This window comes from Carya illinoinensis, chromosome 11, assembly GCF_018687715.1.
Source record: "Carya illinoinensis cultivar Pawnee chromosome 11, C.illinoinensisPawnee_v1, whole genome shotgun sequence".
NCBI classification, from domain to species: Eukaryota; Viridiplantae; Streptophyta; class Magnoliopsida; order Fagales; family Juglandaceae; genus Carya; species Carya illinoinensis.
The window spans coordinates 13,430,753-13,502,841 of NC_056762.1; the positions used below are offsets into that span (position 1 = coordinate 13,430,753).

The following is a 72,089-nucleotide window of genomic DNA, read 5'->3' on the forward strand; positions in this document are numbered from 1 at the left end:
TTTTTACTTCTGCACTATTTTTAATGCTTTGTGCCCAGACTTTGGACTCTGATCACATCAAATAAAGCAAGCAAGCAAGCAAGCAAAGCAAAGGGGCAGTCATTGTCTGTGTAGACACGATTTTAAGTACGTACAGCAGGGCCAGCTGCCTGCCTCAGGCCCTCCAGTACCCCCATCGATCATGGTTACATTTATCTCTCCCCAATTTCCTATATCTATTCACATCAGTTCACTCAAGGTCTTAAGTAATTACTGCTACTAATGCTGCAACTTTCCTTTTGTTTTTAATGGAAATTAATTAATGAATGATCAAGTTGACAACCCTTTAATTAATTTCATCTAAAATTAATTTAAAGTGGATTATTATTAGAACCAAAATGATTATAAAAATAAATTTATAATCATATTAATATATGTAAAATGTCACAAATTATTTTCACGAGTTACAAATTTATAGCAATTTGTAAATTTATTTATTTAGAATTATAACATTTTTATAATTATATGCAAAAATTATAGTTGACGTTTTAAAAAAAAAACCCAAATCTGGTCAACCCTTTAATTTCTTATTGAGTTAGCATGGTCAATAACTCAACCACAAACACAAATGTCAAACTGCTCATGTGGCCCCTGGCCTGCCTCTCTTATCAGCACTAAAGGAAGGCTAGAGCCTAATGGTAGAGGCAAAACCCAAAGATTTGAAGTAATGGCAGAGAGAGATCCAGAGGCCTGTACAAAAAGGGACATGACTATCAATTAAGGGTGACCTTCCTTAAAATCTAGATTTGTTGGGTTTCTCTAATAGGGTCGGTGGCCATCGATCCTTAAATCATCAATTTATTTATTTTTCTAATTCAGTTTAACTAATCTATTTCATATAAATAAACAAAAGTATATTGAGTCTTTTGTTTATTAATAAAAATAAATAAAATAAAATCTATATTTCCATTCAATTAAATTTTTATAACAAAAGACTCAATTTTGTTATCTGAGATCCCAAAACGAGTAAAAAGATAAATTAACTTTAAACAATCTAAAATACTAGGATATGATGTTCTATTCTTTTAATCACACTAAAAGTAAATTTGAATAATTCTATATAAAACACACACTAGTTATAACATATATATAACTAATATGTGATATTATAATCAACATATAAATAATCAGATCCCACATTGTACAAAGAATTCATAGGAGAAAAACAAGCTGTTTTAAACAGGCCATATATATAAGTGTAAACATAGAATTGGTCGTTAATGTTTTAGCTCTATATGTATTCATCAAAATACTGTTTTAAACATGGAAGACAAACGGATGACAAAAATAGTATTGAAATTTTGGATTATTCGCTTTATACATGGTAGTCTTTAAAACCAAAAAGTCCATACCAAGTCCACTGGTTTATGCATCTAGGATTTCATGGATCTAAGTTCTTGTACTTTTCTGCCACTCACAGCAAATCAAGCCAGAAAGTAGGCTAAAAATACAAAATCATAGTTACCTATTTAGCAACAACAGTCGCGGCAGGATGTGCGTGATGTTTTAATTGCTATTGCTGCACAATGGCAATCTGCTGCAAATTCAAACCAAATGCAAATTAAAACACACAATTATTTCCAAGAAAGAGACAGGGCCTAAGCAACCAATTATTAAAACAATATTAGTAGTAAAACATATAATACTGCAGGTGTTTCGCAGTTGTTAAAAGTTAAGAAGTGTGCTGACAGGTGATCCCTAATCTCAGAAAAAACTGCTGTGGGAAGTTTTACATTAAGTTCATTGCCTGCTTAATATTCTCAAAGAATTAAAAACAGATGATTATATAAGTACAAAAGAAATCAGGACAGAATTTATGGTCACCACACCGCCCCCCCACCCAGAAAAAAAAAAAAAAAAAAAGGGAACCATAAAAATAACATGCTTGTACTCACTGTTAACTAATTAGCAATCTTTTGGACAAATCTTCTAGTTTTTTTTTTTTTTGATATGAGGAAACATATTAAGGATCTGAAAGAATCTTTTTGTGACCTTCAAAGACATATCATCCTTCCTATGGCAACAGAACTAGTTTTCTTTATTTTTTTGCAGGCAATGGTTGCTCGTGGAGACCTTGGAGCGGAACTGCCCATCGAGGAAGTTCCTTTATTACAGGTGTATTGATGTTAGCGATATGCATCACATCTTTTTTCTCTAAACTTATTCATAAAGTTGGTCAATTTAAATAGCTTTGATGTATGATCTGCCAAATTTTGGTGTGGGTATAAAATGTTTGGGAAGAATAGATTTAACAATCATATGCATGTTCAATATCTCAAGTTAAAGGAAGAACCCCCATACATCTTGATCCAAAAATGGAGTTGTCAGTTTTGTATACTTACTTTAGTTTATAATAAGTATTTCTAGAGAATAAAAATTAACTTTTTTTAATACTTTATTTAATACATATTTTAATACATGTGCACTAAAAGTTAGCAAAGAGATTTACTTTAGCCCGGTAGTTTTTTACTAAAAACTAGTTTGATGTTGATACTGTAACTATTTACAGTATTACAAACTGTGATAGAGTACTTAAAGCAAGCGATATCTGCAAGTAATAAATGTGTAACCTACTCTTAACAAAATAACACAAAAAATGCTATGCCATATTCGCCTATTTGATAAAAACACAAACTGTGGCTTCTAAATGCATGATGCAAAAGTGAGTACTCTTTTGCTGATCTAAGTTCTAAAATAATGATTCAAAGACTCTTCTACATCATATTAGTGATCATGAACATAGAGCAATCAAAAGGCTAAATTTGTCATCCGTTTTCCAAAACTCATATGGCATCCAAAAATGTCTAGCTGGAAAAAACTCTGTTGAACATTTTCCAGCTAACTAACATATAGGTTTTTTATGTTTTTTGATAGATATTATGGATTTTATTCATAGTAAATAGGCATAGCCCAAGTACACGGGTAGTATACAAGAGAATAAACCTAAGTACAATCTAAAGCAGAAACAGAACTAAAGAAAAACATTACAAATGTTGATATCCCTTAAAAGATAACTCGCCCACAAGTTTAAGGTGTTGAGGGAAGAGATAACCCTGATTTGTATGGAATAGTCCCATCAGAAATCATGTAGAGGAGTTCTCTTATACTATCTCTTTTATACTTGTCAAAATTAAAATCACATACCTATTTAAGTGAAAAAAAGAATACTTAACACAATACAAATTAAAAACTGTCTGAAGGCTAGGGAAAATGATCACCACAAACCACCAACATCAAACCAGCCCCACAGGGTACTATAACAGAAACAAACCAATAAAACACAAATCATCCATGCAACAAATAAAGTATAAACCATACAAAGGAACAGATGAGAAGCAAGAAATGTCAGGGACTCTTATATACAGAAACTGGAGAAGCACAGATTTCAAATAAAAACCCTAAGCAACTCGCTGCATAGGCCAAAAACTAAGAAACAGTTCAATAATTAATTTTCCATAGTGATAAAATCAGATAAACTAAATACCAGAGAACAGCCCAGCAGCATTTAATTTAAAATCACTAAAGCCAGTTATATCTATCTTGGCAGGTCGGCTACCATTTGCATCATTATTGAACTGCAATTGGGGGTTTCAGAATGGAATATTGTTTCCATTTTACATTCAAGTCCAAATTTTAAAACTATAGTTCAATTAGGAAGCAAAAAATCAGTTGTTAAATACCGAACGAAAAGGATGGGGCTAAAAAATTATAACTTGAAGTGAACGTGGGTGTGTGGTGAGAAGCAGAGAAGGAGAAGGTGCTTACCAGTGGTCGGAAACTCAGAACTCCAAGCACTTCACAAGCCGTGCAGCACCAACTTTCCCATTCAATCTTCGGTGGAGATAGAGAAGGGGAAACAACTGAATGCCCTAGGATTACAAAATCAGAGGGTTTTCACGAGTGAGAGAGAGAGAGATAGTGTGTGTGAGAGAGAGAGAGAGAGAGAGAGAGAGAGAGAGAGAGAGACGAAGAATGGAACCTGAAGCTTTCAGCCGTATGGACTCTGGTTCAACCTCCGTGGGAAGAAAATGGCGTGGTGGTGGTGTGGCTAAATCGCTGGAGATTTCCTTCGGCTGAAATAGGTAAGCATATGGCATCGGTGGTCTTTTGGAGAAGGACAGTATGTTTTACTCGGCTGTGGAGAACGAAGGAGCAGGCCGTAGGGAATCGGGGGGTGGGTTTTGGTGGTTGCAGGGGGGGGGGACGCGGGACGAGGATGAAAAATAATACTTCGCGCCCAAAGATAGAGGTAAAGTGACGTAGTTTTGGCGCAGGCAAAAGTATATTGCAATATAGCAGCGATTTTATAATCGTTGCAATAGTTATTATAAGCCCCGGCTAGTAAATGGTATTATTAGATCATGAATTTCACGGGGATTTTTAACTCGCCGGCAAAACATACTTTTGCCAACGAAATATTTTGCGGCGATTATTAAATTGCCGGAATAACCCCGATTTCTTGTAGTGATGGGCAAATCATTTATTTCAATAGTCACATGCAATTGTACATTTTCTTTTTCTTTTCTTTTTCCTTTAGCCTTACTATGTCTGTCATTCATTTGAAAATACTTAATCATACTATATAGTATTCAAACACACAGTCAGCCATGCAATTTCACACTCACATGCAAGTATTCAATAATAATAGGAGTACAAGAATACGGGCTACCAAATAGGGCTCATACAAAACTTGGAGGGTGTTGCGGCAAAAACTAGGGCTGATAGAATTTGGAGTGTTACGTACTGCATGAGAGGGGCAACTGGGGTTTTTACAGGCCTGTGGTCGGTCGTGGCGTGTCCAGGATTTCAACTCATTGGTCCTTCCCATGGATATGGGTCATAGTTTGAGCATAGTCTCTTGGGTTCTATGTTAGTCTCTTGGCCCGATTCGCTTCTCCATAGATTCTAAATTTCAAAGCTCAAACCCTAGCACTTCTCACAATTCTGAACCTCAACTTTCTCTTTTCTGCGATGAAAATATTTATTACCTAATAAATTATATATTCAAACCCAAGCTGGGCTTATTAGAGGCATGCGCAATTATATCCTTAAGAGAACCTTTGCCTATGCTAGATAATTAATACTCCACTAATTATCTAGCATAGAGTAACAACTTAGGTTCAAACATAGAAAATATGCACCAGGTACCTAGAGCAAGTGGGGGATTACAACAACTATGATAATATTTTTGACCTTTTAATTAATTGTAAAATATTAACATGCATAGACTACGATCATGATATGAGTAGTTTGGCTGAAATTGTTTTTTTAAAAGCTATCAGTTTTTAACTTTATCATATATGTTACTCACTAATGTTATAGATATAAAGAAATTTCATAAAAATAAGTAAACTTATAAATTAAAATGATTTCACCGTCAATTAGATTTCACCAAAGAAAAAAATGTTAATGTCTTTTGTTATATACTACGTGTTTGGTGGCCTCCTGACCTGGTTTTAGATCTGGCATAATCTTCACATCATTTCGCATGAAAGACCCTAGGTTGATCTGACTAATTCTATATGAATATTCGCCAGAGATATACTTTCTGAAAATGTGAATAGAAATTCCAAGGTGGCAACGGACAATGATTATAAAGGATTGACGCGTGACCACATGAAGTAGTACTACTGCTGGCAGACAGGCCAATTACTTGGCCTGTCCATGTGCTATATATTATAGCTCGCGCAAATCATGGACATGCAATATTTCCATGCATCGATCACACTGCTCATTCACGCGTCCTACAGTACTTCAGCTTCCAAGACTATTCTTGCATTCTTCTTTAATATTCTTTCATATTCTTCTTTAATCTACGAATATCCTTATATATATATATATATATATATATATGAGCTAATCATTGACACCATATCTCACGCAACATAAATTATAAATTATATCTGGCCAGCTTGCTATATATATCTCAATCGCTTTCGCTTTAGCTTTTATTTTTGTTTTGTATTTTTTCATTTTCCTTCCGATCGGCATATGTTAAGCTGTAAACAGCTCAGTTATGTTTCCTTATGGATTATTTGTTTATATGATATGACTCGGTACGTACGTAAAGGGGTTCGCATGCATGGCAAAAAACTCATCATCTAAGGAGTCATGTTCACATAGATCGATAAGGATGATGGTAGAGCACTTCTTTTAATAACTCGATCCCTAATGGATAATGTTAAATATAAGATACGTAATAAACTTTACCTATTTTTATTAATTTAAATTTTTAATATAAGTGGTAATTTCACATATTATCGTAATAGAGATCTTGAATTCGAATTCTGATTCTATACTCTATCATATTTAATTAAATATTCGACATATTGGACCACCCATTAAGGAGGAGTCTGGTCCACACGTGAAAATAAATCTTAAAATATATAAAATAAATAATAAAATTTACCTCTTTCAATCAGTTTAAATTTTTGAAACAATTGATGATTTCACAGTTAATATAGACTTCCCATTAGTTAATTGCATTCCCTATAAACATATATAACTACTGTCTAAACGACTCTCTAAATAATTAGGAAAATCATCTTAACCTCTCTCTAGTGTCCTCCTCAGTTACAAAATTTAAACCTCAAAAATTGAATGTCGATTGTAAGAAAACGAAAGGATTTGGCATGTGGGAATTCTCCTTTGCCCGGGGAATGACTTTATAAACATGCAATTGATAATATGCTATATTTCAATATATTCAAATTTTTCTTTAGAGGCTATCTTATGACATCATGTAATTAAGCACCAAATCTCTGCATGATCAAAATATGCCTTCTATGTCATAGCACGTACGTACCTTAAATGTAATAAAGTTCTATTGCATGTAGGCAGAGAAATTTAGAACCTTATTTTGAAGGTTTTAAGTAAAAATTAAGTGATATTTCACCGGAAATCCATATGTTGTTTTTTGAAACACAAATTTCTACGGTTTTTTATAATCTTTGGAAAGAAATACTATATGTTGGATAAGAAATGCACCAAGATCCAACCTATTGGAAGCACATTGCCTAGAATAAAATAAAGAGATCAGGATAAGGAAAGTTGACTAATGAAAATAATATAAGACAAGTAGGATTCAACTACTCTAAAAAATGAAAGAGACATCTATAAAACAAGGGAATCTCTACAAATCAAGGGGGATGATTATTGGCTCGCCCCTCCACATTTCTGCAACGAAAACTTCTTTTTCCCTCTACTCAATCATATTTTCTCTATCATATTGAAAGCTACGATAGGCCATGAAAAACTCTAAAATCATCTGATATAATGAATGATGCCCCCAAATAACCCATGGACGTAGACTTCTATGCTGAATCACCTAAATATCTTTGTCTCTCTCTTTATTTACAGTTTATACACTTTATTTATCATTTATTTCATGTATTAGCATTCGACAACTATATTAATGCCCAAGTCATGAACGTGGACTATTCAACCATGTTGTTGGACTTTGGTACAAAGGAAAAATGCATCAGCAATTTAGCACCATATGTGGGATCAAAATTTATCATTCTCAAAACAATAGGTCACATGACCCAACAAAAGCTAGTTCAATGTAAAAGAGACGCATCACTCAACCGATGATCACAATGAGAGAGAAGAAATATAGTTCCAAATCAAAAAGGAAACCACGTCAAAACATCTGTCACAAACTCACTACGATTTATTAAACCGAGGGGTTTTGGGTTTTGAGTTGCACATGATCTATTATACCCTAAACCTACCTACATTTCAGTAGTCATGATGACACCCTTGCAAAGGGTTGTAAGCAGCACCACCTACAAAGTCACTGTTCAACATAGATGACATAGTTTTCCCAATTAGCAACCAAAACAAAGCAAGCTTTCTTACTCCACCTTGGATACAACCCATTCCACACTGAGCGCCTCCAGCCAAGAAACTACTTGCCCAATGCCAAAGAATCTATCACAGATAAGTCCCTTATTACCTTCTAAAAGTGCCTCTTGTTTAATCTAATTCACTCCATAGTAGCCTGCACTCCATCTAAAGAGTCACATCAAAAGTGGGTCTACTAAAAGGATTACAGCTTAGCAAATAATATCGTTTGAACCCAGAGGTATGGTCTGATTTCATGTGAGAAACCCTTAGTCAAGGAGAGACTAGGGATTGTACATAAGGCAGGTCGTAAGGACATGTGGACCATGCCCTGCTAGTCTGTCTCTATCATCCTGCAATGAGACAATCGAGGCTAAGGGGCTCCTATTCAATCTCATCCAAAGTCAGAAGGACACCTAACACATCAATGCTATAAAAGACTTAAGGTAAAAACTAAAATCTCACTTTGGAGATTGTAAGCACCTAAGAGCCTTGAAGATTCCATCTTCAAGGATATGTCAAAGAACACAAAGAGAGGAGTAGCACGGCGCTGCTGTGACGCAAAGAGGTAGGTTAGCTTTTAAGAGAAAGTGCCAATAAATGGGGGATAAATGTTGTGTGAGGATCTTATGGAATTTTGGTTCATGCATACTATGTAACTCCCCTAGCCCTCTTTTTATGCATGAAATAATAAATGTTTTATCATTTATGTTTACAACTTTTTTAATTATGTATTTCTTGATATTTGAATTGTACTTGTTTTCATGGAATCTCTATGTGAGTAAGTGTGTTGTGTTTCAATCATCAGGGGACGGGACGAAGAATACTCTGAACAATTCCTACGATATGTCACCATGAGCTTAATACGAGTTAAGAGAGTCCCTATGAATGATTGGAGTGGGCTAGTATCATGTTAGTCTCACCCAATAGTCGAGATGATGAATCCCCTAGCGTATCACATGTTGGAGTCTTCAAAGTTGGTTAACTAGTTAGACGTTTCCCTAATGCAACCTTATATCTAGATCTGAGAGTGAACCAGTGTTGGGGTACAGAGACGTTGACTTGCACCATATTGGTCGAGTAGGAGAGATTCTTCAATTTCAAACAATGGAGCAACTCATCCCCTATTAGCCTATCAGCAGACGTACATCTATGTGGCGACTATTTATGTGATAATTGTGAGTTACCATGTGATTGTTGTTGCGGCCTTTACATGCTTGAGAAGAGGGTGATTCTTCACATCGGCAACATGCATAATTATCTATATATATTGAGTTTTGCAACAACAGGTAAGTCCCTAGAGAGTGTTTCCTTGTCATATTTATATAACAACCGTATTTTATCGAGTGGGTGACTCCACGCCGCATTTTCAAATACATGCATTATTGTCAGAGAGGGTGACTCCTCACCACACACTAATGCATGCATTCACCCTTGTTCTTACATCCTAAAACTGTTCATTGCATATTAACTAACATTGTTTCTAATCAGCGATCTTGTCAATTGTCATAGTTGCTTAATCTGCCTATGGTTTCGGTATCAAAACTATAGACTTTGATGCAGAGGTAGACCTAGGAGTATTACCCGAGGAGTAAGAGCCAACCAGCCCAAGCAATAGATGAATGGCCCCTTTCTAGTCGTAGGATTGGTCGATTGTGGAAGCAGTGTTTGTAAATGTTAGGTAGGCGACCATATGGGTTCGATCAACCTTATTGTGAAGAAATGATTGAACAGCTGTTCATATGTGTAAATATTTAAGAGATGATATGGAAAATTTCAATATGAAATTATGGTTTCTTTCAGACTTCTGGTACTATATATTTTAGCCTTTAGACTAAACCTTTATCTTCCTCTACGAACCATTTAACTTTTCTCTTAAACGTACACATCTTATTGAATGTTGCATGCCTATCCTAACTCCAACGTTAGGTTTTGTTGTATGGTTGGCACCTTTGATACCAAAGATCCTCACCAAGTCCTTTACCAAGGAACGAGGCGCCACAATCAAAGTGCAATTCAATCAACAAATGGATAGGCAAATTTCAGTAACTTTTTTTTGGAAATTTGTTTTATATTGAGATTTGTGTAACTGGAATGGGAAGAGTTGAAAAGTTGTTTAAATATAGTTTGTTTAGGATTTTTTTGTTGGTTTTAGTAAAAATTGTTTTACATTTTGTATACTTTTTACTGAAATTTCAGCAAATGATTAATTAGATGAAAAGTTGAAGTCTTTCTTGACATTGAAAGATGCTTGATTTGAAGTTGAAAATTTTTTTGAAAGATTTTGAAAATTAGTTGAAACACACCACATAATATAAAGCAAGAAAAAAAGGTTAGTCCATTGGGATAGAGAATAGGGAAAGAGAGAAATGAACAAAGAAGTGAGCCCAAGAGTGACTCTCTCCTTCCCTCTTTTTTAGCAATTTCTATACATTAAGAAGTCTCACCTCTACACTCCGACTAACAATAATACTGAGTAGCCCCTCCTCATTGTTAACCGTAGTTCTCGGCCAGCCACTCTCATCTTTTTTGGTATTTTTTGTCATGATTAGGGTGTTCTTTTCACATTTATATGACAAATTTCTCATCCCAATTTATCGCCAACCACCACCCGCTGGTCCTAACAACTCCCCATGCCATCTCCTTTCCATCCTCACCCATTCCGCCACCAAACAATGAGTGTGTGAGCCACACAAGCCGTCTTTGGCTCGTGTGGATCTCACACACCATCATTCTCTCCCCTCAAAACAATGCAAAACTACTGCCCTCCACCCTCAACACCTCTCACATATCGTCCCTACTACCTGTCCAATTCATTGTATTGCTAACCAGCCAACCGCCACCAGCTCCTTAAATCAACCAATGCCATGCACAATTATCAAAACACATCTCAAAGCACCAAAACAAGCCACCTACTCTTCTAGACTCGTAGAGTGCACTAAAATTGGGTTGTTTTCATTTTTCATTTGTTTTATTATGTTTTTGTATAGGTACGAACCCTCGAAAGCTCGATCTACTTCAAGGTATTTAGCTTCCTTATCTCGCTGTGCATGTGTGCACACAATATAGGAGTGGGTTCCTCAACTATCCTCTCAATACAAGTAGACTAAGTGCTTACCATCCTATTGTGGGAACTTTTCGCAATAGATGATTCGAAGAAATCAATTAGATTGCTTCAACTATTGACATCATGGCACTCAACTATGAGAATAACATCCACCATTTCCAAATTACTTTTATTTCTTGCATTTTATCTATTGCTTTAGAGTGTGTGTCAGAACACACCCCCCCCCCCAACACCTTTCTTTTTTAATTATTAATGAAATTATCTTGCTAAACAAAAGTTAAAAATCAACCCACATCATATTATGGCCAGCATAGAAATTGATATGTGAAACCTAATGACCCTCTGCAAAAGGAGGATACACTTACAAAAGAGGCATATAAAAGAAAGGTTCACCACTGTTAAGGATGTGTTCCACGATCCACCAAAGCCCTCTACCTACAACATATAAAGATGGAGGCCTAGCATGCTTGAGACACCTCCGATGCCTAAGTCAATGATATGCGGAATGAGTTATCACTAATATTCTAGTTAAATGAGTAGTTACCTACACCCATCACCTTCTTACTATATATACATGTGTACTAGATTATCGATAAATACCAATGACGGTTATCCTCTTGGGTCTAATCTTCTTGTCGCCCTTATGACCTTACTCATTTGACATTGAACTCATCCTGGAGATGTAGGGTTTATCCCAACTCCCTAGATTAACTATTCGTTCTGTTATATTTGGTGGTTACCGAAAGGAGTCCGATTGGCCTCTAAGATCTACTCAAATGACCTCATTCTCACTATTTATTGGGATGGGCCTCCAGACTGTGCCCGTTCCTTATGAAGGACTATTATGTTCCCTCTAGTTATTCCGCAAATTTTTGTTGTGTGGGCACAAGGGAAATTAAATGATTGACAACGTTACCTTGCTTATCAGTTAACCTTCCCACAGCTTGGGATATAACATCACTAACAGTTTGTTGCACTGTCCCCACCTAGATATGCAATTGTCCACACTTCGTCCGTTCCATCGTGCAAACATGGCGATTATTAAATGGATAATTGACTAACACCCTTTTTGGGCAGGAATCTAGCAAACACCCCGCTTGACGACTCATTTCCAATGGGCCTTGGAGATCTCCAAAGCCATCCATTTCAATGACATGCATCTCCTATATTCAACAACCCCCCCTTTCTATTACATCATCAAGTCGTGTAATGATGCCATTGTCAGCCCCCATTGATTTGTTTACTCGATCACATAACTGTCGCTCTATTGCCCCTTCATATTCACCTTTTTTACTCTTTTTCCCTCTTCTTTCTTTTGCATTCTCATATTTTCATGTTTTCCCTCTTCTTCCCCATTCTTTCATCTTTCTTCTTTCTTTTACATTCGTGTGTTTCTCTACAATCCCCAATATTTCTTTATTCTTGCCATAAAATCCTAGCTCCCTTCAATTCATAATGGCCTAGCAAGGTTCTTCTCAGCTTTCCACTTATAGTACTCCCTCATCTGCACCAGAGTCATCCATTCAAAGAGTTGTTCCATATTTTGAGGGCAGTGATTAGCGCTCGGTTCTCATCACTAAGGACCTCACTAAGTTGAGGAGTTCTTATGGGATTCCTGAATCCATGATTCTTGAACCCTCACCGGGGTGCCATTGAGGAAGAAGGCTTCATCAAGAAAGTATCCTTGTCAGCTTGTGCTTTTGTGCATGGCTTAAGAAGTCCTATCTGTCACCCGGTGCACAATGCTCTTGATCTTTTAAAATTGGCTCCCACTCAACTTTACTCTCATGCTTGGAGGGGTTTTCTTATGTAGCTATATCGTGTGGTGGATCGTTTAGAGCCTGCAAGGGAGGAGTACCCAAATTTGACTGCTCGAGAGTTCCTTGCAGTTTACTCAATTCGAGGTTGTATGGGAAACATTTGTAGCTTTCGTACATACTTTGGATGCCTTGCACGATTCAAATCTCACCATTTCAATTCCAAACAATGGCAAAAGAAGTTCCTTTTTGTTTCCAATCAAGTTGGGAATTCCCTAATTGTGAGGTCCTAAAGGGCGATTTCTCTGTCAATGCAAATTGGCATAGAGTTCCAGACAATAAAGTAATGCCAATCACTTTTTTGGAGCGAGAACAAGCTCACGTCAATATGGTCCTTGCCTAGCTCTAGGCTAATGAGGACACCATTTGGACCGAGGTTCTTTTAACCCCAGTGAACATCGACTAATTTTTGGTTATGCCTGACCGTTCTAGTGTGAGTTTTCATCTATTTCTAATGAAAGCAGTGGCTCCTCCCAAGAAAATACCTACCCCTTCCCTCTTAAGCAAATAAATAAACATTCTTGCTAGGTGAATGCCTCCAACCAGGAGGAGGAGGATCCCCCTCATAGCCAGGGCATTAAAGTGCCCAAGTCAACCTTGACCCAGGGCCAAAGTGATGCCATGGGAAGTGCCTAGGATTCTGTTCGTGAGGACAACCATCCTATTTCGACCCCTCCTTCCTCCACCATACAATCGCCAACCCATGGAACTTCCACTGGCCTTGATGAGCTTGATGATTTGATGGGAAAAGCATTAATTGACTTGGCCATTGCCTTCAATTTCAACCTCCCTTCTTAAGAGTTTGGCTTGGCCTACTCTCCTTCTTTAGAGCTTCACACAATCTCTCCAGTTGACTCATCAGAGGAAAGAGGAGTGGGCAAAATAGACATATGCATCTCCTTCTCACAAGGCCTCTCCACCTCAATGCCCTCTAGAGTTACCTCACAAGGGGCCAAGGTTAGGATCAAGATCAAGACAAGTCGGTCACTCCTGTACCCGAGAAGGATCATGCTGGGAGAGAAACTACTCGGAGCTCTCTTCCAACTGTCATCTCTAAGGGTATGACCCAACCAAATCAGTTGGAGGTGAGCGGGGAGCAAGTTTTCATCCCTTATCCTTTTGACTCATCCTTCGGGGGTAGGGGGATGTTCCCAACGTGATGAGGACTTTCCTTAAAGGGTAATGCAGGCAAGGAGGAACTTGTTCGACTCGATGATGTCACAGTGGAGCTTGTTCACCACTTGGAGGAGTTGTTCGAGCTCACGGGGGCGAGATCTCTACTGGCTTCACCACTCTAGTCCTTAGTCTCTTGGCTCCCATCACAACTCGGCTCCAAGGACTCAAGGGGAGAGAAGCATAGACCCCTCCCACCCCTTCAGAAGCGAATCTGTTGAGGACATGGTGGGGGGTCGACTAAAAGGTTTCGTTTCTTTAGTACAGCTTATTCTTCTCATTCAATTCTTTTTTAGCGTTTGGTCAAGGCATCTATTCACCTTTTGGGCGAAGAAAAATTTGAGAGGTGGAACTCTGAGAAGGTCGAGCTGAAGATCCTCCTAAAAAAAGCAAACGACTATGCCTATTCATTGGAGGGTGACATGGATATTCTCCATGCGAAGGCATCTAGACTTCAAGGTGAGCTTATGTAGGAGCAAGAGGCTAATGTCCACAATGGTTTTGAGCTAACATTGCTAAAGGCATAGAGGAATTCCGCCCAGGCCCAGTTGTTTGGTCTTCTAGAGGAATTGGGTTCCTCCAAAAGAGAATTGGCAACTACTAAACTACGTTGCACTGAACTTTCAGAAGCTATGGTGATTGCCGAAGTGAGTTGGTGTCATGTTGGCCTCAAGCTTTCTGAAGCGTAGGGGGCTTTGGAGGCGCACTTCAAGAGGCATGCTACAATGAAGAAGGCCTAGGAGTGGCCAGATGAGAACCGGAAGAAACTGAACAATGCCTTGTTGCATCACGACACGACGGTCAAGAAGCGAGACCAATAGTTGTTGGAGCTGGAATTAGTGTTGGTTTCTTCGCAAGAGGAACTTGTATATCTATCCCATCAGCTCACCGCAACCAGATTTGTCCACGATCGTGCTTTCAGTTATTGCTATGGGCAGTAGGAAGGACTTTGTTGCTGTGACCAACGTATGGACATTTCTTGTGATCCATTGTCTTAGTTTTTGCTTCTATTTGGATGCTTGATGCTCTTTAAATGCTTGACATTTATTTTGAGTTTGTTGAACAATTTATGCTTCATGATTTTAACATGTCACTAAGGTTGACCGCATTGCCCAACGTGAGTCTTTGGACTCAATTGAAACAATAACCTATGGGATTGTTTAGTCACACCCATTTTGTTTTGCAATGATTCTTTGGACTCGTCTTTAGTTTTTGAAAGGTCACGAGGTCGTCTGACCTGCATGCTCTTTGTGTTTCACAAGTCTTCGGACTTGTGTTTAGTGTTTGAAGGGGGGCCCAGGTTAGATCGTGGGGTCGTCTAACCTGCACGCCTTTTTTCTTCACCCTAAGTCTTTGGACTTATCTTTGATATTTGAAGGGTCACGAGGTAGTTTAAACTGCACGCCCTTTTTACTAACTGTGAGTCTTTGGGCTCGTCTTTGATGTTTGGAAGGTCGAAAGGTCATCAGACCTGCTCGCCCTTTTTGTTTCACCACGAGTCTTTGTTTGGTGTTTGGAAGGTGCAGTGTCATCTAACTAGAGCACGATTTTTTTTTCACCATGAGTCTTTGTACTAGTATTTAAGGTTTGAAGGGTTGTGAGATCATCTGACTAAATGCCACTCTTCTTCACCATAAGTCTTTGAACTCATCTTTGGTGTTTGGAGGGTTGCGCGGTCGTCTGACCTGTGCGCCCTTTTTGTTTCAATGCAAGTGTTTGGACTTTTTTTCGATGTTTAGAGGGTCACATAGTAGTCTGACCTACGCGCCCTTTTTCCTCTCTGCGAGTCTTTGGACCCGTCTCTAGTGTTTGGAAGGTCTCGGTGTCGTCTGACATACGCGCCCTTTTTGTTTCACGATGAGTCTTTGGACTCGTCTTTGGTGTTTGAAGGGTTGCAAGTTCATCTGACCTACGTGCCCTTTTTGTTTCACTGCGAGTCTTTGGACTCATCTTTGATGTTTGGAGAGTCACAAGATCGTCTGACCTGCACACCCATTTTCTTCACCGTGAGTCTTTGGACTCGTCTTTGGTGTTTGGAAGGCCGTAGGGTCATCTGAACTGTGCGCCCTTTTGATTCATTGATAGTCTTTGGACTTGTCTTTGGTATTTGAAAGGTCGTGGGTCATCTAACCTACGTGTCCTTTTTGTTCCTAAACACACTTGTATAGAGGAAAATAATCGCTTTTATTTATTATTCTTCACTATTAAAAAATATATAATAATGGGTAAAATTTCTTCAAGTACTTTGTGTTCTAAGGATGCTGCAATTCCTTACCTTGGCCGTCCTTTAGGCGGTATAGTCCTGACCGATGGCTGGCAATTACAGTGCAGGGCCCCTCCCAATGGGGGCCAAGCTTTTCCTTCAGTACCAGGTTGCCTATTTTGAAGCTCCTGGGCCTGACCCTTTTATTGAAATAGCATTTTGTCTTTCTTTTATTCAAGACTACCTAGACCTCTGCTACTTCCCTTTCTTTGTCCAAGAGGTCGAGGTGCTCTTCTAAGGCCTTGATTTTCTAGGTGGTTGAAGTGACGAGTGTGATAGGTGGGCCAAACTCTATTAGGGACACTACCTCACTTCTATACGCCAAAGCGAATGGGGTTTCTTTAATTAGGGTCTTTACTGTAGTTCTATAGGCCCACAACACCCCTAGAAGCTCTTCCACCCATTCTCCTCTTTTCTCTGTGAGCTTTTTCTTCAATATCCCTAGTAGGGCTTTGTTTGTGGCCTCTGCTTGCCTATTAGCTTGAGGGTATCCCAAGGTTAGTACTTGACCTGAATTCTCAACTCTGCACACCACTCCTGATGGTGCGTCACATTGTCTGAATGATGCTTCAAGGAATTCCGAATTGGTAGATGACATTCTTCCATAGAAATCTAGTGACGCCTCTCGCAATGATGGTCACCAAGGGTTCCGCCTCTATCCATTTTGTGAGATAATCCACAGCAACAATTATAAACTTCACTCCTCCCTTCCTGACATTAGGTTGATTCCCCATTGGGCGAACAACCACGAGGCAACAACGAAGGTTAGCTCTTCTGTAGGGCAATTTGGCACGGGAGCTAACACCAAGCACTAAACACATTTTTTCATGAACTCCCTGGCATCCCTGAGGGCATCAGGCCAGTAGTATCTTACCCTTATGACTTTTCTGGCTAAAGCCTTTCCTTCAGATTGATTCCAGCACACTTCTCTGTGTTTTCTGCTATGACATATTGGGCTTCTTATAGTGAGATCCATCTTCTTGTTGCTCTTATCACCTTATTCATTTGACTTTGTACTCATCGAGGACATGTAGGGTCTATTCCAACTCTCTGGATTAACTATTAGTTCTGTTATATTTAGAGATTACTTAAGGGAGTCGTATTGACCTTTAAGATCTACTCAAACGATTTCGTTCTTGCTATCCATTGGGCTGGGCCGTTCCCTATGAAGGACTATAAAGTTCCTTCCAACCCGAGACTCATGTATGTTAAAGAGTTTTAATATGAACACTCCCAAGTAGGAGAATTATAATTTACGTCCAAATTAAGAAAAATAATTTAAGCATCGCCTCGTCCTATAAAGTCATGTGCCAAGGGTCTTCATCACATCCTAAAATTCTACTGACATATATATATATATATATATATATATATATATATATATATATATGTAGCATGTGGGTGTAGGATCGAATTTGGACGGATATACGTAATATCTCTTTAGTACTGATCAATAATCAATATAGCATGTGCCTGTGAGGAATAACCTCTAATTAATGTGGGCCGCAGAGGATCTCCTAACTGTGGAAAAGAAATCCTACGAATCATCATGTGAGGCATCATGTGACTCGCTCTAATCATGAAAAATCACAAAGTCACATGATTAGCTTCGAAGGACCTTGACTTTTTCTCCCTATCTTCAATTATATTTTTAATTTATATTAAAAAAGACGAACTCCGGGGCAGAAATTCCTAGGCTTCTCATAAAACAATCAGACAAAATATTGCGTATTCTAAGGGGGAAGAGGAGCAGGAAGAACGTGAGGGCTAGTGCCGATAGAGCTAGGCAGTTTGGTAGCCGAGGTTGCCATGTGCTTAACCGGTACGCAGATTTAGGTAAAAGGAATGGCATTTCCACGCTACTTTCCTGACAATTGCCACCACACGTCGCACACGTAAAGTAGGTCCAACATAATTCTCGGAACTATACAGGATGATCATGACGATTCTTCTCGTCGTGCTTTACAGTTTGCATGCTAATTTGAGTCAATTATTAAGCTACCCCATCATTGTTATAACACGCTCCAGCTCGACCATCTTCTTCGACGAATTTAAATGACACATAAGTACGCGTTGTTTTGTTCGTAGGTGGGGTAATATGTGACCATATATGAATCTAACATAAATATTATATAAAATTAATAAATTTAAGTTTGATATTAACACGTATGGGTCAAAATAGATTAATTTGTTAATATATAATTTATAAATAGATTAATCTGTTTAACATGAAATTAATCTATTTTGATGCATTTAAAATTTTTTTAAAATTAAAATTTTATTATTATTAAGTTGTAATATTATTATTTTTTAGTATATTTAAATTTTTATTATTTTTATTATTAAGATTGAAATTTTAAACTTATACTCATATTTGTTATTATATAGTTTGTAATATTAGTTTTATTATATGTTAAAATTTGATAAATATTAATATATTTTTTAAGATATTGTGGTTATTAATAAATATCTATTTTAACTTTTATGTAAAATTATGTTAATCACGTCAAATGAGTTATACATTTAATTCAACCCATTTACATTAAACAAATAGGTTTAAATGAGTTATGTCATGTTAAAATATTTCTAATTAATTATTAAATAGGTGATATGACATGACCCGTTTTATAAATTAATTGTGTTAAAATTTGAAAATTTGATACATTTAACTTAACGGATAGAGTTCGGGTTAACCTATACAATCAAATATTTATGACTTGGCATGACACGAACACGAGCCAAAAATACAATATGTCACCCCTAAAGATAGGTTCAATATATATCATAATTTTTTAATGTGACATTAAATAATTTATAAACATACAAATCATAAAATGACGAGCGAATATTAAATAAAAAGATCATAACCAATATCACTCAAACAGATTGAATAGAATGCAAAGAATCTGATATATCGCATTCAGCCGGCTAGGCACTAAGGATCGACCTAATTTTATCATATACATATGGCGGCATTCTGATCGGAAGACCAATAATGACTAGCCCTCTCGGACGGATGTTGTTATACTACTTTATAATGAAAGTAAACAAAAGTTATATCTTTTTTTTTTTTTATACTCAAACTTCCAACTTCATTAAATCAAGGAAAAGATTACAGACATAAATCAAACCATAAGGTTTGAGATAAAAAGTCCGAAATACAATCCCACCAAGTTGTAATACTATCAAGATGTCTACCATGTTGAGCGAAAGAATAGGCAGCCTTGTTAGCTTCCCTATAAACATGTGTAAACAAGCAATTTCGGAACAGAGAAGACAACTTTTTAATCTCCAAATACATCCCTCCATACTGTGAATTGGATATACTATCATTGTTTAAAGTTTCAATCACCATAAGGCAATCACTTTCCACTTGGATATTAGAAATACCCATAACTGCACAAAGCTGTAATCCACGGAAAATAGCTAAAAGTTCAATATGCTCCACTTCATCAACAAATACTTCTGGTAGAGCTGCTGCCAGCAGAATTCTGCCCATATTATCTCTTAATATAGCTCCAGTTCCAGCTATTCCAGCTTCTATATGCAAAGAACCATCAACATGAAGCTTGAGAAAATCTTCTTGAGGCACCTTCCAGTGATAAAGAGCTTGCACTTGCCGTCGGTTATGCTTTTGTACAGATTTGTAACTTTTCAACACAGATAAAGCATGATCAACAGCATGATATGGAGAAACAACAATTTGATCATGATAAAACTTATTGTGTCTATACCAAAAACCCCAAGCCACTGTGAAGAATATAGATAGACTCTCCCAATGCTTGTCCAAAAAAAACTGAAAAGCAAGATCAAAAAAGTTTGAGTGAGATGTTGCATGCATAGAAGGTAAAACTTTCATCCAAGTTCCTTCCAGAAATTTACAGCCCACCAACGCGTGATAGACTCCCTCTTCCTGCTCCTTACAGAAACTGCAAATCCTATTGATAGGAACATGTTTTAACAAAAGATTAGTCTTTGTCGGTAATCCATCTTTGCAAGCACGCCAAGCAAAAAAATTTATCTTGTTTGGAACCGGCAACTTCCATAGATGTTTCCAAAGCACTCTTTGATTTGTAGCATTCGAAGATTCGGCTACTTGAAAGCCTTGTTTATCCATAATGAACCGGTAGCAACTTCTGACACTAAAAACACCATTTCTTTCAAATTCTCACATCCTTTTATCTCCTTGATTCACAGCATCACACGGCATTTTCAGAATTTCCATAACTAAACTTGGATTAAAGAGAGCTCTAAGTTTGTCTATATCCCATGAAACAGAATTTTTAGAGAATAGACTATTAACACAATCCTGTTCAGTTCCCCTTCTTATCTCAATACCCTCCTTCTCCAAAGAGGTATGACCTGTAATCCACTTATCACTCCAAATATTAACACTAGTGCTATCACCTATCCTCCATCTACACCCATCCACAGCCCACTTTCTAGCCTCCCAAATCCCTCTCCAAGAGTAAGAAGGACATCTACCCAACCCGGCTGTCAAAAAATTTGAAGATGGAAAATATTTAGCCTTTAGAAGTCTATAGAGTAAAGAACCCTCATCTTGGAGCAAATGCCACCCTTGTTTAGCTAACATAGCTAAATTATGAATTTCCAGTTTTTTAAAACCCAATCCGCCCCAAGATTTAGAAGAACACATTTTATTCCAGCTTAACCAATGTATTTTCCTTTCATTATCTTTGTGATCCTACCAAAAAGGGGCCATCATAGCCTCCAAATCATCACATAAAGTAGAAGGGAGAAGGAAACAACTCATAGAATAGCATGGAATTGAAAGTGCTACTGCTTTTATCAAAATTTCCTTATCCCCTTTAGAAAGCAATACTTCTTTCCAAATTTGCAGCTTCTGCCACACCATCTGTTTAATGGACTGAAATGCTCGGCCTTTAGATCTTCCTACTAAAGGTGGCAACCCAAGATACCTCTCGTACTGCTAGATGTCAGAATTACCCCATAAATTTTTTATATCTTCTTGGGTTCTCCTAGACACATTTCTACTGAAAACCATTGCTATTTTTTCCCTGTTTATCCGCTGACCGGAGTCTTCCTCATACTTTGCGAAAATATCTTGAATTCGTCTGTTTTCTTCTAAATTAGCCTTGCAAAATATCAAACTATCATCAGCAAATAATAAATGAGTAATGTTCAGGGCCCCTCTACATATTTTAATACCTGAAAGTTGTCTCCTCAAGCCCACTTCTTTTAATAAAGATGTTAACCCTTCAAAACATAAGAGAAAAAGATAGGAAGACAAAGGGTCCCCTTGTCAAAGCCCTCTAGAAGGAGTAATAGGCCCCTCAGCTTCCCCATTAATAAGCACCGAGAAAGAAACTGAGCTAACACACTGCATGACCAGCCTCACAAACTCCTCACTAAAACCCAATACCTCCATAACGGATTTCAAAAAACCCTACTCCACCCGATCATACGCTTTGCTCATATCCAATTTCAAAGACATAAAACCTTACTCCCTGTTCTCTTAAGCCTCAAATAGTGAATCACTTCATAAGCTATAAGGACATTATCAGTAATGAGACGCCCGGGCACAAATGCACTTTGACATTCCTCAATGATATTAGATAAAACCAGTTTCAGCCTATTTGCAATGACCTTAGTAATCATTTTATAAACCCCATTGCATAGGCTAATCGGTCTATAATCCGTAACTCTTATTGGAGATTTCTTCTTGGGAATCAAAAAAATAAAGGTGTGATTAAGAGAAGAAGGAAAAGAACCTGTATTAAGGGCATGCAACACTGCTGCAGTCACTGAACTTCCAACCACTTGCCAATATTTTTTCAAAAATATTGGTGACATGCCATCCGGGCCCGGAGCCTTAGAGGGATTCATTTGCTGCAAAGCTATCTTAACCTCATCTTCAGAATACACACGGGTCAGCTCTTCATTCATACTTGGAGTGACTCTTCCCCTTAAATCATTCAAGAAATCTAGTGAAGCAATCGGATTTGAAGAAGTGAACAGCTCACTAAAATAACCCAGAATAACATTGTCCATATGAGCCCTCTCATGCCACTGCCCTTGTTCATCCTGAATTCTTTGCAAACAATTCTTTTTTCTTCGTTGAGATGCTTTCATATGAAAGTATCGAGAATTATGATCACCTTCTTTTACCCATAGAGCCTTAGAACGTTGTCTCCACATCACTTCATCCCTCTCCAACCAGATAGCAACCTCTTTTCTAGCAACATTTAAGGCTGAAACATCAAACCCCTGATGATCCTCATATACTTGTTGCAATTTCAAATTAGTTTATTGAAGCTTTTTATGAACATTCCCAAAGCAATTTATGTTCCATTGCTGCAGCTTGACCCCACTCTTCCTAATCATATCCGCCACATCCTCCAATCTTAAGTGAACATTACCCATTCTCCATGTTTTCTTGATGATAGCTTCACAATCTAGATTTCCAACCCACATTTCCTCAAGCTGAAATAGTTTTTTCTTTTTATAAGGAAAATTTGTATCACCCTCCAATTCCAACCAAATCGGGAGATGGTCAGAGTAAGCCACAAAGCCGTAAACCACCTTCGCATTCGGATAAGAATTCCACCAAGTGGAATTGGCAAGAAACCTATCCAAACGTTCATTGATACAAGCAGAACCTTCTCTCATATTTGACCACGTAAATTTATACCTAGTGAACCCCAAGTCGCGCAACTCACACTCCTCAACAACATCTCGGAAAGCAGATAATTGAATTTCCGGTTTAGGATTCCCCCCTGTTTCTCATGATGGAACATCGTTTCATTCAAATCACCCATGACTAACCATGCCTCCCCATGTGAACGTCTAATACTCCTAAGAAGAGATTAGGTTCTATGCCGTAAATGGGTTTCAGGAACCCCATACAAAGCTGTTAAAAACCAACACCCTCCAACTACATTATCATCACTAATTTCAGCATCTATGTGAATTGAAGAAAAATTAACAATAGAAAGTGCAACTTCTTTCCCCCAATATAGAGCAAGACCCCCTTTCCTACCATTTGAACATACTGCTAAACAATTAGAAAAACCAAGTTTGAACTTACAGTTTTCAGCATCTCGCACACTAAGCCGGGTCTCTTGAAGGAAAAGAACATCGGGCGCTTCCCTTTCCATCAGAGCGCAGAGGTGGCGAATGCCTCGTGGGTTCCCAAGCCCACGAGCATTCCATGCAAGGATTTTCATGGCTGCCGGCGGTGCTGTTCAATAGCTGCCGCCGATAGCTCAATGCATTCCTCCAGCTTCGCATCCGTGTAAAAATGACGAATTACAATTTGAGCACTAGCATTGGTTTCATCAAAAGCCAATGCATATTCAAATTTTGATGAATTTACTTAAAATGAACTTGCATTAAATTCATCAAAGGGGTATTTGGAAAGCTTTGAACTACAGTAATTGTTGTTCTTCTTTCAAATTTGAAGGTCTACTATTCCACTTTCAAACTAATATTTTATTCTAATTTTTAATAGGCAATGGTTTTATTTTATTTTATTCTAAATTATTTGGGAATCAATTATTTAAGTACTAAATTAAACTATTAATATCCATATGGTTAGTATAATTACAAAATATGAAGAAAAAATTAAAAAATTATTATTAAAAAAATATTATTATATTATTATTTTGATGAATTTAATGGCTAATTCAATGTGGAATTATAGATATGAAAGTTTTGGATTTATGAAAATTTTGTACTTTTCATCAAATTTTGAAGAAGAATTTGATAAGTCCAATGCTAGTGCTCTAGATCTACTTTAATAGATTTCGAAATTAGTTATAAAAGTCATATATGAACGATCTAATCTAGTGATCTGCCACTATCTTCCTAACGATCAGCCTAAGAAGTATCTTGTATTGCTCGTGTCTCACAAGAGGTGCCGGAAAACTATAGATCTCTCTTTTTAGCTTTGAAGGAAATAAAATAAATTAAAAAAAGAAGAGAGATGATGGAAGGAGAGGGAAAAGATGAGAAAATGAGGGATGGATAGAGGAGAGAAAGAGATGTGAGAAAAGAAGAGAAATGAGGGATGGAGAAAGTGGGAAATTAGGATAGGGGGAAGGAGAAATGAGGAGGAGGCTCCTTCTACAATTTGGAGGATTTGTAAGAGAGTTTGAGAGGGAGAGTGTTGACACTAGGATTTTTAGATTATTATTATCTATTTATAAGTTTACTTTTATATAATCTTTTACTTTTCTTTAATCAAGTTAGTAGAGAGAGAGTTAAAGTGCAGTTTGGATACAAATTTTAAAAATGGTTTCTCTAGCTAAGTGTTACCAAATAAGGACAAACTAGAAATTCCCAAAAAGTTAATATACATTTAAATATATTTATATACTATTACTTAATATAAATATATTTATTATAAATATATTTATAAATAACACTTAATCATTACAAATACTATATAATAATTAACAGAATTCACAATTATCAAATCTCAAAAAAATTAAAATAATCTCATCTCTTTTTTAAATTTAAATATATAAATTTTTAAAAATTATACCATCTCAATTCAATAATCTTATTATTATTTATAAATTATATCATATCATCTTTTATAATTCTGACCAGCTATCCAAACAGTATCTCGGCGGAGTACTAAATTTCAAGTTGAGCTTATAAAACTCCTAAACATGATTATATATATAGGTAAGTGGACTGATTGATTTCAAAGCCGTTTACGTAAGGAATACGTGCAACTGACGCCACCATTAATTGCTTAATGAAAGCCATTATATTCCCCATCCACGTGACTTTGGCATCATATTTACGTTGCAATGTGTGTATTGGCCCGTACGACTAGATAGACCATCGATCGATTATTGTCCATATTTGCTGCTTGTTTGCTTTTGAGTTTCAAGCAAACTGGCCGTGACGTGTACGTACGTACGAGGGTCCACTCCACACTTGATTGACTCCTTGATTCCATTTAAATTTGGGTTAATCATTCACAAAAAAATATATATATTTTTTTGTTTTTTGTCTAGTAGTGATCAAAATTGTGCTCGATCCAGCTCGGCTATAATATATTGTGGGGTAGGTACGTACGGTAATCACCCATGCATCCATCCATCCATCCATCATGCAGGGCCAAAGAAAAGGACGGCTCTCCAACCACTTATTGTGCATGATATCTCTTCCTCCTCCTATTTTTGTTGTCATTACGTAAATTGGGTATCATTCTCTCCTCCTTTTCTCTCTGTTTTTCCCCAACAGTACGCTAAACATTAAAAATTATGTCTTGTTTTGCTGTCCCTAGAAAATCGAAGCATAACTCAATTCCTCGTACTTTTTATGCGCTAATTTGCATAGTTTTAGCGAGCACGCATAATAGCATAGGTAGTAGGGTGAGTGAAGAAAACAATAGGAAAGGAAAAATCCTATCTTTTACCCGTAATGTACGTTTTATGTCGCTTTCCCCCAGCTGTTACGTCTTTTATAGCATTTTCCCACAGCCATCCGGGCCTCTGCGTATAAATAAGGGCATCTTTATATTTAATTATAACCAGTCATGCTCATACTTTTTTATTGTTTTTATTTATGAAAAAATGATAATTAAAAATACAATAAAAACTATCTATTTATTGCTATATTTCGTTAAAAACTATCTAGAAGAAATTATAGATTTAGCCATATGCTTTGCAATATTCCCTCTAATGTGAACATGAAGATTTCATCCATGATAATCAGAGGTCTTAGTCTAATCTAGGTAGAAGATATAGCACTAACGTTTGGGGTTGAAAATACACAATGGTAAAGAAGTGATTTGTGTGGTCGTAGGTATATAAATTCGGAATATTTATTTTTTTAAAATAAATAAATATGTAATTTACATAAAAAATATTTTTTTAATTATAAATTTTTAAAAAAAATAATATAGGGGATTTGCACATTATAAAATTGCATGTATCTAAGTAACAATAATTACTCTAGATAATTACTCTATAACTAGTCTAATTATTAGGTGGCTGTAATTGATTGAGGCATTAATCATACATAGCTGGACAATTACATTGTTATAGGTGGGGAAATGACCCCTGACTTGCGCATGTATGTCTGTTAATATAGCATTACATATTTAATCTAATCAATTCTCGCTTTGAATAATACAGTTTTGATAGTTTCTTTTCATCATTGCTTTGGGCTGATTAACTGCCGCATTATGCGCATATATTATTTACCCTACTTGTTCTGCCAGTCTTTGGAATAATGTAATAATGTACCTAAAGTCTTTGAAAATAACTAAAAACCCGCAAGTGATTTGTCAGTAGTGTATTTATTTATAAAAAAAAATTAAAAAAAATTATAGATATATACAAGTAAAATGAAAGGTTAAATAGGAGAATTGGGTTAATAAAATAATTATTCAGATAGTTATAAATCTTGTGGGGTTATTTTATGTGTCTATCTCACTCTCATTCTAAGTCGGAGTAGATAAATTCAATCAAAAATTCTAAGAGCGAAATCTATATCCAAAAAGTAGTTTTAATTAAAATTTTTCTAACCTCCAAAATAGAGGTACGGAGTTAGAAACCCCCCTCTTCAAAAGTGTCAAAAAAAAAATTAAAACTTTATGTTCTATATACTTCCAACTTTGATGATCATTATAATCCCTTAATTCCTCCTTTGTTACTTCCGCAAGCTAAACTCACACCACTTGATCAGAACAAATGCCACGTGATGAGTACTCACCAAATGTCAACACTTTCCAACTAAAACAAAAGTAATAATAAATATCTTAAAATTAGAAATTCTTAAAATCGAGAAAATTTTTTAATTGAAAACAAAAAACATACACTTTTTATATTGAAAAATGGCGTTGAACATATCGCCATATTTAGGCCTGTGCAAAAGGGTCCTGGATCCGATCTGATCGAAACATCCAATTGGGTCCACCCAAACAAAATCGGTTTGATCAGGTTAAGCAACAAAAGGGTTTAACAAATTTTAAAGTCGGTCAAAACCGATCACCCGACCATAACTTTTTTCTTTCTCCTCAAACCCTAGCCGTCGTTCTTCCTCTGCTCGTCGTCACTAGTTTTCATCTTTTTTCATCTTCACTTGTTGCTTTGTTTGATCCGTTGACGATTTGTATACACACTATTCTTCATCTTCATTCGTACATATTGCTTCGTCCTCATCTTCGTTCAATTCTGGTACTCTCTCTCTCTCTCTCTCTCTCTCTCTCTCTCTCTCTCTCTCTCTCTCTCTCTCTCTCTCTCTCTCTCTCTCTCTCTCTCTCTCTCTCTCTCTCTCTCTCTCTCTCTCTCTCTCTCTCTCTCTCTCTCTCTCTCTCTCTCTCAATCCTTTGGTTATGGTGGTATAATGTGACCTTACCCAGTTTGTGAAGTGGCCCAAGACCATTCAGATCCAAAGGAAGAAGAGAATCCTCAAGCAGAAGCTCAAGGTACCACCCGCTCTCAATTAGTTTACTGAAAATCTCTACAAGAACCTAGCAACAAACCTATTCAAGATGCTTCTCAAGTACAGGCTTGAGGACAAGGCTGCAAAAAAGGAGCGTCTCTTGAAAAGAGCTCAGGCAGAGGCCAAAGGAAAACATGTAGAAGCAAAGAAGCCTATTGTGGTGAAATATGGTCTCAACCATGTTACATACCTCATCAAGCATGACAAAGCACAGCTTGTGGTCATTGCCCATGACGTGGACCTAAAAGAGTTGGTTGTCTAGCTTCTAGCATTGTGCAGGAAGATGGAAATCACATAATGCATTGTGGAAGGGAAAGCACGATTAGGAGCGATGGTTCACAAGACAACTGCATCGGTTTTATACTTGACCACCGTCAAGAATGAAGATAAGTTGGAGTTTAACAAGATCATTGAGGCTATCAAGGCCAACTTCAATGACAAGTACGATGGGTACAGAAAAACTTCAATAACAAGGTCTTTTTGACCTCCAATGTCTATGGTTGGAACAAACAAGGAAAAGAAGAACAGGTTTTAGCCTGACCCAAATTTTATGGGTTCGGTCGGGTCTTGCCCAAATTTGGTTTGGACAGGTCTATGTGCAGGCCTAGCCATATTCCACCTATGAAAGTTGAGATTAGGAGCAGTGCATGCACATCCACTCTGGGGTCGCCACTAGCCACCCTTGATCTTTAATTCATTGGCAGGAGAGCACCCCTATTTGTTGAGTTTTAATACATTTCTAGTTTTTTAATTTTAAAATGTATCTTTAATGTTTTTTTTGTTTTATTCAACATGCATTAATATTCAATTGATGCTTGTGTGGCATGTATGTTGGCGTGGCATGAGTACATAAGAGTGAAAGAAAAACTAAAATGATCAAAAGTGTAAATGTGGGGAACAAAAAGTTAAAAATTAGAGTATATAGATTGAGTCTTCCTCATTCTTCAAAACGGGTGCTAACAAAGTGTGGGAAGGTCGGTAGCCCCAAGCTCATTAGACCGTGAGCAACAACCCCAACTAGTGACAAATAATCATTGGTTCCAATTAGGGGTGGACAGCAAGGCTCCACCTCCAACCTCCCCATAAGCAAAAGGAGGTCCGGGGATGCGAGTGGGCTAGGCCCAGCCCTACACCCCACTGCCCAAAACATATATATATATATATATATATATATATATATATATATATATTTGTTACCAAAAAGATGTCGTTTTGAGGGGGAGTTTTAATTTAACCCTACCCCTTGAATAGCTCTCTTCCCACTACCCAGTTCCCCCTCCCTCTCTTTCTTCCTAATCCCCCCTGCCCCCTTCCCTTGAGTGGCTCTCAACCTCACTACAACCAACAACATCTCTCTCTCTCTCTCTCTCTCTCTCTCTCTCTCTCTCTCTCTCTCTCTCTCTCTCTCTCTCTCTCTCTCTCTCTCTCCGATTATTTGTTGCAAGAGATTGCGAAATTGTTGTGTTTTGATTTGTTGTGGATTTTGTATTATGTATCAATATAATCTTTTGTGGATTTTGTGCATAGTGGTGGCAGGGTCCTCCCCTGTCTCCCAACACCAGTACAGGGTGCCCTGTCCCGATAGTTTTGAGGAGAGAAACCCCACCCTTCACCCATGCGGGGACGAGGGCCAGGAAGGGGGCTACCCCGCCAAGTAGCACCCCTAGTTCCAATTCTTGGTTTTGGAGTATCAATTGTAAAAGTTCTTCAACTCAATGCGATAGATTTGAGGCAAGTTCCTAGTCATCATGTGAAGGTTCATAAAAGGGGACAACTAGGACTGTAATCGAATCAAACTGGTCTTTGGATCATCACGCTCGGCTCGGTTCAAAAAGCTCTAGCTCGAGACTTTTATCTAATATTTGTTCGAGCTCGACTCGGTGAGCCAAGATCCTAACTCAAGCTCAACACAAAAGTAACCTCGAGTCGAGTTGAGTCGAGCTGGCTTGGTTTGAATTATTTATTTTTTATTTTGAATAAAATCTAATAATTAAGAAACTAGATAAATAAAAAAATATAAATTTAATGAAATTTTTACAACTAACAAATAAAACCTCTATTGAATTAGAAAATTGTAAAAATTTGTAAATAATCAATATACAACTAGTTGATATTTATCCATAATAATAATATATTATATGCCTACAAAAATTACAAATATATACACATAATATGATAGTATATATCAAAATTTCATATATGGCTCCTAAACTTATCTGAAATGTTGTAGATTGCACTTAAAGATTCCAATTTGGCCTCAATTATGATGGACCGCCAGACCCATCCCATAAACTTGGCCAACTCTTCATAGGATGGCTCCAATGGGTGTGAAAAACTGCAATGAGGTGAAGCAAGACATTGAACTAAAAAACATTGTCACAGGGGTGAGCAACAAGAGGTGAAGGCTTGATGGCTAAGAGCATCTTAAGTAATCAAAGATTTTCTTGAAGCCATTAAAGCACAACAAACAGAAGGTAAACAGAATATGCAACGAAATGAGGAAGAAGTTGTAGAACCCAAGAAAAAAAAAGAAACTGCAAGGGAGTATGGAAATAAGGCGTGGCTAGGGTTTTACAGACAAATATAGAGCCAGTTTGATTTCCATCACTTTCAGATATTTAATGGCAAGGAAACGCATCGACCAAAGAATAACATACATGTAGAAGATGTCAAGGGAAGCATTGTAACAAACCCCAAGAATCATTCTTCATGCACACACTAACTAATAGGAATTAGGAGGGGCACAGGCTCAGAGTTCGATACATGTTTGAGCAAAAATTGCTCCTAACGTTCAAAGGACACCCGAAGTAGGAACTTTGAAAGGACACCCATAAAAGACAAAGTAAATGAAAGGACACTCATACCAAGGATGAAGTAACTTGAGGCAAGGTAGCCATGCAAAGGCAAGCGTTGGGAGGCGAGCTACATACACCTAACTAGTGACTTGCGCGTAGTGGGCAAGACGAAGGCAATGTATGAAAACGAGGCTTAGCAACCAATGCTCCAACAGCATCATAGGACATGTGGAAACCCCCTCTATGAGAAATAGAAGTTGTAAAGCCTAGAAAAATATTTGATTAGAAGATTAATTGTGACACCCCCAACCCCCACTACTGATTTGGCAAGAATTGTGGCATTGGGATGTGCACCACAAGAGTCACACCTTCTCAATTGTGATAAATGTGTGTGCACGTATACTCGTCACATGCGTGTATATTGTATACAAATTCACAACAACAAAAAATAATAAAGGCATGTATTATATCTATAAACATTAGCAGCACCAGAGGAAATACTAAAACACCAAACCTTGCATCATAAATGCCATTCATAAGCATCATTGTTTCAACATCGCAATATCATTACATGGCCATTACAACTATAATTGTCCATCAAAATTGTTTAATTAGAAACAAAAAGAAAAATTGTTACAAAAATAATAGCCCAAATGGGAACAGGCCTCCGTCTCACTCCCCGAGCTATGTTGGGCTCTTACTTGTACTCACCCTTATTGCCTATATCTGCATCAAAGAGTACTGTTTCGAAGAGCAAAATTGTAGTCGGACTACAATAGTAAGAATTTGAGAAATCTCAGTACATTAAAAACCATGACAAGATGCATAATGCTTTTTGTAATGCAAGTATGAAACATAAAGAATATGAGCAATCATGCACACTTACAAAGATAAGAGAACCCAAGCAAACATGAATTTGCTTCAAGGGAAAGCAACACCCTGAGCAACATGCATACATATATATATATATATATATATATATATGTGCATTTAGATTCAAAGCAATAAGGAAATTGAGTAATAGATATTCATAACATTTAAGCCTTTAAATAATCAAAAACCCGAATATCAGTATGTAATGGAGCCATAAAAATTATGAGCAACATAAATGGTACATGTGAGCTTGAAACTGCAGCAACCCGAACGTTAAGTAAGTATATTTTCTTTAACACAATGAACATCTTGAGCATCCAATGCTCAATATCAACTACAAAGTCCATGAGTCAGAGAATCCTAAGTCCTCCAATAACCATAAAATCATCCGAGAACCTCAGGTTCTCCAATAGCCATGGAAAGAACTGAGGACCCCAAGTCCTCCCATTTCCTTAAAACCAACTTAAAAATTTTCTCCTTTTTAGTGTATGCACCACAACCTCCCCTAAATGATCAATAAACACACCCTAGTTTCCTTTGTCACATTGGGGGTAACGGCCACACATATAACATTAGCTCAATAAACATTTTGGCTTTGCATACTAGTCCTTCACCATAAGTGATATCTTACCTCCGCAGCCAACGAAGAGGCAACGACTCAATCCGAGAGAGTTATTGTCTCATTCGAGCCCATTGATAGCATAACGTTAACCCATGGAATGTTACTCTATTGTTACACACTCCTAAGTGATTAGGAGAGCTCCAACATGATAAAATCCCATTTCAATTTGAGGCCGTGAGTCACTCACACCCGCACACACCTCTATTTTGTAAAAACAGTAAGCCAATCTTAAAAATAACTTCCCAAATGTGAGATACAACGAAAAGTCATACCTCAAAAATTAACATTCAATATATGAAAAAACCAGCCAATTAATGCGAGGTAAACTACGATATCATAATAAATAGTCTCTATATGAAATTGAGAGCGCAAAGCAACTTGCAAGTAGATTGAGAGCTAGCAAGGTGCGAGATAATAGGATTATTACCCAGTTATTCTTAACAATACACAACTTATAACTTGATTTGAACATATGAGGGCATAATCTACAATCATCAAGCACGCATTGTAACTATAAGCAAGGAAGCCACTTAACTCGAGTAGCGATAATCACTGACTTTGATCATTAGTACATTGGCTTCAAGCAGTCCGATGATGACCTCAAGAACCTAAGTGCGTGAGTTTAGAGCTCTAAAAAGGAATGTTTGTTCTAGTCTAAACACAAAACATATGAGAGGATGAGAGAGAGGGGGAGAAAGAAAACTCTGAGTTTTCTAAAATAGAGAAAGTGAGAGAAGGAGATGGATGGCAAAAAGAATAAACAGAAATGAGTAGTAGCTCCCTATTCCTAGATAAAGAGTTTGGCAAGGATTCATGGTACTAGGCATGCTAGCCGACCGGCAATACCTCAGATATTTTGTATGGTCTATGCGTGTAATCATGGATCGAGTACACAGTAAGTGAAATAAATCATAGTGAAATAAGTAAGGGATTAATTGGAGACTAATACTAATTGTACCATAGGCTTATACCATAAGAAAACTTATCCATTAATAATAATAGTAATATCCATATGTCATTGTCACTTCTTCCCAAATAATATACATTGTCATGAGTTCATCACTTACTTATATCAAAATACAAGGAACCAAACAAGGTTCATTACCTAACCAAAATATACATCTTAACAAATACGAATAACTATTATCAGACATAGGCCTCTGTATCTACAACTTGGGTTGGGTCAGTCCTTCTTCCTTGGGAAACTCTACCTAGGTTGAATCTTCATCAAGATCTATGGCTCTGGTAAACAAACCACGGGTGTGACCACCATAATGAGACTTCTAAGAAATCCTAGGAGGTTAAAACTCGTGACAATACTATTAATAAGAGACAATGGCAATGAATATGCATGCACAATTTCATGTAAGTAATTCAATGAACACATATATATTTATGCATGGTATGAAATTGCCCTTCAGATAGAAACACACGTATTCATAGGATATAACGAGAAATCATCCTTTGAATAAAACTCAAGTATATAAGCATGTTGAGAAATCACATTCTCAACAAAGCTTATGTACACATCATTACCAAGGTGAGGAATCACCCTCTTCTCAAATCACATAAAGTCAATATCTCATAATATAAGTCTCAGCAGGAAGTCACTCCACCTAATCAACTCAATGACTCACTCTACCTGGCCAATGTGTGAACTCATTCACTAAATCCAAACCAAACAACATGGGGAATCGCTCAACCAAGTCTACAAACTCAAAGAAAACACACATGATCAACTCAAGGAATCCCTCTACCTGGTCAACCGACTCAAAGACATCACGCATAATCAACCCAAGGAATCTCTCTACCCTTATTATCAAGTGAGGTCAATACGAAGACGTTCCACACTGGTCATCACGTGGAATCACCCTACTGTATGAAACTCTTGACAATGTGCCATAGGAATAGCGTAGTGACTCATCAACCCTTCCATGATGATTGACACATGATAAGACTCAACACTCGGAAACCACAACATCATCAATTTGTATCATTCGAACTCATCATCTCAAATTTACATGGTAAAGGTAAAAAAATAAACATAATGAAGAAGACATATCATTTTCATGTAGAAAGATGTAAGTTACAGGATATGTAAATCATAATCTGATAACATACTCACAAATATATACCCCCTATTCCCAGTATGGTCATAGGAGCTAATCTACTTGAACAATATTTCTATTATTACAGTAGTGCTACCACTGCTTCTTCCATCGCACCCTTTGAAGTCATTTACTTTCTTGAAGACTTTAACCAGAAAGTAAAGCTTAACACTTAGCAATCACAAAAGTGAGATTGGCTTTTATCCAATGCCTTTTAGACTGGGGGACTATCAGTTATATCTTTGATGCCTATCTAACTCCAAATATGCTTGAATATGATACTATTTATTTCATCCATCCATTTGCCCTTTGGCCTTGCAGGATGGCAGAGACTGGCGAAAACAAGGTATGCACTTCCTCTACAGTTTGCATTTAGTCAAGTCCTGCAATCTACCCCTTAATAAGGCTTGCCTCCCTTGGTTGGTAGAGCCAAAACAAAAGCATTCTCAGACATCAAGCATAAAGTGTTGACAAACTTACAAAGCTGGAAGGAGAAGATGTTGTCTCAGGGAGGTAAAGAGGTTCTTATTTAAACTTGCTAACAATATGCGAGAAGAGAAAATCATTGACAGCAATGCAACTATGGATAGCCTACTTGACCACCATACGAAGTGGTGTGATGTTGAGAAAATGAGAATAGTGTTACCTACAAAAGTACTAACGACGTGCTGAAGCCTTGGTACACCAGAGGACAAGCTAATTGGGGCCCATGAAAACAATGGAAATTTTAGTGTGAAAAGTGCATACAGGTTGCTCAGAGAGTCCAAAAAAATCAGCATGGAAGGTGAATGCTCGAAGACTGTGTCCCTATAGAAATTGTGGAGAAGTATATGGTCTATGCAGCTCCCTAGTAAGATTAAGACTTTACTTAGAAAGCTTGTAAAGACAGTCTACCTACTAAACATAATTTGAAGAGGAGACATGTATTAAAAGAGGAATATGTGGTACTAAGGTGGAGGATGTGGCCCATGCTCTTTGCTCATGTTCTACCATCCAAGAATGCTAGGACAAGTATCTACCTATTGGTAGATCAGCAGATTCTCACAAATAGTATGGTGGTATTGTAGGCTACCTAAGTGGGATGGAGCGTAAGGAAGACCTTGACCCTTTCTTTCTAATATCTTGGAGTTGTTGGTACAGAAGAAATTTGTCGATTTTTAAGAACAAGTGCCTGCATCCTGAACAAGTTATTGAACAAGCTATGACTGTGCATAAGGTGTTTGAAGATACTAAGAGGAAGCCATTAAAAGTAGTGAGACACCATTGCCAATAGGAACACCCCTCTATAGGGGTGTTTTAATTAAATTTTGATGAGGCCATGTTTCCAACACATCATAGTACAGGTATTGGAGCAATTCTTAAAGATTTTTAGGGTGAGGTTCTTATGACAACTAATAAGAAAGAGTAGGAAGTTAGTGATGCAGCAGGACCGATATGCTTGCTATTCTCAAGGGTTTGCAGCTGAGTGTCCATTTGGGAATCAATAATCTCATCATCGAAAGTGACTCCCTAATCCTAGTGAAGGAATTGCAACAAGCTGAGCCTTCCATGTCTATGGTTGGCAATGTAATAAAGGATGCAAAGGAGCTGATTGCACAATTTCGAAGCAGTAAAGTTAGATATGTAGGAAGGATGTGTAATGAAGCCGCATATAGGCTTGCAAGATTTGCTTAGAATGTGAATGATATTAGCTTGTGGTGGAGATCTTTCCCTGATATAATTTTTCTAGTCCTTTAGACTGAGAAATACTTGTAAGGCTCATGTCTATTAATAGAGCTTGTTTTCTATAAAATAGAAAAAAGGCCAAGTACTCAAATGAAAATGAATAGAGACTTCCCACGCAAATGGTCAGCGAGCTCAAGTATAATAATAAAAATATAAAATATTAAAAAACAAAAATGTTGAAGTTTCAGGCCTTCCGAAAGCTTACTTGGGGGTGGTGCTTAAACTTAAAATCTTATCCAATAATTAAAAAATGTGAGCATGAAGGACAAAATAAAAATTAATTAAATATTATATATATAAACAAACAAAATGAAACGCACCACAAAGCACATATCTCATCATTATTCTTTTTATATATAATTAGAGTATGTAAATATTGTAATCATTTTAAAAAATAATAATAATAAGATCAATTGTTAAAAAATTAAATTTTATTAAAAAATTCTCATATTTATTTATTATTTAAAAAAATTATGTAAGTACTTATGCAATCCACCGCTATGAAAAACATTTCTCCTGTTCTTCTCGAGTCTCCCCCTCCAACCCCAAGATGACAGGTAATAATGTGACGAAACTAACCCTGGAAACAAAACGACACAAGACTAGACAAAAGACAACAAAAACAAAGACAAAACCAAAACGGGCCCCCGCGGTGAAGCTTGAATTGAATTACCCACCATATGACGGAAATTAATCACCCCAAATGATACGTTTCAGTTCGCAACCCCCACACTTCCCCTGCTCCATAACTACAAATTATTTCCGTAATTTTCCCCCAACTTCACGCCCCCTACAGCAGACAAGACGACTATGGCTGCTGACTGTTTGGATTCCGGGAGAAATGCAAGATGCCTAAGAAAAATAAAATAACAAGAAAAGCAAAAGACCAAAAACCATGAATACTACAGGTTCTGTTTTATCTTTGTTGATAACATCCGAACGAGTAAAACTTCGAGAATTCTCTCTGTGTTTTTTTTCTTTTTTGTTTTTCCCGGCAACCAATTTAAGATCGATCGTTTCCTCCAGAGGGATCTTTTCCTTCGACATGGTTTTGAAGAAAACAAATACAACAAAACAAAAGGTAAATAAATCAAGATTTGGGCAAATATATTAAAAACAACAAGTAGTACTGCATTGTCGTTTCAGTAAAATAGAGTAGTAATCCTACTACAGATGATTCATTTTCCCTTCTGTACAACCAAACAACAAGAAACAAAACCCTAATTGTCTGCATCTCTTTTTTTGTATCTGATGAGGAGGACGACGAAGATCTCAAAATATATTTACAAAAAAAAAAAAAAAGATCTCCGTAAATCACCATTTTAGAGGTCTGTCTCTTTTCTCTCTTCTACTGACAATCTAAGAAATGTTAAAAGGAACAAAAGGAAGCAAAAATAGAAGGGGGAAATCCTCAGAAGAAGTCGTCAGAGGACAAGGAACTGAGGAGGTCGTGGAGATCACGCGAGTGGTCGTGGCCGAGGCGGAGGGCCTCGAGGACGCGCTCGAAGACGAGGACGTGACAGGGGATGCGGAGCACGCCCTTCTGCTCGTAGCCGTACTCCTGAGCCGACTTGTTGAGCAGCTTGACGAAAACAGGGTGGTTGAGGAGCTCCGCGGAAACCACAAAACGCTCCATCTCGTCGCCCACGTAGACCGGCACGTGGCCCTGGGGGACCACGGGAGAATTGGAAGACGAGCGGCGCAGCTTGGCCCGGAAGGACTCCACCCGGCGAGGCTGGCGGCCCTGATCAGAGTTCGACCGGAGCAGGCAGTACTGAGACGAGTCGGCGACACGGGAGAGGCGGCGAATAAGCTGCTTCATGTTTACGAAGAAGAAGAAGATGGAGCAGCGGCTGCCAAACAGTCAGAAAGAGAAGAAAACGAAGAAAGGAAGAGGAAAGTGGGAGATGAGAGAGCGTGGTGGGTGTGAAGAGAAGGGGGTAATATATAAAGGGTAAGAAAGAGAATAGAAAAGGAGTGTACTGTAGACATAGAAAGGTCATGATGACAGAATTGTTGGGAGGTACAGATAGGCGTACTTGGGAGGTACAATTAGTAAGGGGCGCTCTCTCTCACCTATCTTTATTTTATTTTTTATTTACCTTTCTCTATTTCTTTATTTATTTTTAGATAGGTTCGAGGATATACAGTATGATACACCATGCCTAATTATCATGCAAGCCTCCGGGGCAGGTGTGAGACTGGCTGCTTGCTAGTCAGCACTCTTTCCTTTTTTTTATTTTTTGTTTTTTAATTTAGAGTAGAAAATTTTATATATTATATTATTATTTTATATATTTTTTATTAAATAAAATGTAACATATTTATTATTATTAAATAATCATTTATTATATATTTTTTATTATTAAATAATAATAAATACATCACATCATATATAATAAAATTGAAATAAAATAATATGTTGTGTATACCATTATTTATTTATGAAACAAAGGGTGAAAGGCAAAAGAAATTTGATTTATGGAAAATGATATGAGAACATCTATATTACAATTTGTTTAGTTATAAAAAAATTATTATTTTATATACTTTAAAATGTTGCAAGTACAGAAATTTTGAATTAAAGTAAAAAGTATTAATATTTTAATGTATAGTAGTAATTAAGTTGTAATATAGTTGATGGTGTATTATTGTCCTTAATTTATTGCACACACGAGTTCGAAAAATTAATAAATTTTTAATTCTTTTATAATTTTATTTTAAATTGAAGGTAATTAAGTAAAATTGAGATTATTTTTAATCAGATGTTGTAATTATATTTGTTGATTATAAAATAAGCTAAGAATTAATTAGTTGTATTAAAATAGCAAGTGAAAAGGTCCAAGTGAAGTTTAGATTTTACACTTTCCATTATAGGGTTAAATCATTTATCACAACGAGAAAAACGAGTTTTTATTATTAAAATTTTATGATTAAAAAGACTATTTCTTGACCCCGTTTCTCTTATAATGTATATCAAACCTAAATATAATTAAGTTTATAATTACCATATAAAAAGAATTCATATAGGAGTTTTGAGTATTGACTTCGACGACTTAGTTCATACAAGAAGCTTCTATGAGCTGAGAACCAATTTGATAAGCAAAAGGCTTTAGAAGCGTACCTAATCTTATCACAAATTCGTCGGAAAAAATAAATTAAAAAATCAGTATATTTTTTATTTAAATACAATAGAGATCACATGACGTGAATTTTAAAATATTTATTATAAAAATATTTATTACCATCTGCGCATATATTTTGAATATGTTATATTTTATATAATAAAATATAAATAAAATAAAAATATAGCGAATAGTATTATAAAAATAATTAAAAAGGATGAAGAAATAGAATGATATAGAGTGTCAATGCATAGGAAAACAGTAAAGAAATAAGAAATAATAATGATTGCAAAAAAGGAAAAACCTAAGAAATAAATAACAGTAATAATAAGTAAATAAAAGAAATAATGAAGGTGCAGCGCAATTTCCGGTATAGTTTCCGTAGTCCGTTGTGGTACAGTTCCGTGACTCCCAATGTGCAATGTCCCACCCTTTATCCCATCGTTTTACTTTTTTCTACTCCTCTTTTATGTCTGTTACTTTTTGAACCGTCACGTTCTTTCCAACGCGTGGTTACACACTCTAATCAATATCCGCATCTCTCGAGCGCGATTTACAAATGATGTATGATGCGGCGGTAGATATGGCTTCCACGCGTGGAATTAGGTACAGTTTGGACTTAAAGAAGTGTTTTATTTTATTTTATTTTGTTAATATAGTTTTTTTAATTTTATATAAAATATAATAAATAATTTATATTTTAAAATTTTAAAATAATAATAATATTAAAAAATAATATTTAATAACATTTTATTTAATTTTTAATTTTCATCTCAATTCTTCTCTTCAAAACTCATTATCTAAACAACACTCTAAGGGGAAAAAAAATGTGATATTCATGTTCCTCTTTTAGGGCTAAGGCTATATCATGCTGCATTGGCTTTTCCATACCTTGTAAAGACACTTATGAATAGGTTAGATAGGAATAAGATCCAACGACATTATATTCGATTGCTATGACCTTTTTTTTTATAATACAGTATGGATTTAAAATTGATTCTCTCATTTAAAAACCAGATCTTATGTCATCTAATTTAAATAACATTTATTGGATTGCTAGGACTTGGTAAAAGATAGATAGACACAAAAATTAAATTGAAAAAAATGAGATCTACTTAAAAATCTACTTTTTATGGGAGCCTAAGTTAAGGTTTTAAGAGCATCCCCATCCGGTTCCCCAAACATCAAATTTCTTATAATTTGAAGAAATATTTAGGGATTTCATCTCAAACCACCCCTCATCCCATTCTCCATTTTGGGGTTTAGGGATGGGGTTGCTACAGTAGGTTTGGGGACCTACTGTTTGTCCCCAAACCATTTTTATATTGATAAAAATATTTGTAGTTAAGTTTATAAAAGGAGGTGAGAGAAAAATGTAATAAAGAAATAATAAAGAAATGTTATTTTAATAGAATAGAGAAAATATAGGGAATGGGATGTAGGAGGTTTTTGAAAGATGAGTAAAATTTAGGGAAAAATTTGAGGAAATGTACTTTTTAGTTAAATTATAGGGAATTTTATAGGGAATGGGATGTGAATGCTCTAAGAGGCTTGTGCACCCTAAATTTAAATCTAACATTACTTAATCGATTGATCCATAGCGAGTATGCAAGATAATATTTGATTCTTTTTTTTAAGTTTTGCTACTCATTATCCATACACACAAGGGCTATACAAGAACTTGTAAAACCGACTAGGACTAAATCAGACTAGCCATTGGAGCTCAAAACTGGTCAGCCAGCTGGAGCTCAAATTGGCGTAGAACCGATCGGCCAACGGTTGAATTTTGTTAAAACCGCTGTCAACCGGTTCGGTCCCAATTTGAGGCTGGACCAGACTGCCGAATAGACCGATAGCTTAAATATATATGTATTTTTTAAATTATACATATATGAAACGACGTTGTTTCACTTAAATGAGTGAAATAACGTTGTTTTGGGACTTAATGTTTGAAAAAAAAAAATATTAGCCAAACAATGCCGTTTTCTTCCTAGGGTTTAAATAAATGCATTCTTCTGCTCTCATTTCTTACTTCTCAACATTCTCATTTCTCCTCAGAGTCAAGAGATGCCGCCTCTCTCTCTCTCTCTCTCTCTCTCTCTCTCACACACACACACACACACACCACCACGTTATCACACGTAGGGTCACCTTCATCGCAACTGAAGACACCAACGAACTGACGGAGTTACACCAAGACTGATGTCAATGATTTTCTCCCCCTTGACCAACTGGTTTTGATCAAAATTTACACCATTTCAAGGTGTAAATAATAAATAATAATAATAAAAATGCGATTTATGAAATGTGAGGATGATAAGTAGTAAAGCTTTTTATAATAACATTTTATTATAATTAGATAAAAAAAATTCAAATGAATTCCTTTATTCCTTTGGTAAATTCAATCTAGATTTCGTTTTAAAGTAGATAAAATCGAACTTTTTTTTGGACTATTGAAGTTCGTATTTTAAAGGATGTAAGTGAATATATATAAATCTTTTCTGTTGATTATTGACATACACGTGTTTACAGAAGCTACTCAAACTCAAATATTCGGCTTATTTTTATGTTTTCTCTTTCAAACTAATTTCTCTAGCTCGTGAGTTTGGGAAAGATAATTCAAACCCAAAATTAATAATTTTGATCTCGTTGTGCTTATTTTTCTCAATGGGTCTAATTTCATTAATAAGAGAAACTATTTTCTTAGAGTTTTCATATATGTTGCACCTTAGCCCTTCGTTGTTGGGATCTGACGCTATTCTCATCTCTTGAATGAGTTTCTTTTACGTAAACTCATTCAAATGTTGTTGGGTAGTGCCATATGTATCATCATAGCGAGATGAGTGAGAGGAAAGTAGTTATTTGAACTCTTCATTTTCTTGCTTCTCCTCATTGTCCATACATAGAAGCATAGATGGGGGATCCGAGGAGTCCCTCCCGGCTGCCAGGGTGCCCTTTCCCTCAAATTTCAACCATTTTTATCCAATCTCTCTCTAATATGCAAACTCAGAACGTATACTAGATGTATCAGTTATATTCTCGGCATATGAGAATAATTCTACAGTGCTAGTGTCATCTTCAATGTTAATATAATAACATCTTATTGCCAAGAAAAAATCAGTATCATTTCTATAGTACTATTGGTATATGCCTCATTTAAATTGCTCTGTAATTTCACTCATGTACCTCTTTGGCTTAGTTTGACTTTATATTATACGATCTCCAAAAATGTTTGTTATAGAAAAAACGTGGACGGCGCACAAAAGAATATTGCAAACAAACTTGTCATTGATATTGCCAAAAAAAATCCTGAAAAATATATGTGAAATTTCCTATTTATCCAAGATAGAGATAATATTTGACATTTCTAAGTTCATAGGTAACTTAACAATAATATTTACAACGAAAAAGATTGCATATAGTATTAGTTTTTGTATGTATGTTATTGATATACACTATAATAAAAACGAGCATTTATAACAAAATATTTGTGACGATAATGACTATTTACAATTAAAATAGATTCATTTTGACAGATAATACTCCTTTTCGCAAGAAATAAAAGATAACAAAAAACAGTTTTATTGTAATGATATTAATCTTAGATTATGGGAGATACATCATGGTATATATAATAACGCAGTCTTTTTTATTTTTTGGTATTTCCTAAACATATGCGTGTGTATAATTAATCCAAGTTTGAGGCAAAAAGTAGGAGTTTTCTGTGCAATATCTAGTGATTCATGTCTTCTGATTCCTTTGGCCAGAAACACTTTTCAAGTAATTAATGAAGAGATTCAGTCGTGGGGGAATTCATAACATTCCAAAGTACGTTCGTCCTCCACCTGAAAAGAGATAGCATTAATATATGGTTTTATTTTTTGTTTTAGACTTTTAGTAATATAATTGGTTTATATATTATATATAGATGCATAATTAATGCTTCTGATAAAAGGAAATTTAAAAGTTATCTGAAGATTTTATCTCATCATAATAAGATAGAAGTAAAATAAAAGTGTGACGTGTAAACTCTTAAGTACGGCTTGAATAATGAGTTGAGAAGAAAGTTAAATAAAATATTATTAGAATATTATTTTTTAATATTATTATTATTTTGATATTTAAAAATATTAAATTCTTTAATATATTTTATGTATAAATTTAAAAAAAATTATAATAATAAGATGAGATAAAATATTTATTATATTCAAATGGGACCTTAATCGTAATGCTTCTAATAAAAAATTAAATGAATAATTGAATATGCTTTTAAGAATTTTAATATCACGAGATGAGATAAAAAGAGTTCTAATATTCATATATATATATATATATATTAACAATATGAATTAATTATAACTCTTTTAAAGGAGAAATTAACATATTTACAGCTAGATCATACTTCTTACAATATATTTGTTAGCTAAGCTATTTTATTTTTAATGAAAAAATTTAATTGTAAGTATAATTATATATTAATATGTATATTAACTTAATATGATTGATCAAAAAATAAATTTTATTAAAAATAATATTAATTTAAATTTTAAATATAAATAAATCAATATTAATACATAACTTTATTTTTACGTAAAAAAATTTTTTTTTTAATAGTGATGGAATATCTTCAACATTAATAGTGTTGGGAGAATGGGAATCTGATATTTTCAATAATCGTGAATTGTGATGCTTGTCTTATTCGAATATGGACGGATTGGACATCCATTGATAGGAAAATTGTTATCTTGTCTCAAAAGAATATCTCAATGAAAGTGAATGTGAATCTAAGATTCTGTATATAGAGAATGATCGATCATATATATTCATTTTAAATTTGTCCGTAAAGTCTCACCATTGAAGGTGAGTTTATCATTTTCAGTGTTCGCGAGGCTTCTATATATATACAAAGCATGTGTGCCTTGAGCTTGCCCTTTGTCGCGTCTCAGGTAAGTGTAAAGTTGTCCTCTATATTCGTGCTGGAAATGTACTTTGTAGGTTGATTTGGCCGTGTCTTTATTGATATTGGAGTTTTGCACCTTGGATTTACCTTACAAGTTGGTTTATTTGTCTCGTTTCACCGGTTCAGTCTGAATTAAGTCGGATAAGTATTATTGGATATGCACAACCCACTTGGGTTTCTTTTTGTTTTTGAGGCAAATTTGAGCCTTTTTTTTTTTTCTTTAATGTTTTGAGATTTTCTCATGTGGTAAAAATAGTGGCTCAGCTTAATATGAGTGAAGGGATTACTCTCTCTCTCTCTCTCTCTCTCTCTCTCTCATGATAAATGCTTCATTTATAAAATAATATCATAAAAATATTTTCATAAATTGATAAGACTTAATGTAATGTGTTATATCTACTTTACAAAAAAAATAATTTTATAATTTAATATACCATATCAACACATATCAAATTTCAGTGTCTATTTTTTAAAGATCTTTTAATAGATGTAGCGCTCATCTCATATTATCCCACTGAGTAAAATAAGGAAGCAGGAGGCCGTCAAGATTCTTTGGACCAGATAACATAAAACCTAGTCTCTAATTGTAATAAATGGGCATCTATAGTAGGCACCCCTTATCTTTCTCATGGGAGATATGAAGAAGCTTTAATAGCCACTTCATGAGCCTTGATGGTTAGCCCTTAATAGCCAGCCGTGAGTTACACTTAGAGGAGCTATCCCTTTCCCTTTGGATAAGACACTTGTAACAACCAAACAAAAAATCTCTCTAGTCCCGACATCTAGTTTGTGTAATTTGTGAGTGTTGCTCTAATCTTACCACATAGAATACTCCATTATTGATACATGAAGATTTTGGATGCACAATAACGACAATAGAGAATATGTGAAACAATCGCATTAAATTTACGATTTGTAAACGAAATAATATCGTTTCTGTTGTATATTCTAATATAGCATTTCTAACACCAAATTAGAAAATCGGATTTGAACCTTCCGTCCATGTATTAAAAAAAGAAAAGAAAAAAAGGCATGAGGCTTGTGTAAAGATTTTTATGTTTGGTATAGAAAATTCCTTCTGATATTTCCTGTTTGAATAAAGTTTATTTAGCAGTGGAATGTACAATACTTATATAAAATGGAATCAAGTAGAATACATTAATTTTTTTATAATAATATATTTATCCCAATAAAGCTTTAACTCCCAATATAGCTTTAAACAATGAAACCTAAACTTAGCTTTAGAAAAGTCTGGCCTACCGAAACAGGTTGAATTGTCAGATGAGAAGGCGTGCGCGTGAGGAGCGGGAACTCACCAACTAAAACTAACGCACGGTTCAAAAAGCAGTGGCGAGTGGTCTTCCGTAAAATGCCGTACCATGCAGCCATCACTCGTACAGGGCGCCTTTTAAGATGGGTTGTAGTGGATTAGTAAGTATATCTTCCTTTTAAGAAAGCACCGGCCGACCTAACGTTTTGGCCTTTTATACCGCGAACGATATAAAAATGTTAAAACAAGCCATAAAGGTGCAACTTTTGATTTACAAATAAGAGGCTTTTTTTTTTTTTTTTTTTTTTTTTTTTTTTTTTTTTTTATGTAAAGAGATCATCAATTCAATTTCTTTTTGATATCTTGTAAAAAAAAATGACATTAATTTTCGTTATTTTAATCATGATTGATAATTATTTTATATTGTTAAATTTAATATAAAATTAATAATCTAAATTAAGATTTGAATTTAATAATATTTTATAAAAATTCACTAATGTAGATTAAACTTAGGAGTCTAATTAAAAGAAAAACTAAGTTGATATATATTATTATTCAAATCATACTTTATTGATTTTGAAAGCACGATGGTGGTCCCTTTCTTTTTAAATAAAAAGAAAAGGAAAAAAAAGTAAGAACTCATGACATGGAAATCCACAATCTGGGTCCCAATGTGCAAACCATAGCTACACGTGGGCCGCATGAGGTTTGTTTTTCTTCTTTGTGTTTGAGATCTTATCAATCTTTTCTGCTTTTTTTTTTTAATGGCTATGCTTTTCTTATCGTAATTGAAGTATTCATTCTGTACAAACTGGCCTAGTTTTATTTCATGCACTACGGACGAAACAAACAGTCAAAAGAAAAAAAAAAAAAAAAAAAACATATATAAACAATAAAGAAGAATGGAGAAAGGCTGGGGTACCTTTTGTCTTTGTGTTTTGCTCAGTTCCAGTCCCCAGATTGGCTTCGTCCAACCGTTAATTTCGGTACGCACGATACCAGTTAAGATTCCCCCCCAACATCTAGCTACCGTGTACAAACAAATTACCCATTTTACATACATACATACATACATATTTTATACATTTATACACAATAATTCTATTTGCGTGTGGGTGATTCTCTCTATTTTTTTATCATAAAAGGTGGAGATTAGAAATCTCTGCAACCATCTCAATTCCATCTTTAATAAGTGTTGAACGGTCAAATAAATATAAAAGAAAATTTGGAAAAAAAATAATAAAATAATCATTGATTTCTTATTTGTTTGTGTTATTTCTATAGCTTTATACTACACTTGTTGATGTGAATTTTTAATTTTTATCTTTTTATTTATTTTTTCTTAACAAATATGTGATGTAGAACTGCTAAGTAGAATTTTTATATTTTTTTATTTAATAAATTGGTGTATAAATTAAGAGAACAATCTAAAGACTGATCAACTCTTAATTAGTTGATAGTTAGTGCACAAAGGAATAATTAATATTTTTTATATTTATCTTGTATTAAGATATATATATAAATATATATATATATATATATATATATATATATATCTATATATAAGCGATTTAATTTAATTTAAAAAAAAAACTCATTTAACACAATTCAAATATAATCATTAAAATTTTGGTTCGTTTACCTTAACCACCTAAAAGCTATCTAATGTTGCAAAGTAAGTAGAGGCGGCTAGAGGGACTAGACAAATGAGGCCATCTCTAATACTTAAAAACAAAATATACATATACTTGTAATTTTACTTATATAATTATTCAATATATATAATATTGTATTTGTGTATCATTATTTAAAAAAAAAAAAAATGAGGCTATCATCGAAACTAGTATTGCGTATCAAGGTTTTATTGTTCTGAATTTTTATATTTTAATTCAATTTATTAAAGCACACTTGTCATTTTAAATAATTTCTGGTTGAAATTATGAATATTGTAGAAAAATCAAACAAAATTAGTTTTTAAACGAAATCCTATCATTTTATGCTATTTTTTTTTTGTTTATTTATAAACTAAAATGTTCCATCTTAATTTGTGACGTTAAGAGATGATTTTAAATGATATATAAATAGTAATATCTTATGAATCTTATTAAAATATGTTTAAATGTAAATAGGGTGAGATATGCATTTGAACGTATAAAATACGTTGAAGTGACTTTAACTTTTCATGAAAAATTAAAAAAAAAAATCTTATTAATAATTGATCTGAATTGAATTAAAATGATTTTGACACCGACATATAACCTAAAATCCCAAAACGTGTTGAAAAGTCATCTTGGAAGAGGGATGGAAACTTCGATTTTCATCGAATTCGTCTTCTATTAGTAGTATTTGATTACGTAAACATGCGTTAATTTCGTATAAACAAAAGGATTATAAATTCACCGCGGTGCAAAATGTCATCAAAATTTGAATAAATTTTTTTATTTTACACTAAAAAATTAATTTTTTTATTGTTTCTAAATTAAAATGTTCATCTTAGACTTCGCTTTTCAAAGTCATCTTCTAAGAAAAGTATTTGATTGCGTAAACATGCATTACTTTTGCATAAACAAATGGATTATTTGATAAAAATACATTGATTTTGTGCAAAAATGTCTTCAAAACTTGATAAAAATAAGTCATTCGTGTTTTATAAGATTGCTGAAATCTTAAAGTCAAATCAAGCAAATGAAAATTAAAGTTTGAAGCTTGACCACCGAAAAATTGATGTGTGTGAGAGAGAGAGGATTTGGTCGACATGGGAAGTTGTTAGTCCAAACCGTACACTGCTCACTACGGCAAGACTTGATCCTGTCGTTTTCATCTTCTATTTTTTTTTTTTCTTTTTATGGTTTTGCTGGTCAGACATTTCTGCCCTATTTTTCTCTTAAGAAAAGCCCAAGAAATGCCCCCCGAGAAAGCATTTGTATTGTATCTACGAATAATATCTCTTTGCCCAGGCCCACTGGTTACCCATTTCTGACTTGGTCACGTTCAAGCTGTCTGGTGGGGGAATATCATAAAATAAATACTTGTTTTAATCCTAGCCACATTAACCGTACAAAAATATTTCTATTTTAATTTTTGTATAATTGGAATGAATTTCATCTTGATTGTAATATTTACGTAACAAATTATAAATAAAATAAATACTTGTTTTAATCAAATTTTTAATCATTAATCTTTTATAAAAAAATATCGATATAGTACTTAACTGTCGCGTCAGCACCAATCAAAAGATGATGAGCCCGCATGAAAAGAAAAAAAATTGAAAAGAAATTTTAGAATTAAAAAAAAAATTCTAAAACATTTAGTAAAAGAAATAAACAAAAATATAGATGTGGCATGACATAATTGTTTTGTGCTGTTGAATATCTTTAAGAACAAGCATGTTTATTTCTTAGAAGTTTAGAGAGAAAATAATAAAGACAAGGGATACAATCATCTAGAATGTGGGACTGTTTTTTATGGAGTGGACACGAATCAATGCAAATTTTTAACACCAACTGCACTGTATAGCCTGTGTCTCCAACATTTTGCAAATATTTTTCATTTCATTTTTAATAACTCGAGGGTGAATGATGAAGTCATTGGTTGTGTCAATTGATGGCGAAACGTGTGCGGAAATTTTGGTTGGAATGGGTTTTCATGATCTTGGACTTGATGAGCAAATTGGGTGGAATTATGTGAGCACGAGTCATTTCATTCAAACTGCTCAGACAGCTAGTGCACGGGGGGGTCTGTATGTTTGAAATTTAATGTAACCTTAAGAGTAGTCAACACCACAAGATCTTGACCTTCATTAAAAACAAGATTTTATTTTATTTTTTTAATTGAAACTACGCTTTCCTTTCACTTTTTTCTACCTTGTTGATTACGTTTGAACTTATTATTTTAATTTATAAAAATATTTGATGGATAATATTAGATCGATACATTACGATAAGAATGATCTAAAATGAACTTAACTGAACCCCTCCCAAAAAATGAATACAAAAAATTGATCATTGGCTAGAAAATTTATCTTACTCACAAAATTATGATATTTAGGGTAATATAATTGTTCTTAAATATTTTTAGACTATTTTATTATTATTTATAAATTATTTTACTATTACTTATATATCTTCTAATACTCTTAATATCTAAATGAATTCTTAACGGATCATCGGAGATACTTTTAGACTATACGAATATATATTGGTTGTACTTAAAGTAATAAATAAATTACTACAGTCAAGAGCTAGCTTAGGTCTTGTTTGGTTATCCAAACAAGATGAGATGAGATATTTTGAATGATAGTGAGAATTTTGGATTAAAATGAAATGATATGGTTTTTAAAAAAGTATGTGTTTGGATAGTAAGATGAGATAATATGATTTTAATTTTTTGAAAATTATTGGTGGGTCTCATTAATTATTAAAAATTATTTTTAATTATTGGGTGAAAAATATTATGAATATAATAAATATAAGTAATATCTATTATTAATTTAAAAAGTCATAAATATTTTGATTTTTGCAAAATATATTTTTATATTATTATATCATGACATATTTATTATACTATATTTTATAAAGTTTGAAATATAATGTTCTAATTATATACTACAATAAAATAAAAAATTCTAATAAATAATTATATATATTAAAAATGTGGTAGTTAGCGTTACTGTAACGTTAGTTGAAAAATCAGAGGTGAGATAAAATTTTATTTTCAACCCTATAAATAAACAGATGAAAGATAAAATATAACTCAGATGAGATAGTTTGTATATTATCTAAGCATCCAAACCGGCCTTAGGCCATTATACATTAAGTCCGCCTTAGGCCATTATACATTAAGTCCGCCTTAGGCCATTATACATTAAGTCCTTTATACATTAATTTTTATTGAAAAATAATAAAACCCATCCATACTGAAACGCATCTAATAAAAAATAAATCTAAATTTAGTGGCAATTTTTTAATTTATAAATAAATTATTAAATCACATCCTATATTATGCTTTTGTAAAAGTAAAACAATGGGGATAAGAAGAATAAAAGTAGCTGTCGTTATGGCCCAAGAGCCGTAAGTCATTTTATTAGGCACAAAAATTAAGAGAGTCACGGGCTTTTGTTCTCTTATGCAAGAGAATGAGGAGTCTATAAAGAACGTTTTGGGTGGACATGCATGAAAGCAACGGCTCACCTAAAGTTGAAACTGAGAATTTTTAAATAAAAATTTTGAGTTTTAAAATTAAATATTAAAATATATTATTATTATTTTAAAATTTTAAAAAAAGAAAAAAAAATTAAATTATTTATTATATTTTATATAAAAATTTAAAAAATTTATAATAATAAAATTAAAATTTTATATTTGAGATGAGAATTTTACGTGAACCAAACAATACCTTAGCATCTTATCTATTGAATCCACTTTACTTCTGCTGCTTGCACTTTGGGCGGCTCTGTCCACAGCCTTTTCTTTTTCTTTTTAATAATAATAAAAAAAAACAGCAACTAGGTTAGCCAAATCGAAGCTCGTAAAGATTTCCTGATTTCCTTAAACTTGTCTGTTTCAAGCAAATATTTCAGAGTAATGTATAGTAAAAGTATCAAATAGGTAAGTTTTGTGTAAATTTTTTTATAAAAACGTGGATCTCATTAATAAAAAAAATATTTTCTCTCTCTTCTTTATTTTTTTTTATTTTTATATTTTTTTACGAATTATTTCTCAATTTTTAAGAGAGATCAAGATGATTGATAAAAATAAATAAATAAGACAAGGTGATAAAAGTTTCAATCTCTATCCACTTTTTATGGGAGAGGAGGGGTCGGGTTGGGGAATTTTTAATTGATTTTTAAATATAATAGCTAACCTTAAACAAATCAAATTAATTATCGACAATGCTAGTTCGAGGCAGCTCAATAGATACTGAGGCCTAAAAGCCGGATTTCATGATTAATTAAAATACATTCTTAAATTCAAATTAATTTTATTTAAAAACCATCATTCTCATTTTAGTTTTTCAGAAATTTTTTTAATAGAAGAAATTATTTCAAGCATTGATAATAATATTCTGTAAGCATTTTGGAAAAGACTATTTTTTTCATGTAAGAATATTACTTGGTTTTCTTGTAAAAATATAGACCACCATTATCTGAATAAACCCTACATTGTTTTTTTTCTTTTTTCCTTCTTTTTTTTTTTTTTTTTTTTTTTTTTAAAAATTTAGGACAAGTTTGAGATGAAAATTTTGTGAATAGTAGTAAGATAATTTAAGAATAGTAGTGAGATAGTTTGCATTATGTTTTATGGAATTTTGGAAAATGAAAGAGAAAAAATTGAGTAAAATATATTATAAAGTTAAAATATTGTTAAAATATAATTTTTCAATATTATTTTTGTTGGGAGATTTGAAAAACTTGAATGATTTTTTATTTACAAGTTAAGAAAATTTGTAACGATTAGTTTGAAAAAGTCGTAATGATTAAACTTAATTTAGATATCGAAACAGTTTCATTTCATCTAATTTCATTATTACAAATTTTTAAAATTCTTATACAAAATATAATAAATAATTTAATTTTATCAAATCTCAAAACAATAATAATATTAAAAAATAATATTCTAACAATATTCTATTTAACTTTTAACTTTTATTTAAAACTATCTCATCTCATCCTACTATCTAAGCTTTATCTAATTTGAAAGTATTTATATTTTAATTATGTTTGAAAAGGAAATGAGTGGAAATAATAATTTTGAGATAGAAACTTTTTTCAAAGAAGCCGTTAGTCTTCTTGTTCTGTTTTTCTTTTAATAGCATATCACATGTTTTTAAGAAAATATGGCAGGTATATTCATTTTAACCATTACAACACGAGCTGTTTTGTTCCCTCTAATATTTCCTTTTCACCGCTCTATTTTTTCAGAAAACAAATGTAAAGGGCTGTTTTCAAAAAAAGCCCACACATTACACTTTTTTTATTTTTATTTTTTATTTATTTTTTTTATTTTTTTTTATTTTACCAAATTTTTTGAAACATAAAATTCTTATGTGGATGGGACGGTCATCAGATACCCATTTCTAGCATCTCCCCCTAGTGCACAATGGGTGTCATGCCCATTAATCATCTTATTACGAAGAAAATGATAGTATGATTATTAAATATGTTTATTAAATATATTCATTCATATATTTTTATTTTTTTTATTTTTTTAATGATTAAAAAATTGACTATTAGTGAATTTATATATATATATATATATATATTTATTTTTTAATGATTAAGAATATTTAAAAAATAATTTATATTAGTGCATTTATATTTGATGTATACATTTGATAGTTACCCTAACATTGTCTCTTCTTTCTGATATTCCAGTCAATTACCCCCTCGTACAGAAAAAAAGTATGCAACCTGCCAAGAAGGTAAATGGTAGGAATATTATATTAAGTCACCATCTTACAAACACAATAAATCACTTATAACATCTCGTTATGCTATAGACTATTTAATTTCATTAGATCAAGGATTCTTAATCCCTTATGAGTTTATAATTCAAAACAATTCTTGAACTCACGTTATATAATATATAGTAATTATTTTTTTTAAATTTTATTATTAATGTCGTACAAGTTATTTAAAACCAAAAATTAGATGTTATTTAGTATTTGGAATTCTATTGACAGTTACCTCGGGGTTTCTTCTTGATTTAGGCAGGACAAGTCCCAATTTCCACACTTCGTCCATGCAACATCAACAGATTCCCTCATGATCAGGTTATCCAGACCACATTTCCAATAGGCTGTTATTAATGACAAAGATGTTCTGAGCATGTGTATGTGAATTTCGCATGGGTCTTGTTTTCTGATGTATTATGTTGTTAACATATGAATGAATTCTGGTTATATATATACAAAAAAAGCATGATTTTTTGTTATCTGGAGTTTGGTGTAATCCCACTTCTGCTTCAGTGAAATTGCATTATTTATTCTAAAATGAAAATGGCTATGTTTGTTTTTGTTGGTTTAGGTTACTTTCTCTCAACTGGATGTAATTTTTGCTTTCTTGACCCAAATTTCTGTTGTGTTTTCTTAGATTTTCTTTTCTCTTGAGAATTTAAGGGGAAAATGGAGACTTAAGAAAGTGATTAGCTTTTCTCAAAATGTCAAGTGTTCGAACATGAAAAATGTTGAGGAGGATGAAGATGATGTTTACAACATCTTTTTGTTACGTATTTTATTGTGAAAAAAGAAGTGAAATCTTCTTGATCTACTCATCTCTCAGCTGCATTATTTGTTGTTTGTGAGTAATTGTATAAAATTAATAAGACGTTTTAAATTGATTGTAAGAGAGAGAGAGGGGGCTTGAGAGAGGTACTGAACTCGAAGAGAGAGAGACAGGATGAACGGACTTAAGAGTAGGGCAAAAGAGCATATGGTAGCATTTAAGACAACCCATCAAAGTATAATGAATTAATGATGTGTCACTCCTCTACTGGAGGGTGTAAATCGCCCAAAACTACCTTATCCGGTTTGAAGATAATCCCTAAATCTTATAATCAATTGGCATTAAATTACACAAAAGAGACTTAGGTGTATGGAATTATGCCATTGGTGTGGTGGGTGGGACCTACAATGCTAAAGAATTGTCATAGAGCCGTACTACGGAAGATGGACAATCCACCGACCTACCATACCTTCCCTTCAATGAAACGGAACGTAAAAACTTTGAAAGACGACAAAAACAATCTACAAAATGTGGTTGTTGGGGTCACTGACTCCACGTACTCTAATGTCTTGTTCCTCGTGCCGCATCACTTTTCACGTCCGGAAAAAAGTGATGGTCTATTGATTATGAGCAATGTTACATATAGTTATTTTTGTATACTTTCTATACATTTCATTGATATGATTGACTGAATTAATTTTTTTTTAACATCCAACCAATCATATCACTGGAGTGTACAAAAGAATACATAAAAAAGACTGCACATAAAATTTTTAATCGACTATTATGATTAATTTGCTGGTGAATTAGAATATGAAAAATACAATATATATATAGGAAGAGAAGGATGCATAGAATGGGTACATGCATGCCCTACAACATGTTATAACCAAAGACATTCATGCTACACCGGTCCCTAATAAATAAATGAATCTCTTTCATGTGTGTCTCTAGTTTTTGTAGTCAATGATGCAACAAGTTTGGTTATTTCGAGTTGATAATTAATGAGGAATGGGCCTCCACCATTCTTCTCACCCATAATTACAACTTGCAAATCAAGTCATGGTCCCCTCTCTGATTTACTTTCCCTCTCGTGGACTCGTTGGAGTTTGGAAGCTGGCGAGAATTTTGTCGACCTCCCGCGCTTGCATATTTTGACAATGCGTTCCAAATCTCGTATTCCAGTTTCCATTACTTTTGTTAGGCTTGAAATTTGGTGTATAGAGTGGGTTAATTTATAAGATTTAAATTTTGATTTTTGTTAAATCAAATAATTATACTATGTAAAAACTTTTTTTGATATATTATACACGCCGACTTATAAATAGATCTTTCCTTAATATAAAGAAAGAGAAATTAACTCACTAACATATATATATATATATATCACTAACATATATATATATATATATGTTCTTAATACACAAAAAGAAAGAAAAAAATATCTTGACATTTAAGTACCAAAAAGGATACTGCTAGCGAGCCGACTGGTATTTACCGTTGGTGTACTACTATTTGATTTTTTTAAATAATTTTCTTTTAAATATTTTTTTAACATCTTTAATTATTAAAAAAATAAAAAAATATATAATTTCACTAATAATTATACGGGATTGAAGGGAAAAACTCATGGGGCCATTTTTCCACCAAAGAATATTAAAATTACAGGACAAGACAAACTGTTGTTAGGTTTGATTCCCTTTATTATTATTATTATTTTAATGCAAACTACCGTTTTAATTGATTGGGGTGCAGAATTATTAGGCAGTGAACTAATTGTGGCAGCGACCCCTGTCTGGTGAGATTTAACTTACAAAATAATATTTGCAGTTCTTTGCATATTTTATTTTAAAAAAAAGTGAATAAATTTAAAATTTATATAAAAATAACTTTTTTAATATGAATCCTTATATATATATATATATATATTTTTTTTTTTTTAAAGGAGGATGCAAGAACTGTACATTTCAAAACTCTATATATTTCCAATAGGTGAAATAAGTGTATTTAGTTTTAGCAGGCTTTAGCTGGTTGGGCTTTTATGGATAGGTAGGTTTTGTTTTGAGCTAGAGATAGGAATAAACAGGCCGAGTCCAAAAGTTAACCGGAAAAAATAAAAAGTTGTCCAAGTGCTTATATGCGTGAATGGGTTTGAAATATGCGAAGTCCACTTCTTGCATCCCTTTGAAGTGAAATTTTACGCCATTCTAGCTTTTAGGCTGCATTTAGATATTGAGTTAAATTCTTTATAGATAATATTTAATAGAAAGAGTGAAGTGAGTTTTGTGAGACCTACCTAAGATGAGTTTATATATGTTTGGATGTTAAGATAAGTTTAGAGATATTTATAGAAAGTTAAAAAATGTTATGGGTCCCACGTATAAAGAGGTGTTGAGTTGAAAAAGGTTATTGGTTTCACGTGTAAAGGGTTTTGAGTTGAAATGAGTTTAGTAATTTGAGAGTTTAGTATTTGAATGTTAGACTCAATTTAAAATTAGACTTAACTGAGTTGATTTCAGTTGAGTCTAACAACCAAACAGGGCAACTCATTTCACATTTTGGCATCCACCCTTAAAAGTTTAAACACTACAATTTTAAATTATAAAAATCTATAATGTGTACCCTAAGTTAAAATTGTGTCATTCCACCTAATTTTCATCCATTTAACATGCAAGATTTAATGATGGCATTATTTGTTAGTTTTATTTATTGTTTTTGAAATAAGTAAAGTTGGAGTAAAGTTTGTAGGAAAAATGAGTAACAAATATGTAAAAACTAAACTTAAAAAGGTAGTTTCACCAAATTTGCTCCCTAATCTCAAGTGGAGGGTTGAGAATCCATTAGCAAAGAATTTTAACAAAGCTCTCATTAGGAAATGGTTATAGCAGTATCATAAAAAAAGAAGGGAGTCCTTATGGAAGCTTGTTATTGTAAGGATTGCGCCAAATGTAGATAGATCGCCAATGGAGTTGAGTGGAAGGAAAAGATAAGAAGCAACTTTATTGGTTTGGGGAAAAATAACCATGGGTGCTAGAAAATGCCGCTAGTCTAGCATATGAGCGAGCAACACTATGTAGAAAGGCTAGCTAACACGTCCTGGGGCAAGGTGATAAAGGACATTTCATCTTATGGTAGGCGAGCTAGGAAAACAATACAATGTACAAGGGTGAAGAATGAAAGCAAGGTGAGCAATGGTCAAGGACAAGACCCTTGCTGACACACACGAGCTTTCTAATGATACATGGAAACTTTCAAGAGGTGGTAGAGTTGTACACAATAGCTCACCATCCATCTAAAGAGCCACATCCAAAATGGGTATGCTGAAAGGATCTTGACTCAGCGGGTCATATCGTCTAAACCCAAAAGTATTGTAATGGCCTGCCAAAAATTCAGTTAATTCATGAAAACCTTGAAAAAGTCACGAATTGAGAAATCACGTAGGTTTTAGTCTATAAGCTTAGTCAATTTCTTACTCACTTTGGTGACAAAAACACAATTTTATCATTTGAAGTACTTAGAAGTATAGGATTGAGAAATGGTTTGCGCAATTAGTCTCAGATGAATACTTAGGATTTTACGACACAATAAAATGATTTTCATTTTACGGATGATAATTGTTCGAAAATGCATTTTGGTTTATTCGAGGCACTTAGGAGTCAAAGTTCACAAAACGAATTGCACTCCTAGTTTCGTAGGATTCTTTAAGATTTTATGGTACAAAGTTATTTTTGCCATTTTTGAAGTGAATAGTAACACTTGTGTTAGCACTTAGTCCAATCGTTTTCGAATCATAGTGTGGAATATCCAAATTAATCTAGAGAAGTTTTATTTAGATACAAAGCACGATTTTAGCTACACTTGTGAATAGTATAGGACACTTGACACTAAGAGGAACCATGAGATGGAAATGTGAAAGAAAGGAAGGAAAATCAAGCATTCTGATCATGCCACCTAAACCAAACACTATTCAATCCAACCATTCATTTTTGTGCCAAACTAAAGAGGGTTTTAACCCTAGTGAAATCCCATATATTTGGGATCTATTTGAAACCCCAAAAACTTGGTGAAAATTGAAACCCTAAACAATTTTCCTAAACCCCAAATGGTTACCCCAAACCCTAAGTGTTAACTAGTTTTAGATTAGTGTTTAATTACTTAATTAAATCACTTTCACATGCTATTAACCATTCAAAATCTTGTCATTACAACCTTATTTTATACCTTGGTAATCACATTGGGCCAAGAATATTTAGATTTGGGCTTGAACCTAACTGAAACCCCAGAGTGAAGCCCATGAAATCTCAAAATTGAGCCCATCGATAAGGCCCATCTTAGGCCAACCGACAGCCACCACCAAGGGAGGCTTCTTAAGGTTTCTTCCCCCTCCCAAGGCCTGGACAAGGGCAGATACCACCACTCATTTGAGCACTCAATAGTCCTTTGATGGATGACATAAAGCCTAGAAGATCATAGCCATCCACTCAGCTAGAAACTTTCTACTGCCACTAGCAGCTATGTAGCCCCTTGTCCCCCTTTGGTTGCCAACCTCCCATTTAGAAGTGATTCAGCCACCCATGTCAACCCTACATCTTTTATAAGTCATCACTTGCCTCCCACACTTCAGAATTTGCATTCCCAATTCTTTTTCTAGAGAGAACTTGCGAGGAAGTTTTCAGGCAGTTTTCCTAGCTATTTTTGCTTGATTAGTTCAACCTTTTATAAGTAGATTCTCACAAAACTACCTCATATAAGTTGTTCCTATTTGATTATAGTTCCCATTGGTGTATTTTATATAATTGTTCATGGAGATTTTATTTGTGAAAAGTATATTTAAGTATGCAAATGTCATACTAAGTGATAGTCTGGATATTGTGTGAATCTTTGATTTTTTTAAGATATTGATGCTTTTTTATGGTTTAGATTTAAAAAATTATCGTGCAAGTTTGATTTAAATTTTTTGCATTTTAAAAGTTGTTACTAAAAGTTTTGCATGATTTTATAAATTTGGAATTTGAAGGTGTAAAAACAATTTCTATTTTGAGTAAGTGTTGATTTTTTTTTGTTATGGAAGCATGATCCTATGGTCTTTATATTCATATAGGTTGATCTTAGGACTTGGACCTATATGTTAGGAAGTTCTTTCTGGAAATTAATGATTTTGATCTTTATGAAATGAATTTTTATGCATACTAAGGTCTGGTTAGGACATAAACTTGAAACTCACAGTTTCCTTTGTATTTTAATGCAATTTTTTCCAGATATTCGGTCTAATGCTTAGATCATGTTTCAAAAATTGAATATGAGATATATGATTTTATTTCTTGAAAGTTTGTTTTATGAGAAACTCGAATCTAGTGGTTCGATTTTGATGTTAGTATGCAAGCATATTGTGCTGGATAATGTTTTGTGATTTTTATGGTCTTTGACTTGTTTATTCAAGCATGCTATTTCTTAGGTGACTTATGAATATGTTAAGAGTATAGTCATAAACTTTAGGAGTTCTTGGAGTTGATTTGAAGAGTGTTAGACCAAGAACATCAATGATTGTTCTATTTGGTCAAAAACTTAATGTTTTGGCATGTTTATTGATATAGGAGTTTATGATTTTTATGTAATGTATATTTTTTTCTTTCCTTTTTTTTTTTGCCTTTGAAACTCACTCAATTGAACACTTTGTAACTTATACTCTTTTTTTTTTATTTAATTAAAAATAATAAAACAAAAGAAAGAAAATGCAAATTCTACACCTAATATATATTTGGAAGTAAAAAGGGTAAGAAAATTAGTGTATAGGTTATACTACAATGCGGAGAGGTATGAATGATATGTGCATATGAAAAGAAAAAGCTACATGTGTTTATTGGCTCAAAGTTGGCTACTAGGGGTCTATGATGGAAAATGTTAGCTTGAAAGACTCAAACGTTGATCCTAAGTTGACCTTCGTCATATGCTAAGTATATCTACCATCTTACCGCAAACCATGTAATGATATTTTAAAAAAAAGTTTCCAATTCAACAGATCAATGAATGCTTATCACAATTTACTGCATTGGTAAGCTTTCAATCCTCTCCAAACTCATATGAATACTTAAGCAAAAGAGTTCTCTAGCTACATGGGTCAATTCACCATCTTACCACAAAACTTGGATGAGTGCATTAGGGGTTTTGTGAATGCTTCAGTAAAAAATGATTATGGTAGGTTTGATAAATTCATGAAGATGGTTATGAATGAGAATGAGTACACATGTGAAAAGGATGCATGTGTGATGCAAATTAAAAAAATTGACACATGAAAATATGCCACAAAATTCTAACAAGCATTTTAAATACTAAATTTGCACCACCACCACCCAACTTAAATGAAACATTGTCCTCAATATTTAAGAATCATAATTGAATGGGGAGTAACCGAAAATGGTAGAATACACCTGATGAGTGATGTGGGTAGCTTGCTAAGTACTAAAGATGGTAACCTGAAATGACAAAATAAAACTAACCTGCAAACAAAAACAAAGAAAACAATAGCAAACAAAAAGGAAAAGAATGAAAATAAGAGAAAATAACAACAAAACAAAACAAATAAAGAAAAACATACCTGGGTGGTGTGGTCAAGGTTCACAGACCGGATCCATAAGTGGAATGTCTTTCACTTCCAGAACTTGCCTATCAATTAATACTTTAAGGCGTTAATCATTTACTTTAAAAATCCGACCATCCTTAGAATCCTCTATTTCTACCACCCCGTTTTCAAAAATATTTTTCACTACAATGGGGCCTAGTCCACCTAAACTGAAGTTTTCATTGGTGCTTGTGAAATCCAAAATCATATAAGTATACTAGGTCATTAGGTTCAAACCTTTTCCTAAGAATATTTTTACCATAAAATGCTTTCATTTTAATCTTATAGACTTTAGACTTAGGCAGAGGTTTCAATTTAACTCTTGGTGCTTTCATACTTATAGGAATTTGTTTTTCCCCCTTCTTAGGCAACTCCTCAAATTTCGGTTACCAAACCCGTGTGCCATAATCTTGAATTTCATAAAAAATAGCACAAATACCAACAACATTAGATGAATCACTAATAGTATCAAACTCAGAGTTAACAAGGAAATATTCAAGGGGATCAGAATCATGAGTTGTGTGGACTCCCTTGTCTGTAAGTGTGTCAATCATGTAAGTTTGATGGCACTCGTCATCTATTGGCTGTTTCTCAATATGGAAAATGCTGACCTCCATGGTTATGTTTTCAAAAGATAGTTTCATCAACCCATTTCTGCAATTTATAAGTGCATTAGCCGTAGCAAGGAAAGGTCTACCTAATATGATAGGAACCTTAGAGTTAGACTCAATAATTGACTGAGTGTCCAAAATTAAGAAATCAACAGGATAATAAAACTTGTCAATTTGAATAAAAAAAATCATCAACTATCCCTCTTGGTTTCTTAACTGAATGATCAGCCAACCGAAGAACAACAGAAGTAGGCTTTAATTTCACCCAAACCAAGCTGCAAATAAATGGAATAAGGCATGAAATTAACACTAGCTCCTAAATCTAGCAACGCTTGCCCAAACTCATGATTTCCAATACTACATGCAATCGTTGGACAACCAGGATCCTTGTACTTAGGAGAAATTCGCTGCTCAATTAGAGCACTAACTTGCTCTGTCAGAAATGCTGTATTCTTAACATGGTGCTTTCTCTTAATTGTACACAAATCTTCAAGAACTTTTGCATAAATGGGAACTTGTTTAATAACATGCAAAAGAGGAAGGTTAATCTTTACTTAGCTGATGTTCTCTAAGATTTCATTACTAGAATTCAAGGTTCGCATACCAGATTTTAAAACTTGAGGAAATGGTACCTTAACTGGGCTCTTGATTACCTCGGCTTCCTTGGGGAACTCGGTACTATCATTGTTTTGTTCTTTTTCAACATCCTCTGTCTTATTAGTTGTTGGGATGTGTAAGGATTTACCACTTTTTGTCACAATGGCATTGACCTCTTTCAAATTTCCTTGCACCATATGTTGACCTTGGGGTGTGGATTGAGGTTGAGAAGGGAACTTGTCACGCTCATTCATACTCAAGGAGCTCATCATCTTGGATATATGACTCTTGATCTCGTTGTTTTTTTCAACAACCTGCGCAATCAAAGATTCAAACTTTTGATTAGTTTTACTCTGTACCTCAATAAAAGCACGTAAAGTGTCTTCTAAAGAACTCCTAGAAGATGAAGGTGTAGGATATGGTGCAAGATATGATCTAGGGGGTTGCACAAGAAGCTGGTTTGCAGACTTCCAACTAAAATTGGGGTGATTGCATCACCCCTAATTATAGGTATCAGAGAAAGGTGTAAAAGGCTTCTTGTACATACCTAAGACATTACATTGTTTCTCATACATCCCTCTTATCTTAGAAAATGTGGGACACTCATGGGCAATGTGATCTACCTCGCCACACACAAAATATAGTCCAAAAGACTCTGCATGATTAGCCACATGTGTTGGCTTTAAGTCCTTAGTCTTTAAAACCTCTAAATCCCTAGTGAGCATCTCAACCTTAGCCTCTAGATTATCTTCTTCACTGATATGCTAAATTCCACCACCATTTAGGTTTCCTGCAGATCGTGACCTATTTGTACTCTCAGTAGCACTAGGTCCAGTCCAACTGTGAGCTTTTTCAGCAAGCTTATTGAAGTATTCTATAGCTTCATCAGGATCTTTCTGTAAGAACCACTCACTATTACACATCATTTCCAAAAATTAGCGCTCTCTAAGTGTAAGTTCCTAATAGAAATAGCTCACTAAGCGCTAATTCTCATACCCATGGTGAGGACACATACTCAATAGCCTTAAATCTCTCTCAAGACTGATACTGTCCTTTTGTGTAAAGGTGAAAATTTGCCTTTTTAAAGCGTTGGTATTATGTTGGGGAAAATATTTATTAAAGAAGACCTAAGTCATCTCATTCCATGACCCAATAGATAATGGTCTCAGTGAGTATAGCCAACTCTTAGCTCTATCATTCAAAGAGAAAGGAAAGAACTTAAGTTTCACAATGTCATCAGTTGCATTTTGACTATGAAAAGCCGCAACTACTTCCTCAAATTCTCTAATGTGCACATATGGATTTTCATTTTCCAAGTCATGAAAAGTAGGGAGTAACTGTATCATCCCTATTTTGAAATCAAATTGACGAGTGTTAGCTGGAAACATAATGCATGATGGTGTGGCTGTGCGTGTAGGGTGGAGGTAATCTTGAAGGGTCCTAGTGGATTGATCTCTGTGTTCACTCATTTCCTCAGAATTAGAAAAATTATCAAACAAATGATTAGAAAAATTAAACTCTAACTCTGACTCTATCACAGGTTTATAAACAAACCGACCCAAGGTGTCTCTATACTTGTGCATGCAAGGTAGAGAAAAATGCAACACTAAGAAAAAAAAACTATAAAAAAAGAAAAGAAAATAAAGATGCAACAAGCTGAAAGAGGGAACGAAGTTACTGCCTTCAGAAACTGCTGAAAAGAAAAACTATCTAACAATTCTTCTATCGTCTCCTAGGTAACGACGCCAAAATTTGATTATGCCCAAAGAATAACGCGGTAGTTGTAGCACAGCTTTAGGGTGTCGATTCCACAGGGAGACAAATTAAAAGAATAGCAGACAGATTAAAGAAACTAAAGAAAAATATTAAATAAGTAATGGAGAACAAAGATTAATTTTAAATGTAAATTAAAATGAAACAAAGTGATTAATGGAAAAAGTACTCAAATTTGACGAACAGCAGAGCATTGGTAATCCCTTGCACAAATCCGGTATTTTAATTATTCTTAATTCATTGGATAACTCAATTAGGAACTCAATTTTCCAAATTTTCAATCTGAATGTATAGATTTATAAACCAAAATGAAATCAAATGTAACCCTTCGAAAAATCATTCACCACTTTTAAAATACGTAAATTACTATCCCTATTGAGAAAATCCAGCGACGACAATATACTTAGGGAATGATATTGCAGCAAAGAACTAAATCAATATAGATAAATAATTGATCTAAATATAATCATAGAACTAATCCATTCAATAGAAAAACCATGACTGAATCCATAAATAGAATAAATTCTATGATTATTCGGAGAAGAAAACATCAATAATGAATTGAGAATGATAAAACAAAAGAGTTTTAGTAATTAAAAATCAAATACATAAATTAAAAATACCATCTAATGTGCAAGTCCATCCCTAATTCTACTTGAGAATTTAGTTACCCATTAATATAATGGACAATAAAAATCTCCAGAGAACAATGAAACAAACGACGGCCATGGAAGTGATTTTTTCCTCTCTTCAAATCTGCCTCTTGTATCTCTCATCCCCTTCTATTTCATGCTAAGTATATGCTTATATAGGGTAGGAAACAACCCTAACGTCTTCATAATAACCGCATAAAAAAATCGCCTAAATTTTAGAACTAATATTAGCAGCCATGTATGCGCTTCAAGAGTTCGAATTTAGAAATACTTATTAGAGAAAAAGTTATAGCCCTTTAAGATAACTTTCTAATGCATCAATAATTGTATCAATCAGATATGGGAGTAAAAAGTTAAGATTAAAATATTAAAATATGTCCAGACTGTCTCTTAGTAAATTTCAGATTTGGACTTCTTGCAATTTCCTTTTGTGATTTTTTTTTAATTTTTTTTCTTGATTCAAATTGCTCTCAAACCCCATGAATCTCCTCCTTTGAATTTGACCGAGCTTTGACTTGCTCTTTTATAAACTCTGAAATTAAAAATAAAAAAAAAACTGCTTAGGAGTATCCCAACGTAAATAGAAACTCAACTCAAGAATACACATTAATTTCTAAGATTTATATTTAAATTTTAGCATTTTAATCCAATGATAGGCTATTTAGAATGCACTTTTGCGCACTCATCAAGTCCTAACTAAAATTCTTCCCTAAATGGAAGACCATGTGTTATAATCAGGAGGACTCATAGAGGATCATTTGGATGAGGTCATTAGATTGCAACACGAGGAGCTTACCATGTTGATGCTCTAGTTTTTGGATAGGATTATGGCTAACTTAATTGAGTTGAATTAGCTACTTGGCTCAGTCCAAATTATCACTCCCAAGTGTAGAAGTAGTTCAGTTGTAATAATAAGGAAGTCCCAAGGTCATCTCCACAAGGACAAGGGTGATTCCAGCAATATGCTTGAGAAAGATTTTTGGAAAACTATGATGTTACAGAAGGAACATCCTGTGACTTTCTTTGTTTGAATTTTTATGACTTTTGTGTTGAAAACAAGTTGGAAAAGAAAAAATAGGTCTCCACCCAGTTAAGGGTTTGTTAACAAGTGAATATATGGTGGATTTATGGCTATTTTCAGGGCAATGATTTTGCTCTAAAACAGGGATTAAATCATACAAAGTAAAATCTGCTTCGAAAAATGGTGTGGTTCTAAAATAGAATTGTTAATCATCAAATCAACTAGGAGGGTTCACAAGATCAATAGAGCAAACACCTGGGTTGCGGCTTTTAAGGCTCCTTGGTGTTCATCACTTACACGGTTTTCTCATCATTAATCTCTACTCACTAACTCAATCAAGGAACTAATGACATAGAGTATCCAAAATAAGAACTTAGCATAATTATGCCAAAACCGAAAATAAAGTACACTGACTAAGCTTCCACCAAGATAAATTTCACACTCGGCTGATGGAATCCTTGATTAATTCAAGGTTTTGTTGTGCCTTGTGTCTACAGTAGAACAAGACTAAGAGCAAGAGAATTCATTAGATTTTCCTCTTTAGAAATTGATTTCAGACCAAGTGAGGTAAACCATCAAAACTATAGAAAATCCAGCAAGTGATGGAACACAAAGAACAGTTTCACCGCAACCCAGGCTGTAAATTTAGCCAAACATCTTCATCAAAACTAGCAAGAGATTAATATGTAAAAACCCTAAAAGAAGCTCAAAAAAAACTGTCTGAAACAAAAAAGGGAGAAGAAATGACAAGAGAAATGAAATGGAAAAACCCAAATCCCCATTCTCGAAGGTTCCTCTTCCTTTTATACTCAAAATCCTCTCTCCTTGCCATGGATTTCAGCTTTTCCGTCGTGCATAGCCACCTGATTCCTCTGCTGCCCGTGGTCCCAAAACCCTTAGGTGCTGTGAGATCTTCCCGTGGCTTTCTCAGCTTAAGTTTCCTCTCATGGGCTTTGTGGGCTTGAGTCACTTATAGATCAGTTCTTCACTCCTGTGTTGGGCCACAGCTCATGGGTTTTACCAGCCAACAGATCAGTTCTTCACTCCTGTGTTGGGCCACAGCTCATGGATTTTACCAGCCAACCTATTTAATTGAAGAAAGTGGTACTCAGGCCATATACACAAAAGTTCATTTCTTTAAGGTGTAAATGGTCATTTCACATGTCAGGGAGGGCTAACACATGTCATTTGATTAATACTCTTAATTTAACAGATAAAGTTCACTAATCTCACTAGTTAAGAGTATTAAAAACAACATATTTATCCAGTTATCACACCCCCCCAACTGACTTTTTTGCTAGTCCCTAGCAAATTAACTAGTTTAGAACAAAGATGAAGGAGCGTCTCAACTAAACCCAAGAACTCAGGCCAAGATTCAAACTTATTGAGGCTTAAGAACACTAGAAGTAAATTGACCAGAAATTTAGTGCCAACAAGAGGTTTATACACTGTTTAATTAGTCAACCAAAAGGGGTAAGTACAGTAAAATATTGCTTCTTTCAATGCATGTGACTAGGGTTAGAATTTCAGAATTGACCACCAGGGGCCGTTTGAAGTATCAATCACTGCATAAAGTTTGAGATGACCACAAGGTCTTACTTCAATTCAAAACCATTGTATTGTTGGCTTTCACGCTATTACACTTTAAAAGGCATCCCTTCTTGTGGAGGGCCCCGGTAACATGCAGCCTTTTCCAATACACAAAATTATGTATGAATCTCTTTTTTTTTTTTTTTTTGATCCCTGGCTTGTCCCTTTTCTCAGTTGATTCACTCAGATTTCTTCCTAAGCCATTAGGATATGGTTCATTGATGTCCCACACTACTGGAATGTAAATCAACAAGTAATGGCACACTGGAGTCTTTCTAATTCTGGGTATGTGTGTGTGTGTGTGTGCCTAGCAAGATTTTAATTGCAACCCCATGGTTTAAACAACTAAACAAACTGGATAAACTCCCCTTTTGACCTAACTTCTTAGTATAATTTAAGTTTAACCGTTTTATGTCCTCAGCAATTTGGTCTAAAGCACAATATGTTTAGAAATAGGGGTGTTCTTCTACTAACTCAATCACAGCACTTTCAAGGACATAAAGGAAAGGAAGAAAACTGAATGCTCTCCTAAATGTGTCTGAAAACTAAATTTTCTCCCCCCAGTAGGCTGTAGCATTGTCCCCATTGCTACAAAGTAACTAGAGAAAAAAATAGCAGAAAACACTGAAAAGGAAACTGAGCAATCAAAGAAAATAACCAAAGGACAGAAAACAACAGAGAGATTGTGAGAGAATATACCTGATTGAACTTGTGAAGAGGATAACCAAAGAAAAGGAAAAAAATCTGACTACACAAACATAAAGGAAATAAGTGATGGATCAGAAAACCAAATCAGCATGATTTTTCATTTGCATTATGAATTGGGTCCCACAGTTGGAGATTAGACTCTTCATGTGAGAAATTAGAAATGAAGGGTTTAAGTTTTTGACCATTAACTTTGAACAAGGTGCCATTTTAAGGATTCATGATTTCCACAGCACTGTGGGGGAAGGTATTTTTTACCACATAAGGACCCACCCACTGGGATCTTAATTTTTTAGGAAATAAGTGTAATTTAGAATTGTGCAATAACACTTGTTACTCAGGCTCAAATGTTTTTCGTTGGATATGGTGATCATGAAATTTCTTCGTTCTTTCCTTGGATAGTTTGGAATTGTTGTAGGCATCCAATCTAAGCTCCTCCAATTCAGCCATCTACAGTTTTCTCATAGAACCAGCTTGGTTAGTGTTGAAATTAAATTGCTTAATAGCCCAATATGCCTTGTGCTCTAACTCTAAAGGAAAATGGCAAGCTTTCCCATACACTAGTCTATATGGAGACATGCCCAGGATTGTTTTATACACTGTTCAGTATGCCCAAAGAGCACCAGTTAAGTGCAATGTCCAATCTTTTCTATTAGGGCCAATTGTTTTTTCAATATTTTTTTTTATTTCCCTATTGGCTAGTTTAGCTTGGCCATTAGTTTGAGGATGATAAGGTGTGAAAATTTTATGATGGATGCCATACTTCCTCATTAAGGCAGAGAAGTGCTTATTACAAAAATGGGTACCATTACCATTGATAATGGCCTTAGGCATGCCAAACCTTGCAAAAATGTTTTCCTTTAAAAAATTTAAAACCACTTGATGGTCTTTATTTTTGCAAGGTATTGCCTCAACCCACTTAGAAACATAGTCCACAGCAAGCAAGATATACAAATAGCCATAAGAAGAGGGAAATGGACCCATAAAATCTATCCCACAGCAATAAAAAATTTCAATTGCTAATATAGGCTGCATAGGCATCATATTTCTTCTAGTGATACTCCCTAATTGTTGACAATATGCACAGGCTTTACAAAAGCTGTATGCATCCTTGAACATAAAGGGCCAATAAAACCCACTTTGTAGTATTTTTGCTACTATTTTGTGGGTTGAAAAATGCCCACCACAAGCCTCTGAATGACAGAAGGATAACACACTAGAAATCTCAGTATCGGGTACACACTTCCTAATAATCTGGTCTTAACAGTATTTAAGCAGGTATGTATCATCATAGAAAAAATACCTAGCTTCAGATTTCAGCCTCTTAATGTCCTGGGCAACCCAATGTGGGGGAGTTCTTCCTGTAACAAGAAAATTTACAAGATCAGCATATCATGGTAAAGTGTTAACTGAAAAGAGTTGTTCATCAGGAAAATGATTAGAAATTAAAGGAGATCGTTCAGAATTCTCAGATGTAAGTCGAGATAAATGATCCGCCACCAGATTTTCCACTCCATTTTTATCCTTTATTGTGATATCAAATTCCTGCAGCAAGAGAATCCACCTTATTAGTCTTGGTTTTGTATCTTTCTTTGATAAGAGGAATTTGAGTGCTGCATGGTCAGTAAATATGGTGACAGAAGAGCCAAGCAAATAAGATCTAAATTTATCCAAAGCAAATACAACAACCAGGAGTTCTTTCTCTGTGGTAGAGTAGTTCCTTTGGGCAGCATTCAAAATTTTACTAGCATAATCGATGACATGTGGCATCTTGTTTTTGCCTTGCCCAAGTGCAACCCCTATTGAAAAATTGCTAGCATCACACATTAATTCAAAAGGGAGTGTCCAATCAGGAGGTTGAACAATGGGTGCAGTGGTGAGGAAGGATTTTAATTGATCAAAACAGTTTTGACATTTCTTGTCCATTCAAATTTGACTTCATGCATGAGAAGTTGGCAAAGAGGTTTAGAGATATGACTAAAATTTTTTATAAATCTTCTGTAAAAACCAGCATGGCCTAAAAATGACCTAACATCTTTTACATTCCTAGGCACAGGCAAGTTTGAAATTAACTCTATTTTAGCCTTATCAACCTCAATGCCTCGTGATGACACAATGTGTCCAAGAACTATGCCCTGTTGTACCATAAAATGACATTTCTCCCAATTTAACAGTAGCTGGTTTTCCTCACATCTAGTTAGAACAACTTGTAGGTTGTCCAAGCAAGCATCAAATGATTTTTCAAAGACTGAAAAATCATCCATAAATACTTCTACAATGTCCTCAATTAAATCACTAAAGATGCTTAACATGCATCTTTAGAAAGTAGCCGGGGCATTACATAGCCCGAATGGCATTCTTTTGAAAGCAAAAGTGCCAAAGGGACAAGTAAATGTGGTTTTCTCTTGGTCCTCATAGGCTATCTCTATTTGATAGTATCCAGAAAACCCATCTAAGAAACAATAGTACTCATGTCCCACTACTTTTTCTAAAATCTGGTCAAGGAAAGGCAAGGGAAAATGGTCCTTCCTAGAGGTTGCATTCAGTTTCTTATAGTCTACACACATTCTCCAACCTGTGGTTACCTTAGTAGGCACTAAGTCCCCCTTGTCATTATCTATCATAGTCACCCCAGATTTTTTTGGAACAACTTGGATTGGACTAACCCATTTGCTATCTGCAATGGGATGGACGATTCTTATGTCTAAAAGTTTCAAAACCTTAGTTTTTACTACTTCCTTCATTGTAGGATTTAATCTCCTTTGCATCTCCCTAGAAGGTTTTGAGTCCTCTTCTAAATATATCCTATGAGTGCAAGTAAGAGGGCTTATACCTTTGATGTCAGCAATGGACCAACCAGTGGTTGCTTTATGTTGTTTCAGCATGGTCAGTAACTTATTCTCTTGATCAGGAGTTAATTGAGAAGAGATTACCACTGGAAATGAATTTTTTGGACCCAGGTGAGCATATTTCAGTTATGAAGGCAGAGGCTTTAGTTCCAGCACTGGGAACTTCTCTGTGGAAGGCTTTAATGCTGCTGGAATTTCTGGTAATGGCTCAAATTTCAACTTCCACTGCACCTCAGTGGGGTTTCCTGTAGCACAAACAAAGGACATAATGTTAGCAGGTTCAATTAAATCAAGGGAGTTCTCTAATTCCTCCCATTGCTCACTATAATCATAATTCAGCAAAGAATTTTTAGAGAGAAGAGATTCCAATGCATTGACTTCTTGAAGTTCCTCGAGTTCTTGAGGTTGCCTGCACAAGTTGAAAATGTTCAATTCTAGGGTCATGTTCCCAAAGCTTAATTTCAAGACACCACTCCTACAATTAATTATGGCATTAGCAGTTGCTAAGAATGATCTCCCTAAAATCACAGGTGCTGAAGAATTTGAATGGACATTTACTTTCATGTCCAGCACCACAAAATCTATTGGATAGTATAATTTATCTACTTGGACCAAGACATCCTCAACAATACCCTTTGGTATTTTGATGGATCTATCAGCAAGCTGTAAAATAATGGAAGTGGCCTTTAATTCCCCTCAGCCCAGCTGTTCATACACACTAAAAGGAAGTAAATTAATCCCTGAACCCAAATCAAGTAAAGCCTGGCCAATCTTTGAATTTCCAATGACACAAGAAATAGTGGGTGAACCAGGGTCTTTATACTTGGGAGGTGTATGATTTTGAATTATTGCACTGACTTGCTCAGTTAGAAAAGCCTTTTTCTACACATTTAAATTTTTTTTACAGTGCATAAATCCTTTAGAAACTTAGCGTAAGCAGGAATTTTCTTGATGGCATCAAGAAGAGGAATATTAATTCTAACTTGTCCAAAAATTTCCAGAATTTTAGCATGTTGTTTTTCTTTATGCAGAGAAAGCAATCTATGTGGGAATGGGGTAGGTGTGGAACATGGAAGTGCTTCAGATTCTAACATGCTGGGCTCACCTCTATTTTTAGAAGGATTAGAAATTTTACTTGAGCTAGCTGCACCATATGCAGGAATATCCATCACCTTACCACTTCTTAGAGTTGTGATGGCCTTAACAGAGTTGACATTGGCACCTTCAACACTACTTTGAGCTTGCTGGTTTAGTCCTTGGCGGTTGGGTTGCGGTTGAGCAGGGAATTTCCTTTTTTCTTGAACAGTCAAGGACGTGGTCACTCTTGTGAGTGACCTTCTGATGTCATTTATTGCTTGTGTATTCTAGTTGTTTATTGTATTCTGATTTTGCTTGAACTGCGGGAGGCTCACTGATAGCTGCTATATGGTATCTTCCAAGTTTTTCTTTTGCACAAGAGGTGTATTATTTGCATATTATGAAGGTCCTGGAGTTGTTGGTGCTGAATAGGGGGTGTATTGGGCAGGTCCTAAGCTTGCTGGCTGCTCATTTCTCTAACCAAAATTTGGATGGTTCCTCCAACCTGAATTATAAGTTTTAGAGTATGGTCCAGAAAAATTTTTAGAGATCATATTCACAGCATTAGATTGGTCAAGTAAAACTTCTTCAAAAGCAGGAATTGTTGGGCATGCACCAGTCATATGCCCTGGATCTTCACATATATTACATTTCTCAGAAGTAGATGGTAAGACTTGTAACTCATTGACTTTCTTAAGCTCTATGGATTCAACCTTCTTAGAGAGTAAAGCAAGTCTAGCATGCAAATCATCAGAATCTTTCAAATGGTACTTTCCACCCCCACTTGAAAACTTTTGATTTTCAGATCTGTCATACACCTCAGAAACATCCCATGATTGAGCATTTTCAGACAAGTAGTCAAAGTACTCAAAGGCTTCCAAGGGTTCTTTATTAAAAAACTCACCATTGCACATTGTTTCTACAAATTGTCTCATTTTTGGTTGTAAAACCTCATAAAAAAAACTTATGACTCTCCAATCTTCATACCCATGATGAGGACATGCATTCAATAAATCTTTAAAACATTCCCAGCAATGATAAAAAGTTTCTCCATCCTTTTGACCAAAATTCATAATTTGTCTTTTTAAAGCATTGGTCCTATGCATTGAATTTTTTTTTTTTAAAAATCTGTTTGCATTTCCTGCCACGTCCCAATAGACCTAGGCGTTAAGGAATTCAGCCAAGTCTTAGCTTTATCCTTTAGAGAAAATGGGAACAGTTTTAACCTAATAACTTCTTCAGT

General features: G+C 34.6%; 2 protein-coding genes, 1 non-coding gene and 1 pseudogene across 3 annotated transcripts in view; 2 read left to right on the top strand and 2 right to left on the bottom strand.

Annotated features, from left to right (window-relative positions):
* Window positions 1-27,554: 27,554 nt before the first annotated feature.
* LOC122282222 lies at window positions 27,555-28,338 on the top strand (annotated as a pseudogene).
* An 8,547-nt stretch (window positions 28,339-36,885) lies between these two features.
* Window positions 36,886-37,715, bottom strand: LOC122280733 (auxin-responsive protein SAUR71-like). Its single transcript, XM_043091740.1, has one exon. It carries the CDS (start codon window positions 37,595-37,597, stop codon window positions 37,187-37,189), a length of 411 nt encoding a protein of 136 aa, XP_042947674.1. The 5' UTR covers window positions 37,598-37,715; the 3' UTR covers window positions 36,886-37,186.
* Window positions 37,716-71,322: 33,607 nt separating this feature from the next.
* LOC122282223 overlaps window positions 71,323-72,089 on the bottom strand; it is a 1,013-nt gene continuing 246 nt past the window's right edge. Inside the window, exons 1-2 of the mRNA XM_043094175.1 lie at window positions 72,007-72,089; window positions 71,323-71,653 (exon numbers count right to left, since the gene is read on the bottom strand). The exon at window positions 72,007-72,089 is cut by the window's right edge and continues 246 nt beyond it. Coding sequence (XP_042950109.1) covers window positions 71,323-71,653; window positions 72,007-72,089 — 414 coding nt within the window. The remainder of the gene's footprint in view (window positions 71,654-72,006) is intronic.
* On the top strand, window positions 71,831-71,938 carry LOC122283516. The gene has a single exon (XR_006230917.1). It is a non-coding gene; the product is annotated as a small nucleolar RNA R71 (small nucleolar RNA).

What these genes read in the sequence shown, in the direction of transcription:
- LOC122280733 (XM_043091740.1), bottom strand. Translation starts at nt 37,597, where the DNA reads ATGAAGCAGCTTATTCGCCGCCTCTCCCGTGTCGCCGACTCGTCTCAG.